General features: G+C 42.9%; 2 protein-coding genes across 4 annotated transcripts; both read left to right on the top strand.

Moving 5' to 3' along the window:
• Positions 1-14,178: 14,178 nt before the first annotated feature.
• C1H5orf34 (chromosome 1 C5orf34 homolog) lies at positions 14,179-39,610 on the top strand. Its single transcript, XM_066253551.1, has 14 exons — positions 14,179-14,499; positions 17,059-17,193; positions 17,913-18,140; positions 18,294-18,383; positions 20,830-21,476; positions 23,495-23,593; positions 25,630-25,753; positions 30,408-30,499; positions 32,097-32,166; positions 33,193-33,363; positions 34,159-34,253; positions 36,175-36,273; positions 37,798-37,838; positions 38,727-39,610. The coding sequence occupies exons 3-14, from the start codon at positions 17,946-17,948 to the stop codon at positions 38,915-38,917; spliced, it is 1,914 nt and encodes a 637-aa protein (XP_066109648.1). The 5' UTR covers positions 14,179-14,499; positions 17,059-17,193; positions 17,913-17,945; the 3' UTR covers positions 38,918-39,610.
• Positions 39,611-40,203: 593 nt separating this feature from the next.
• TMEM267 (transmembrane protein 267) lies at positions 40,204-56,940 on the top strand. 3 transcript variants are annotated; one of them, XM_066240614.1, is made up of 3 exons: positions 40,204-40,474; positions 52,954-53,344; positions 55,440-56,940. In XM_066240614.1, the coding sequence occupies exons 2-3, from the start codon at positions 53,030-53,032 to the stop codon at positions 55,773-55,775; spliced, it is 651 nt and encodes a 216-aa protein (XP_066096711.1). In that variant the 5' UTR covers positions 40,204-40,474; positions 52,954-53,029; the 3' UTR covers positions 55,776-56,940. The 3 variants fall into 3 exon arrangements, with proteins under 3 accessions (XP_066096711.1, XP_066096712.1, XP_066096713.1); XM_066240615.1 differs by lacking the exon at positions 40,204-40,474 and adding an exon at positions 40,741-40,851; XM_066240616.1 differs by lacking the exon at positions 40,204-40,474 and adding an exon at positions 40,866-41,248.
• The last annotated feature ends 14,160 nt before the right edge of the window (positions 56,941-71,100 follow it).

Raw genomic sequence — 71,100 nt, 5'->3', positions numbered from 1 at the left:
CGTACTCACAACTCTAAACCTACTTTTGCCCTGCTCTGTATATGCAGTTGGGGTTTTTGGAAATTGTAATAGTCAGAACTCTTTTTTTCAAAATGGCTTCTGTTACGTGGTGGCTGATCCCTTAATCTTTAAAATTGTGCTCACTATATATTTCAGGGGCATGTGTTAGGCCAGCAGCCAAGTATATGCTGACTGAAGAGTTCTAACTTGTAACATTTGCTCTGTGAATAACATCCAGTTTTGTCCACTAGCTCATTGTCATCTACCCCTGCTCTACTCATAACAGCCTCCAGCAGGGTCAGAAAATGTCCCAGTTACTGATGAAGACACTAGTCTTCATACAGTAAACATTCTATTATGGTCATGGGTCCTATGGCTCAGGAACTTAGACAGGGCACAATAGGGACAGCTGGGAACACTTCAGGCCTGGGGTGGGGTGGCTTGAACAGTGGGGGCTGTACCTCTCTGGAGTTTCTTCACTCACGTGGCTGATGGCTAGAAGGGACTTGAAAGCGTCACTTCTCGGCCCTGGCCGGTTGGCTCAGTGGTAAAGTGTCGGCCTGGCGTGCAGGAGTCCCGGGTTTGATTTCCGGCCAGGACACACAGGAGAAGCGCCCATCTGCTTCTCGACCCTTCCCTTCTCATTCCTCTCTCTCTCTTCCCCTCCCACAGCCAAGGCTCCATTGGAGTAAAGTTGGCCCGGGCACTGAGGATGGCTCTAGTCTATGGCCTCTGCCTCAGGCGCTAGAATGGCTCTGGTTGCAACAGAGCAACGCCCCAGATGGGCAAGAGCATCGCCCCCTGGTGGGCATGTCGGGTGGATCCCGGTCGGGCGCATGCGGGAGTCTGTCTGACTGCCTCCCTGTTTCCAACTTCAGAAAAATACAGAAAAAACAAAACAAAAAAGTCACTTCTCACAACCTGGCAGCTGGATGGGGGCGGAGATGTACATTCCGAAAGACATGGAAGCATTACCTCCACCAGAGTCTCTTGGTCCAGTTGCAAATAGGCCATCAAGGAGTGTGTGGCCATACTGTAAAATTGCAACAGTCCATATAATTAAAGGAAAATTTGGCCCTGTGCTACACTGTTGGCCTTTCGGATTGCCCTTTTACAGAAATATGGGTAAGTCTTTTGTCAGGATTATTAGTACAAGTCTTCAATGAGCAAGGACACCAAGGTGCTGGCAAATGCTATGTCTTCTGGCAATAAAATGCAAACATTGGTCTGAACTTGGCAGTCATGTCATCAGCTCAGACCCTGTCTTTGTGTTTTCAATGCCCTTCAAGCAAAGACTACCAGGAACGCACTTGTAGGGCAGGATATACTATGGGGACCCGTGGGTTGTGTCAGTAAGAGGTGTTAGAAACAACCTATTAGGGGATTTTGGGTTTTGGATGAATAATTTCAGAGAAAGTAAGAAATAAATTTACTCTAGATGTTATCAGAAAATGGGCAGTTCTATGACTGGATTATTAGTCTTATGGGGGGGACAGATAGTTATGGATTAAGTTGTAATCTTTTACAAAAACGTTGAGCAGGACTGAAGAACTGAAAATTGCCTCAAACTGGGGATGGGAGGGGAACCATGGCCTTTAGTCAGCCTGGAAAAACACACAGATAAGCCATCTACAGTTAACAGGAAAACATTGGCCCTTACCAGCTGGCTTAGTGGTAGAGCGTCAGACCAGTGTGTGGATGTCCTGGGTTCGATTCCCAGTCAGGGCACACAGGAGAAGTGGCCATCTGCTTCTCCACCTCCCCCTTTCTCTCTCCCTTTCTCACAGCCACTGCTAGGTTGGAGCATGTTGGCCCCAGGCACTGAGGATGGCTCCCTGCCTCACCTCAGGCACAAAAATAGCTCAGTTGCCAAGCAACAGAGCAATGGTGTCAGATGGGCAGAGCATCATCGTATAGGGGGTTTGCTGGGTGGATCCATGTCTGTGAGATGCATGCTGGAGTCTGTCTCTCTGCCTCCCCTTCTCACTTAAGAAAAATTTTTTAAAAGAAAAAAAACCCCACGTTATTCCAAGGTCATATAACAACTATAGAATGTTATAATCTCTTCTTTCTTTGTGTGAATTCTGTTTTGTTAATAATGACACCACCAGACTCCTTTGCTCTCTCCACCCACCTATGACTGGGGTACCCAGTTGCTACTAAACTGCCCTCGCTTGGACAGCAGCCAACCCCTAGGGAATCCCTGCCTCCAGGTCCTGCTGCAGAAACAGCATCGGATCCACAGCTGGCCTCCCTCTCGGCTTCCTCAGCGTCCTGCAGCAGGGACCGAGATTTCACCAAGAGGGCGCCCCTTCACCACCAGGGAGAGTGTCCCCTTGCTTGCAAGTTAGTATGGCTTTGTCATGCTACAGACTTGAGCCTACATACAGGCTTAGGCTGACAACTTTAGCAAATGTAAATAATTTAAGGTCATGTATGCTACTGCCAGTGTGTCACCCTGGCAAGATGCCAAACCTAGATGAGCCCCACACTGCTGCTGCACCCAGACAGCTGAAGGTCGTATTTCTGTTTGTACCCTGTGAATTCACAGTCACCACCAATTTGGCTGTCAGCACTGCCAGGAATCTTACTGCGTTTCTTCATTCCTGTTTTCAGCCCTCTCCACTCAATCTCCATCATCTGCATTCACTTCACCCTCTCTTCCTATACTGGAAGTATTGCTCCTATTAAAGGCCAGTTATTCAACATGTGCTGAATTCCCATCCCTGCTCACTCTCATGAGCTCTCTAATTACCCAGCCTGTTTTTGTTTTTAAGGGAGAAGAGGGGAGAATGACTCCCACATGTGCCCCAACCCAGATCCACGCAGCAACCCCCACCAGGGGCCAATGCTTGAATCAACTGAGCTATCCTCAGCGCCTGGGGCCAATGCTCAGACCAATCAAGCCACTGGCTGTGAGAGGGAAAGAGGAAGAGGATGGGCAGAGGGAGGTTGAGAGAAGCAGATGGTCAGTTCTCTTGTGTGCCCTGACTAGAGATTGAACCTGGGACATTGGCAGGCTGGGCCGACCAGCCAGGGCCCTGGTCTATATTTTTTATGTCTCTCCATTGACTGCATAAGCTGTTGAACATGCCTCACATTTCTAGCCAACTATTCCTAGCTCTGCTTCCTGTCAGACTTAAGTGTTGTCCCACTTTTTCCATTTCCTTCCCTCTGTTTGCTCTTCGACCCACTACAGCTTCAGCCTTGGGTATATACAACAGCCCTCACCAGAGACCGGTGACCTCCATGTCACTAAATCTAGTAGACACTATTCTTTAGCTTGTTCTCTAGGCAATATCTGACACTGTCAGGTGACACCGAAATTGAAAACAACTAGGCATCTAGAACACAATAGCTTGCTTTCTAGCTTTACTGTATTCTTCTGTTGTTTTTGTGGGGTTGTCTTCCCTTATCCAGTCTGTAAGTATTGGTGTTCATCAAAGCTCAGCCTTAAGCCTTCTTTTCTCATGTCACAGTATTCTTGGACTTCAGTTAGCAGCCATCAGGTGCTGACCTCCAAATTTGCTTCTAATCTGATTCTAGACTTTGACCAACTTGTCATTTCCACCAAGAGGAGTTACAAACTGTCGTGCTATCCCCTAAGTTTGCTTCTCTCATTGACGGCGCTGCCACCTGCCCGCTTGCACCAACCAGAAAATCTGGAACTGGTTTCATCTCCTACTTTCCCCCCCACCCCCATATTCAGTCATTACTGAGAGTCTGTTACAGTTGATCTAAGCATGTGCTCCATCCTCTCCACCTGGCCTGAACTGCCACACCTCTTGTTCCTTTTTCAAAAGCCTTCCATTGGCTTTCCATACATACTCTTACATCCTGCAATCCACTCTCCACTCAGCAGTACCAGGAATATTCCTAAAGTACAAACAGCATCACAAAACCCTTTAGGTGTAAACAGAATTTATATATAGGGGGTTCTCAGAGACAAAAAAGGTAAGAGAAGTACCTAAGGTATCACTGTATAATATGAACTGATAACACCCATCATTGAAAACACGGTTGTCACAGAATAAGTGCTGGCGAGGATGTGGAGAAAAGGGAACCCTCCTGCACTGCTGATGGGAATGCAGACTGGTGCAGCCTGTGTGGAAAACAGTATGGAGATTCCTCAAGAAATTAAAAATCAAACTGCCTTTTGACCCAGCTATACCATGTTAGGAATATACCCCAAGAACACCATAGCACTGTTTGAAAAGAAGAAATGCACCCCCATGTTTATGGCAGCATTGTTCACAATAGCGAAGATCTGGAAACAGCCCAAGTGTCTGTCAGTGGATGAGTGGATTAAAAAGTTTTGGTACATATATACTATGGAATACTATTCAGCCATAAGAAATGGTGACATCGGATCATTTACAACATGGATGGACCTTGATAAGATTATACTGAGCGTGCTTGACCAGGTGGTGGCGCAGTGGATAGAGCGTCAGACTGGGATGCGGAGGACCCAGGTTCGAGACCCCGAGGTTGCCAGCTTGTACGTGGGCTCATCTGGTTTGAGCAAAAGCTCACCAGCTTGGACCCAAGGTTGCTGGCTCAAGCAAGGGGTTACTTGGTCTGCTGAAGGCCCACGGTCAAGGCACATATGAGAGAGCAATCAATGAACAGCTAGGGTGTCGCAATGCGCAACAAAAGGCTAATGATTGATGCTTCTCATCTCTCCATTCCTGTCTGTTTGTCCCTCTCTCTGACTCTCTGTCTCTGTTAAAAATAAAAAAATAAAAAATAAAAAAAAGATTATACTGAGCAAAATAAGTAAATCAGAAAAAACTAAGAACTATATGATTCTATACATAGGCGGGACATAAAAATGAGACTCAGAGACATGAACAAGAGTGTGGGGTTACAGGGTGGGGGAGAGGAGAGGGAGGTGTTGGGGGAGGGGAGGGGCACGAATGGACTTTGGGCGATGGGAATGCAGCATAATCAAATGTCAAAATAACCTAGAGATGTTTTCTCTGAACATATATACCCTGATTTATCAATGTCACCCCATTAAAATTAATCAAAAAACAAAACAAAACACGGTTGTCTACACATGCCCTTGTTAATGATTTACATAAGGTTGAGGTCAATTGCATATTGGACTTTTAAAAATGGAGATGAATTGCCTGACTAGTGGTGGCAGAGTGGACTGAGCATCAACCCGAGACACTGAGGGCCCTAGTTCAAAACCCTGGGGTCACAGGCGGGCTCACTGCGTTGAGCATGAGCTTGTCAGCTCAAGAACAGGATCTCTGGCTTGAGCACAGGATCATCAACATGATCCCAAGGTCGCTGGCTCAAGCCTATGGTCGCTGGCCTAAAGCCCAACGTCCACTGGATTGAGAAAGGGGTCACTGGCTCAGTTTGAGCCCCCTGGTCAGTGTATGTATGAGAAACCATCAATAAAAACTAAAAAAAAATGAAGCTAGTACGAGTTGATGCTTCACTTCTCATCTCTCTCCTTCTCTCTCCCTCTTGTCTCTCTCTCTAACAAAAAGTAAAATAAAAATGGTGATGAATGTAAGGAATGTTTTCACCCACCCTTTTGTGCTGCCACTTTTGCTCATAGTTGTTGTATAGTTTATCATTGCTTTTAAGATAAGAGTCCAGGCCCTGGCTGGCTAGCTCAGTTGGTTGAGCATCATCTTGATATGCCATGATGGCAGATTCGATCCCCAGTCAGGTCACATACAAGAAACAAACAATGAATGCATAAATAAGTGGAAAAACAAATCGATGTTTCTGTGGTAAGCAGTTAGACCAGGGGTCCCCAAACTATGGCCCGCAGGCCTTAAGCAGCCCCGCGGCCATTTATCTGGCCCCCGCCGCACTTCCAGAAGGGGCACCTCTTTCATTGGTGGTGAGAGGAGCACAGGATGCGGATGCTCCTGTGCCGCAAAGCACAGCCCGTCGCTCACATATAGTACTACTTCCAGTGACACGGGATGCACGGCTCCGGAAGCACGTCATATCACTTGTTATGGCTAGCAGTAACAATTATGGAACCGGACATTGACCATCTCATTAGCCAAAAGCAGGCCCATAGTTCCCATTGAAATACTGGTCAGTTTGATTTAAATTTACTTGTTCTTTATTTTAAATACTGTATTTGTTCCCGTTTTGTTTTTTTACTTTAAAATAAGATATATGCAGTGTGCATAGGGATTTATTCATAGTTTTTTTTATAGTCCGGCCCTCCAACGGTCTGAGAGACAGTGAGCTGGCCCCCTGTGTAAAAAGTTTGGGGATCCCTGAGTCAGACAAACATGGGCAGAGCAAGGGCTGTAGGTAGGCACAGGGGGTCACCAGTGTGGAAAGCCCCAGATGCCTAGCAATGGGCAAAACTGGGAAAACAAGGACCTCGTCCCCAGGTGACCTTTCCTCCCATAGCTGGTCATGCAGTTTAGACCCCTTGATTCATGTGGCTGGTTATGGGATTCAGACCCTCCCCCGACCTGCCCTCCCCAGGCATATCCTTAGTGCTAGGGTTTTAGACCCCCTTAGAGGAGGAACAAACAAGGGAGCCAAGAATAGCACTTAAACATTGTTGGTCAAATAAGTTTGTAAATATGATGTCTATGTTTGCTGGCTTGTAGTTTGCATTGGGGGCTGGGCAACTCCAGATATAGTGGTCTGTGAGGTTGCAGGTCGCCTTCCCGCTTGGGAGGGGCCATTATGTTGCTAATGTTTACTGGAAGAGAGATTCTGCCCCCACCACCGAGAGGTGCAGGAGGATTTCTTCTTTCTCTCCTTCCTGATCCCCTGCCCTCTATGGGTAAAGCAGGTTTTCTACTTTTCCCTTGGCTTTTCTTGTGGTTTGCCTGTCTTGGTGAGACACCAATAAACAGAATGGCCCACCATCCTCCAACTCTGCCGTTTCTTTACTGTCTGCCCGAATTCAATGAGAACTGTTGGAATCCATGGGAGTCCAAAAGACCAGAGTAACAGGCTTTATTGAAAGGAAGAAAGGAACCCTGCCGGGCACTTCTCCTGGGGGAGAAGAGCACCAGTTACAGACTAGGGGCGAGTTATATAGTGTTTGGGAGAGCCTGAGGGGATACTGAGGCAAGAGTCCTGGTATGTCCGGAATGCTCCTCCTTGGGGGGCTTCGAGCATGTGGGTGTTGAATCAAAAGTCCTGGTGTGTCTGGAGCCCCTCCTTGGGGCGGCTTGTCAGCTTCTTGGAATTCCTCTGTCTCAGGGGCAATAGGCCAGTAAGGGTGCGGTCTTGACAGATAAGTGGAACATCAAGAGGGCAGTTTGGAATTCACGTATCTATCATTTCTCAACTCTGTGGTTACATATAAAAGAAAGGCAGTCATTAATTTTATAATATATGGTGAGGGATGATGAGGAGAAAAAGGAGAAAAAATTAGAAAATTATTGCTTCTTCTGGAGAGAACTCAAGAAGGGAACCTTGCCAAGCCAAGTCCCCCATCCAGTTAAGGAGATCATCAATTTCCGTGCTGTAAGGTCTGAACCAGGCGATGTCCTCAAAAAACTGAGTGAGGAAGTAAAAAAATTTTGCGAGGAAATAATTGTGAATTCCTTGCTGTGAGTGCCAAGTGGACAGAGCGACATGGTGATACATGGTCTCCTGGATGAGCCTCATGAGACGTGCTGGTCTGGTTCTTCTCGAATGGGAGGACGTGGAGATTTTTAGAGACAGGGAACCTGTTGGTGTAAGTTTTTAGAAGGACTGAATATGTGTGGTTGAAAAGGAAGGGGGTTTGGAGAACATTCAGGAGGGAACTTCTCGGGCTGAGGGGCGGCTTCTTCCTGCTGTCATCCCTACCTATTTGATATTTCCCTCGTGAAGTTCTCCTTGGGGTACTGGGGAATAGGAGTGTAGGAGCATTTGATTGTAGGTAATCCTAGAGATTTCTCTCATCCGGGCCGGTAGGAATTTGATTTAAAAAAAAAAAAAGAGGCAAATATTTGGAGATCAGGAATGCAGAGATAAGGAGGGTTGTATAGCAGGGGTGAAAGTTCTTCCATGGTAAAGTTAGAGATACTCTTTCCTGGCAGCCCTGGAGAGAGCAGTTAGTTTGAGCTAAAAGAAATGTTTCATGTCTGTTTGTAGGCTCTTCTTCGGCCAAGAAGACCCAGCGATCTTATCCCCTTACTATGTGAAGGGTAAAAAGACCGAGAAACATTAAGAGGTGAATGCTATTCATTCTCCAAGTTCTTCAAGGATATGGGAGAGCTTTAGGGTTAGGGGACCTATAGGGGTTGAAAGATAGGATTTAGGAGATTTGCTGATACAGGATTTCAGATTTTTCTGTTTCACGAGGGCAGGTTTAAGGGTTGCTGTGTAGGGTTAGGTAGATTTTTCCAATTTTCTGATTCGCGAAGGTCTGCATGCGGTTCTGTAAGAAACTAGTAAATGGCCCTGGCCGGTTGGCTCAGCGGTAGAGCGTCGGCCTGGCGTGCGGGGGACCCAGGTTCGATTCCCGGCCAGGGCACATAGGAGAAGTGCCCATTTGCTTCTCCACCACCCCCCTCCTCTCTGTCTCTTCCCCTCCCGCAGCCAAGGCTCCATTGGAGCAAAGATGGCCCGGGCGCTGGGGATGGCTCCTTGGCCTCTGCCCCAGGCGCTAGAGTGGCTCTGGTCGCGGCAGAGCATTGCCCCCTGGTGGGCAGAGCGTTGCCCCTGGTGGGCGTGCCGGGTGGATCCCGTTCGGGCGCATGCAGGAGACTGTCTGACTGTCTCTCCCCGTTTCCAGCTTCAGAAAAATACAAAAAAAAAAAAAAAAAAAAAAAAAAGAAAAAGAAAAAAGAAACTAGTAAACAAACATAAGAGGCAGGGTTTAAAAGTTAGAAAAATAAATATGAGAGTGGACTAATGAAAGGCAGTAGTAAGACACCCAGTTTATGTGAAACCACTGATTCCATGTTTATGAATTCGCTGGGCTTCAGAGAGAGAGAGAAAGAGCAAATAGGAATAAGACAGGGAAGTAGCCAGCCCCCCTGTCCCTAGACCTACTTTTATAAAAATTTTTAAAGCAACAAGAAGAGAAATTACCTGTATAGCTCGTTTGGTCCTTAGATTGACCGATAGTGTATTAGGAACTGGAAGAGGCTCAAGGGGTGGGATTAGGTTGATATTTGGGGTGAGACAGATTAGGGTACAGATTTCTGTACAATTAGTAAGGAGACACATATAGGTGTTGGTCCCACACGAGTAGAAAGCACCTGATTGGGTGAGGCAGGCTGAGAGGTGAATAGAGAATAGAAGGACAAGGCGTCGGTTTTGTTTCTCTGTTTCTGAGCTCCAGATGGTCAGGGTGGAGGAAAGAGTCATCCCAATTAGTGGGGAGAGTAGAGCATTGTTAGCTACAGTGACTGATTAAACATTCTTTTGAAAACCAGTTTTCTAACTTTACAAATTCTTTTTTCTCGGTACAAACCTCCTACAACCTGCACAAAACTTCTACAACTTACATAAACCTTCAACTTTCATGAACTTTCTTATCTAGAAATAACTGGCCTTCATAACTTGCTTTTCCTTTTTCTTTCAAAAGTATTTCCATACCTTATACCTTCTATTATCAAAACCATACAATCTCCTGACCAGGCGGTGGCACAGTGGATAGAGCGTCAGACTGGGATGCAGAGGATATATTATAAAATTAATGACTGCCTTTCTTTTATATGTAACCACAGAGTTGAGAAGTGATAGATATGTGTATTCCAAACTGCCCTCTTCATGTTCCACTTATCTGTCAAGACCGCACCCTTACTGGCCTATCGCCCCTGAGACAGAAGAATTCCAAGAAGCTGACAAGCCGCCCCAAGGAGGGGCTCCAGACACACCAGGACTTTTGATTCAACACCCACATGCTCGAAGCCCCCCAAGGAGGAGCATTCCGGACATACCAGGACTCTTGCCTCAGTATCCCCTCAGGCTCTCCCAAACACTATATAACTCGCCCTTAGTCTGTAACTGGTGCTCTTCTCCCCCAGGAGAAGTGCCCGGCAGGGTTCCTTTCTTCCTTTCAATAAAGCCTGTTACTCTGGTCTTTTGGACTCCCATGGATTCCATCAAGAACCTGCATGTGAATGGCCACAATGGCAGTGGTGGCCCCTGGCCATACAACTGGCATAGTTTGCTGCAGGATTCGGATCAGATTGGTATGGAGCCTCCACCACCCTTAAGCGGTGAAATAGAGAACTGGCTGCTGTTGTGGTTCCCCCTGACTGTCCTTTTGGGGACCATAGGCTGGCTGGTGTTTACAGCCATGCGTAAGGAAACCGAGAGCTCTGTGGAAGAGGCTGCCTGGAACCTGCAAACTAAGCAGAAGGAGCTGGAGCAAGCGTGGGAGAAAGAGATGTGGACCCTGGAGCTGGAGCAAGTGCTGGAGAAGGAAGCACAGCTGTGTGAGGTGCTGATTGCCCTGGACGTTGTGGAGAGCCAGCAGCAGTAAGAGGCTGGGGCTGGGGCTGAGGCTGGGGTGGCAAGGCCCGCGGTGGCAACCCGGGGCTCGAGCCCAGTAGCAGGAGCTGGTGTTTCCAGCTCCTCTTCGGAGCATGAGGAAAATCAGGCTGGAGTTGCGATCCGCAGACTCCAGAAGGTAAACGGCAGCAGCGGCAGTGGGAGGACGGACCCACAGCCCGGGAGCTGGGCTTGCATTGCCGAGTGGCTGCTGGGACAGCGGGGAGTGTCTGCTAAGTTGCTGGTGGGTTCGCTGAGATTTTGGGACAAAGGGGTGGAAATACCGGCTGTCATTGCCACATGCTCCTCCTTGGGACAGCTGAAAAGCTGCCAGGATTTCCAGGATAAGGGAGGAGGCCTGAGGCCCCATGTACATGAACTGATTCCTGGACTGCGACCAGAGCAGGCACTGGCTCCTTTGTTGGATGGACTTAAGGATTTTGGACAATGTGAAATAACCTGATTGGCGGGGGGCGGGGAGGGGGCTTTACTGAAGACCCTCCTGCACCGGGAAGATTTTCATCCAGATGAAGAGAAGCTCCGAGGACATTTTGTGCTTTTGGCAAAGTTATCAGAGACTGGTGAAGTGTGCCTTTGTAATTGTTGAAACTGTATGATTTGTGCTGTTGCTGTAATTTGTGTAATGTGCCTAATTTCCTTGCACAGGAATTACAGTAGTGTGGATTGTGAATAGCAGAGTGAGAAAAAAGCAGTGAGTTGTTGGGCAGATAAATAATTATTTCTCACTCTTATTGTTAAAGATGGCCACTGCCCTCATGTGATACAGCTAATTGCCCTTCTTGCTCGGGAAGGGGCTTGGTTATACTAATGTGTGCTGGAGGAGGGGGCTGTCCCGCCCAAAAGTTTTAAAAGGAGGAGCTAGAAAGCCATTTTGAGGAGAGTGACCACATTCTTATAGAGAGGAAGAGCCCATGGTGTAACAAGGTAGGGAGGCCACCTGGAGGAGGCAGCCAAAATGGCAGAATGGGGAAGGAGAAGCCAGTTTGTGGAAAAGGAGATGGGGAACAGAGGTGAATAAGGCTGGTGAGGTAGAAGCCTTTGATTCTAGGAAAAACTCGGATAAGTCAGTAGCTTTATGAGCACTGAATGAGTGGGTTTTGGAGCCCCGTGTGTTCGTTTTTACTCGCTTGCCGAGTGCGAGTCTAGAATAAAGGAAAATGGACCACTAGTTTTCCGCTCTATTGTTTCTCTACGATCTGTCTAAATTAAATGCGAACCTACACGGGCCAGGTGGCTTTGATGGTGGCTGTGACTACTGGCCTTACAAGCATTAACCCCTAGAAATAACATCTATGCCTCAGTTGTCTTTCAGCTGTAGGCCCAGAAAAGCAGCAAAACCAGACAAGGGATGCCACAGATGACCTCAGGACCAGCTGCATTGACTAATGACCCCTGCCCTGGTGCCTGACCAATCAATGGAGACCATGATCCTACAAGGATACACCTGGAAAGCTGATGAATATTCTATTGAGATCCTCCCCTAAAATTCCCACCCTTAAAATCTCTCAGGATGGGGGGTGGGTCACAGGGGGCACTCTCTCCCTCAGGGAACATGACCGTGCCTTTACACTCCCCCTCTTCTCCCAAGGCGCGTTTTCCTTGCTTCTCTTTCTCCTAAGCTCCAAGGGATTCCACAACCAGGGAAGCAGTGGGCAGGCAGCTTGCCCTGGGTAAACCCCCTGACCCTGTCTCCAAGGCTCTTTTCTCTGACTTTTTTCCTGCACAGCCAGTAAATTCTTCCTTTATTTGCTGCACAGATTTATCTCTTGATTGAATTCTTTCTCTCAAAAGGATAAGAATGGAGGTCTCCTCGTTTTGTCTGTAACATTTTTCTCCCCCTTTAAAAATCAATCAATAAGTAAAACTTAAAAGAGACCCTGACCAGTGGTAGTGCAGTGGATAGTGTTGACCTGGGATGCTAAAGTCCCAGGTTCGAAACACCAAGGTCACGGGCTTGAGTGCAGACAGGATCATCAGGCTGGAGTACCAGCAGGGGGTCGCTGGCTTGAGTGTGGGATTATTCACATGATCCCATGGTCGCTGGCTTGAGCCAAAGGTCTCTGGCTTGAAGCCCATGGTTACTGGCTTGAATCCAAGGTCGCTGGCATGAGCAAGGGGTCATTGGGTCAGCTGGAGGCCCAGATCAAGGCACATATGAGAAGCAATAAATGAATTAACAAAAGTGATGCAACTATGAGTTGATGCAACTATGAGTTGATGCTTCTCACCTCTCTCCCTGTCTCTTTCTCACTCTCACAAAAACAAACAAGAAAGAAACTTAAAAAAAAAAAGTCCACAGATTAATAATGATCTCGACCATGCCTACCTTATAGCCCCATTTCGGACCCATTTCTGCCCTAAAGGTCCCTATTCTCTCTTTAGTCATTCTTTTTTTTTTTTTACAGAGACAGAGAGTCAGAGAGAGGGATAGACAGGGACAGACAGACAGGAATGGAGAGATGAGAAGCATCAATCATTAGTTTTTCGTTACGCGTTGCGACTTCTTAGTTGTTCATTGATTGCTTTCTCATATGTGCCTTGACCACGAGCCTTCAGCAGACCGAGTAACCCCTTGTTCAAGTCAGCGACCCTGGGTCCAAGCTGTTGAGCTTTTTGCTCAAGCCAGATGAGCTCGCACTCAAGCTGGCGACCTTGAGGTCTCGAACGTGGGTCCTTCCACATCCCAGTCCAACGCTCTATCCACTGTGCCACCACCTGGTCAGGCTCTTTAGTCATTCTTAAACCAAAGTCTTTTTCTGGCCTCAGGGCCTTAACACAGGCTCTTCCCCCTGCTTCACACACTTTTCTCTACCAGGTTAACAACTACTTGTCCTTGGGGCTCCAACAAAATATACTGCTCACAAAGATTAGGGGGTATTTCAAAATGGATATGAAGTGATAAATAAAAGAAGCATTTGATATATATTTTTTTATTAAACAAGAACATCAGAAAAGCAAACAAGTCAAAGCAAGTTGTTCAATTATGCAAATGAGACAGTTTTATTTCATTGGTAAAAATGCGCTATACAAAAGGCTGAAAGTACTGGAGTATCTGCACACTCCCTGGTCCCCTACTTTTTGTGAGTAGTGTGTTGTCTCCTCAGCCTGGGTAAGCTCCGGCACAGACCTATATTTTTACCTCGGGAACTTACCACAGCTGGGGTCAGGTTATTGTCTAGTCGCTTCTGTCCTTAAGTGTCTAGTTCCCATCCAAGACCCGGGTCTCCTTCCCGGCTTTCTGTCCAGCCTGCCCCGCGCAGAGCCGGCGCTCCAGACACACTTCGTTCATTGTCAACAAACAGCGCAGCCATGTCTCCTGGCTAGTTCAGAGGAAGGTGCAGATACAGAGCTGAAAGACATGTTTTCTGACACCACAGTACAAGACCAGGTCTCCTATCTTCGGTCAGGTCCTTCTCTAACGGCTTTATTGGGGTGAAATGGTCGTCTCCATTACTTAAGACCAGCGTCACCGTACTAACACGCGGGGAGCGGAACAAGACGCTCCGAACGCCCGTACCCAAGATGGACTGGTTCCGGGCGGGGTACCGGAAGGGGAGTAGACCAGATTCTGGATTGGGACCCCGCCCCCGCCAGCGCCTGAGCCACTTCCGGTCCCGCCCCGCGGCAGGTGGGCTAGAGGGAGTGGCCCTCTGATCTGGGGGAACAGCCAGGGCGGGACTTCCGGCCCTCCGGCTTCTGGAGAGGGACGCGGTTTCCCTGGGGGGCGGGAAGGTTTGAATTTCTGTTCGTTGTGTTTTCTATCCAGGCTCGTCGCTGGCGGTACAGCTGCTCCATATTCTCAGGCTTGATAGACGCCTCGGCCAGAACATCTCTCTGTGGCCTCATTTCCCTTTGATTGTGATTGTTTTTGTTCATGGAGGAACATTACTTGTTGGTAATTTGCTACAGTCAAGAGAAATTCCTGGAGAATTAACCTTGGGCAGGCGCAGACGCTGCGCTGGGAGCCTTTTGACAAATTAAAGCGCAAGGGCCGTGGATTGGCCTCGTTTCCACGACTTTTCAGCTCGGAACTGCTGTGTGAGTTCAAAACGTAGTTGCTTTGGTCAGCTCTTCCTGTAACTAGAGATGCGTTTTGAAACATGAGGTTGCCGTCTGCTTCCGTTCCTGAGAGGGCGCCCCGCTTTTCCCTTACACAGGCGCGCGTCTCCCACACTCGAGACCCGGGAGACTTCAACCGGGGAGCAGTGGGCAGGGGCTGGGTTGGGCTAAGCCCATGAACCTGCCTCCAAGGCCTCTTTTCTCTGACTTCTCAGTGAGCCAAAGCAGCCCAACTTAGTGTGTCTTCTCCCTTCTTTTACCCTAAGCCTTTCCTCCTTTCACCGTCCCAGCTTTAATAAATGTACTCCTAAAATAAAAAATAGAAAAAAGAGGTTCCCATTGAGGTCAAGAACAGACTTGCCGCTTTTGATCGTTAGACATACTCGTATGTAATGTGCTGGGTGCTGACAACAAGGAGTAATACAGACAGTTGTGGCTGGAAATGTGGACTGGGGCGAATTTATGATATGCCAGGAACTTGAGACATTCTACTGATTCTTGTGTATGCTTGTTATTAATATATATTAATGTCTTAATAAGCTGTTCATAAGAAAAGTTAAACTTGCCCTGGCCGGTTGGCTCAGCGGTAGAGCGTCGGCCTAGCGTGCGGAGGACCCGGTTTCGATTCCCGGCCAGGGCACACAGGAGAAGCGCCCATTTGCTTCTCCACCCCTCCGCCGCGCTTTCCTCTCTGTCTCTCTCTTCCCCTCCCGCAGCCAAGGCTCCATTGGAGCAAAGATGGCCCGGGCGCTGGGGATGGCTCTGTGGCCTCTGCCTCAGGCGCTAGAGTGGCTCTGGTCGCAACATGGCGACACCCAGGATGGGCAGAGCATCGCCCCCTGGTGGGCAGAGCGTCGCCCCTGGTGGACGTGCCGGGTGGATCCCGGTCGGGCGCATGCGGGAGTCTGTCTGACTGTCTCTCCCTGTTTCCAGCTTCAGAAAAGTGAAAAAAAAAAAAAAAAAGAAAAAAAAAAGAAAAGTTAAACTTGGCCAAAGACAGAGACCTTTTCCCATTTAGTAGCACAAAATATATTTCCTCCTTTGTAAATGCACCTGTATTTATCTCCCTAAAATAGCAAGTAGCCATATATATATATATATATATATGTATATATATGGCTATGAATATATATTGTCACTTAACAAATAAGTAAACAAGTGTTGTAAAGTGGTTGAAAGTTACCTTGGAAATGGAAAGGGGAGGGAAGAAGCTGGGAAAGGGTGTCAGGTAGTGTCAGGAACTGAGGGAAGAGCTAGCTGATGGCCTGAAATAGAAAAGGCAGAGCTAGGTTCAGGAAAGAAATAATATCCACAAGACTTGTTAGAGTCTGGAGGGGAACAATGAGAAGTCAAGCATTGCTATCATGGGATGTCATTAACTCAAAATGGAGAAAGGTCAGATTTGGAATTCTTTAGAGAAAGAAGGTAAAGTTGTGTGAATCTCCTCGGGAGAAATCCTATGGTTTAATATATATTTGCTTACATCCTGACACAGTCCATAAATGATTACAGACTGATTATATGTAGCTGCTTACATACATTGAAGGGGTAAGATTTAAAAATAAGTAAATAAAAAAGGGTGAAACCAACATGAGTATATACAGTAAGAGCTGAAATGGGGACTAAGATCAGGTCTTCTCTTGAAGAATTCTTGATTTAAGAGAATGATGGAGAGGAATGATTAAACTAATAACAGAGGCAGACATAGGGAAAGCTGTGGCAGTCCCCCCAGCCCCCGCACCACTTTTTTTCAAAATAAAGGGTAGAGGAAGAGAGAGTTTGCTTCAGGGGAAGGTGGCCAAGGCTGTCAGACTTTGATCAGTAGGATGGAGACTGAAGTCACTGGGAGCTGGCAGACATCGGTGACCCATGTGGAACAAGTTCAGCAGAGGGGTGGAGGAGAAAGCTGGGTTGCAATGAAATGACAATTAATGGACAATGACTGGATATTATACTTGAGAGGTTTATTGGTAGGACATAGGAGTAAACTGGGGAAAGTGGTGTCTATGGAAAGTTATTTTTTCCTGTCAGATGAACCTTGATCTGAATAGTAAGGGGATGATGTCCTAGAAGAAGATGGAGTTAGTTTTAGAAAGAACGATGTTAGAAAGGAATCATTTATTGAGCTCGTATAAGGTGACGTTCACAATACTAAGTACTGTCATATGTGTTGTCTCATTTAATCCTCACAACAATCCTGTTACTATCCCCATTTTACGAGTAAGGAAACAACCTGAGGCTTGTAGCTAGTAAATGTTGGGTACAAATGGAACCCAATCCGCTAATTCTGTTTCCATCATACCTACATGGAAAGCATGTGTGATGACAGTCATTTCAAAGGTGGAGAAGAGGAAACTGAATTAACTGAAATAAGGAAGAATCTAAGGAGATTAATTAGCTTGCTCAGTAGTGACATGAAGATACTTCCTTCCTCCCACCCCCTAATTTTTATTTATTGATTTTAGAGAGAGAAAAACATGGATCTGTTTCCACTTATTTATGTATTCATTGATTGACTCTTGTATGTGCTCTGACCAGGGATCGAACCTGCAACCTTGGCATAGTGGGACGACGCTCTAACCAACTGAGAACCTAGCCAGGGTGAAGATACTTCTCATTGCCAGGCTAAGGACAAGAATCCAGGTGTTCTTTTCATGGAGGTCTATTAGTTAGGTATTCCAAATGATTTGCTGTATTCTTATTGCAAAGGTAGAATTTGCTTGTTATTTGAAATGAGATACTGAGCATATAATTTTCTGAAATTGAAGTTCAGGAGAAGTAAAACTACTGAAATTATAAAAGCAGTTATAACTTGATGGGATCTCTTCTCCCTCTAAGTCAGGGATCGGGAACCTATGGTTCGCAAGCTATATGTGGCTCTTGATGGCTGCATCTGGCTCGCAGACAAATCTTTAATAAAAATAATAATAACGTTAAAAATATAAAACATTCTCATGTATTACAATTCATTCATTTCCTACCGCTCATGTTCATGGTTGCAGGTGGCAGGAGCCAATTACAGCTGTCCTCCGGGACAACACCAGATTTTTATTGGATAATGCGTAAGGTACATGAGTCATTGTATGGCTCTCACAGAATTACATTTTAAAATATGTGGCGTTCATGGCTCTCTCAGCCAAAAAGATTCCCGACCCCTGCTCTAAGTTATGGTCCCTCCCTGGAGTAAAGCCTTAGGGGTTAATCAAGCATTCTGTTAAGGATGTTAATTTCAGATTTAACATTTATAGTAAGATAATCACTTTTCCTCTAACAAAAGTAAATGCAATGGCAACATGTTTTACTTATGTTCTTAAACAATGCATCAGCTTATTTCGGTTGAACTTTTGTAATGTCAGAGAACTGTGTGTGCTGCTGTTTCCTATTTCCTGCAGTCTTTGCCTCGGAAGGACATTTCATTCCTAGTGATGGCGGCTGAAGTAAGAATGGTCCTTTATGAAGATGATTCAGTGCAAGTACAGTATGTTGATGGTTCCAGACTGCAGCTTTCTCCCTGCGGCTCGGAATTTTTATTTGAAAAGGCTCCGCCTACTTCAGCACACCCCTTAGAACAACCAGAAAGAATTCGTCAAAGGACACATTTTGTTATTAGCACTTACCGAGTAAGTAAAGGTGACACAGACACTTTGGTTTTAACACCAAGATGCTGCTGAGGAGACCAGAATATGGAAAGTAATAAGTATGCTGCTGGGTTACCGTAACACTGAATGGATTTTCAATCTTTTTTTAATACTACATTTGCATCTTTTTTGTAGGAGCTACTACAGCGAGCCCTAGATTTTCGAAACTGTTTTGCCACTTGCCCTTTTTTGTCTGAAAATATTATACCTTCTGGAAAAAAAAAGGTAATTTTTTAAACCTCACTTTTGTAAGATTTAAGGACAAATAATTAGAAATAAGTACTTTCCTATTTTGTCTTTTTCTTCATGAAATATGGAAATAAGACGTTGCTATAGAATAGATAGGCCTTTACATTTCACCAGACTTATGGGGTTTTCATGTTTTGTATATTGATTGAGACACAGAAGTTACATAATTCATTACCCTGTCTTTTTCTTTGTAGCCAAGGATTATACTCAGAGCTTTACAGATTGGTGATTTTTGATTCCTGGAGGTGTAAAAGTTAAGCAATTATGTGGACATTTTTAGTAATTCATGTGTAGTTATTTGCTAATATGTAATAGAGATATGTAGTTACTTATGGGTATACAAATTTTATTCTTTTGTTTATATTCTATTTTGAACTTTTAGGAATAATATTAATAACTATCACTTATTCAGGGTTTCCTATGTGCCAAGAACTGGGAGTGATATTAAAAACAATTACTTCAGCGGTAGAGCGTCGGCCTGGCGTGCGGGGGACCCGGGTTCGATTCCCGGCCAGGGCACATAGGAGAAGCGCCCATTTGCTTCTCCACCCCCCCATCCTTCCTCTCTGTCTCTCTCTTCCCCTCCTGCAGCCGAGGCTCCATTGGAGCAAAGATGGCCCGGGCGCTGGGGATGGCTCCTTGGCCTCTGCCCCAGGCGCTAGAGTGGCTCTGGTCACAGCAGTGCGACCCCCGGAGAGGCAGAGCTTCGCCCCTGGTGGGCGTGCCGGGTGGATCCCGGTCGGGCGCATGCGGGAGTCTGTCTGACTGTCTCTCCCCGTTTCCAGCTTCAGAAAAATACAAAACAAAAAAAACAAAAAAACCAGTTACTAGCACTAGTATGCCTTGGGTACCTGCTGATCTAAACAGGTGTCCAATCAGTTGGAAAAGGTATATTGACTGGGTATCAGCTCCTTTTTTCATGTGAGAGAACTATGCCCCAGAGCGTTTATTTAACGTGTTGATAGAAATTTTCATAGTGGCAAAGCCAGGATTTGAACCCAGTCTGTCTGATTCTGAAGACAGTGCCTGTTAACCACTTTCTGCTACTGTCGTGATGCTTGCCTACCTACTGAGGGGCTTCCTATTATATTGTCTCATGGCAAAGAAGCCATGAAAAGCTTTAAGCTGTAATTCACTCTACAAGTCTGTTTTTCTACTGTATCTTTTAATTCATTGAAATTGTGTACCTTGATGCTGATGGTGCAGTAGCACTATCGGACAGTCTAATTCTAGAAGAGAACTTGCTGAACCAATTGTGCTTACAAACCAGGTTTGTTATCAGTGAATACTTTTCTTAATTTTAGTGTACTAACATAGTGCTATAAATTTACAAGGCTTTCTTGACAGTTTTTTTTGTAAATTTAAAGTTTTATATACAGAGAAGTTGAAATATTTAGCTGTTGGCAAAATTATCTGATTAAAAGACTGTTACGTGACACCGGCTGTTTCTGTCTCACATGAGAAGATGCAGCAGGCATGTTGCCTGTTATGAGTGTTTGCTGTTGGTCAGTACCCACCTAGTGATTCAGTTTTTAAAAATATTACTCTTGAAGTCGCCTGGAATTTATTTTAGTGTTTGGTGTACCAGGTCCTCTCTAGGACAGGTACTTTAGTCCAGGTCACAACCCTTTGAGATACCATTTCCCAAGTGCTATTCAATAATTCAGTACCATTTATTAAATATTATACCTCTCCCTTTTCCCCTTGTTCTGAAAAACTTACATCGTCACATGTAACATTTTCAGATACGTTGAGTCTGTTTCCGTGTTTTCTGATTTGTTCTGTCAGTGGCTAATTTCATGCCAGTTATGACTGTTTTTAACAGTACATTATAGTGCTCTTTCTTCATGTATAGTCTTTTTTAAGAGTTGACTTTTGGGAGGGTCTCAAAGTCTGTTTATCTCTGATTCACTGTATATTTTAAACAAAAGTATGCAGGATGATTTTTTTCTTTTCTCTCATTTTTTCGTCAGTGTGTGTATGTTTTACCTCTCTAAAGGGAGCGTCTTAACAGTATCAAACATTTTGTGGAAAACCCAGTATAGTCTGATGCCAGGCTCTCCTTTTTCTTTTTTTTTTTTCTTTTTTTTTTAATTTGTTCATTTTAGAGAGGAGAGGGAGAGACAGAGAGAGAGAGAGAGAGAGAGAGGAGAGACAGAGAGAGAGAAGGGGGGGAGGAGCTGGAAGCATCAACTCCCATATGTGCCTTGACCAGGCAAGCCCAGGGTTTCGAACCGGCGACCTCAGCATTTCCAGGTCAACGCTTTATCCACTGCACCACCACAGGTCAGGCTCTCCTTTTTCATTCTCCCTAGATGGTAAAACACGAAACTTTAACACAATATGTGAGTATCCAATTTATGAAAAATGTAGTCTGTTAACAGAAAATACTAACCATCTCTTTTTTCTCTCCTCAACTCAGCGTATCCTCCTCAACATCTCGGAGGTGAGATGGCCCGGTCCTGATACCAATGACGGCAGGACATGCACACAGAGTGGCACCATAAAGATAACATCTTTAGATGGCCATGCTTATCTTTGCCTGCCCAAATCTCGGCATGAATTTACAGTGCATTTTTTGTGTAAAGTAAGCCAGAAGCCAGACTCATCTATAATATTGTCAGAAAAAAATAATCAAGCCAAAAAAGAGCAACTAGTTGAAAAGGCAGGCAAGATTTCTACTTATGGAAATTTACCAGGACAGAGTGTGAAGAATAAAGAAAATGAACTTCACTGCCCACTTGTGAAATCTAAAGAACCTTCAGAGAAGAAGCGCTGTGTAATTGGAACTGAGGGGAAGGAGGCGCTGCCTTCGCCTGGTACAAAGCACACCTGTGTACACGCGTGGGTAGAGCAGCGCTGGCCTGTGTCCTCCTGCCCAGAGGAATGGAGGTACCCTCTGTCCTTAGCACTTGGTTTTCACGATCAGATCGGCAGTGTGTCCGGAACTGATGTACATACCACCCAGAATACAGTTTTAACTTCCAATGTTTCCGAGGAAAGAGGAGAGGAAGTTTCTGTTCTCCCCCGGGCCCTGTTACTCAGCTGTCCTGTCCCACACCTGCACAGGTAATGGGAGAGAGAACCAGTCCTCCTAAAGATACTTTTTCTTTCTAAATCATCTGATAGCATTCATAAGGAAAGTTCATTCTGTTGATCCAAAACTGTGTTTAAAACTGATAGTAAATAGCCTGACCAGGCAGTGGCGCAGTGGATAGAGCGTCGGACTGGGATGCGGAGGACCCAGGTTCGAGACCCGAGGTTACCAACTTGAGCGCAGGCTCATCTGGTTAGAGCAAAAACTCACCACCTTGGACCCAAAGTCGCTGGCTCGAGCAAGGGGTTACTCAGTCTGCTGTAGCCCCACGGTCAAGGCACATATGAGAAAGCATTCAATGAACAACTAAAAGTGTCGCAATGCGCAACAAAAAACTAATGATTGATGCTTCTCATCTCTCCGTTCCTGTCTGCCTGTCCCTGTCTATCCCTCTCACTGACTTTCTCTCTGTCTCTGTAAATAAATAAATAATAATCTTTAAAAAAACAAAACAAACAAAAAAAAAACTGATAGTAAATAATTTCACTAGCAAATGTGTTATTTGTGTTTTCTTAAGTCTGTGTAAGGAATGAATGTTTATGGAAGGCTGACAATGCACTAGACACTCTGTTAAGCACAGAGACTATAAAGGTGACTAGGACACAGTCTCTGCTTTCTAGGATCTGAGTCCAGTGAGAATCACTGTCACAGAACAGATTATTAAAGTGTGGTAAGGGATGGCCCAGGGACCTGCACCAGACTTGAGGCATCTGCTGCCACACAGCAGAGCCTGTTTCCTCGGCTGCTGGAGCCCAGATCTGACAAGTTCATGATCATTGGTTCTTTCTCTCATACTTGATCTCAGAGGCCATCCCTGTCTTTGACTGACTATAAATATATCCATTTTCAAAAGGGAGAGGATTTTGGATGGCTAGGTGTAAAATTTTTACCTCCACTAAGAGCTGAATAAGCTAATGATTTAAGATTTGTAATGTGAACTAGTAGATGTAGAGCAGTAATAATGGTAATAGCACTCCTGTGCCCGGCATGGCTGGCCTTTACCTGTTCCATCCCCGTAGTAACCCCATGAGATAAGTGCTAGCTGTTATCATCCCTCTTGTAGAGGAACTTGGAGACACAGAAATGTTAACGAAACCTGAGCAAAGTCGCACAGCTAGTACTTGCAGAATTAGAATTTGATCCCAGATAGTCTCTGAGTACATATTTGCTGTTTAAACAAAATGTGGGAAATGGTTTTCGGGTGTGTCATGATCATCTAGTTAAGATAGGAAAATCCAGTATTATAAGTATGCATCAAAATAGATGAATGCTTCTAAGTCAACAATTTTTCAATAACTTGCCACTGGTTTTAGACTGAAATCTGTTATCCTCAGACATGGCTTTCCAGACTTCCAGTGTCAGGCCCCGACAGTCCTGTGTCTGTAGTCCCTCCCTCTGTCACCACACTATTCTTGCTGGACTGGGCTCGTGCAGGCCCTAGAGAGCTTACTCGATCTTTCTGTCACCTCTGTGCTGGTTCTTTCTACTGCCAGGAATGCTCCTGCTACTTGTGTTCGTGTCCAGGTCTCTGCGTAAGCCTTACTTCCAGAGGCTGGTATCCCGGAGTTCCTAGACAGAATAAGGTCCTTACATAACCTATAGCATTCAGTAATTTCTTTATGCTCAGGATTTACTATCTGACATCACAGCGATCATGTTTGCTTTTTTTGGGTGATATACCCCAAGTGCATATAAAGTACCTGGCCCACCATAGATGCTTCAGTAAATATTTTTTGTTTGAATCCTAAATCTTAAAGGTTAGTAAAATTGTTAATTTATGTAATTGTGCTAAGATTTAATAATGAGATTATTAAGATGCATGGAAAAATAAGACTCATTTTAAAATTTAACATACTTTCATGTTTTTATTTTTTATAATCTAATGAATCAAGCAAGAAATAAATTTTGCTATGGTAACACTATTTTGTGACTTCTCAAGGTATTTATGTTGAGCCACCAGAATCAGTAACTTGTGTTTTGTCCTTCACAGGTGGAATTTTTGTGATTTTCTTTCACAAGAACAGTCTGATGAAGAGTATTCCTACCCTGAACTCGTAAAAGTGGTTTGGTACAAGGGTATTACATATCGGTAAGGCACCTGTGTTGGAGTTGGAGCTATTTAGTGATGTCACCGAGGGGACAGGACCAGCCTCACAGATCAACTACAGGAGGATACAATATTGCAGGGGCCACTGTGCTCCTGTGTTTGGTCCTGATGTTTAAGGTCTCAAAGCTTCATTATATTAGGGTGCATATGGGTCTCATTATGAATTCACATTAACCATATTAGCAAGATTTTTGTGACAGCTCCAAAGCCAGTAAGGGAATAGTTTTGCTAGTGAATGAAATACTTATGTCAGCTGTTTTGGACACCCCTTCCAAGCATGTGGGATCTAGCTCTCTGAATTAGTCACATCAGAAGCTTGCCTTGTAAGCCTTGGCTGGCTAGCTCAGTGGTAAAGCATTGGCCTGGCATGTGGAAGTCCTGGGTTCCATTCCCAGCCAGGGCACACAGGAGAAGCCCATTTGCTTCTCTACCCTTCCCCCTCTACTTTCTCTGTCTCTCTCTTCTCTTCCCACAGCCAACGCTCCTCTGGAGCAAAGTTGGCCCGGGCGCTGAGGACGGCTCCATGGCCTGTGCCTCAGGTGCTAGAAAGGCTCCAGTTGCAAGGGAGCAACACCCCAGATGGGCAGAGCATTGCCCCCTGGTGGACATGCAGAGTGGATCCCGGTCAGGCATATGCAGGAGTCTGTCTCTCTGCCTCCCTGCTTCTCACTTCAGAAAAATAAAAAAAATTTTAAAAAAAAGTTGCTTTGGGAGCATGGAGTTAGAGAAGTTAGATAGTTAACAGGATATTTCAGCCTGTATTCACTCAGCAAATACTCACTGAGTGGCTGCTCTGTGCCCACACTATCCTACTGAATTACCCCAACCTCTCTAGTGACTAAATGCTAGTGTTGGCCAGATTCAGATGTTCACTCTGTAAATAATTCTGGAGAGTACTGCAATTGTTTGTTCTTGGGCTTTCCTTTTCCTGTGTGAGGACCCACTTGCTTCTGACAACATATTCTTCATATATAATTTAATAAAATTGACTTGCCTTAAGTTCTTAGAGTTTACATACCCAGTACTTTGATTGTACCTGGCTATTTCAGGTATAGTCAGTCACCTTCTCTGAGGGACGGCTCCTTCTACACCTACACATGGTTAATCTCATCCATCAGTATGGATGCTACTTGTTTCATTATTGAAGAATAATTTTATTGTCTCACCAGTGGCGACGCAGTGACAGTGATTTTCAACCTTTGTTTCTCACGCACTCATAAACTAATTACTAAAGAAAAAGGGGCCCTGACCTCTTCTTCTTTAGTAACTAATTTATTTGTGCCATGAGATGAAATGGTTGTATTTAGTCAGGGGCACTGACCTTAGTAATTAGTGTGTGTTTGTGCCATGAAAAAAAAAGGTTGAAAAATCACTGACTTAGGACACTGAGGTCCCAGGTTTGAAACCCTGAGGTTGCCAGCTTAAGCACAGGCTTACCAGCTTGAGTGCAGGGTTGCTGGCTTGAGCATGGGATCATCAACATAATCGCATGATTGCTGGCGTGAACCCAAAGATCACTGGCTTGAGCAAGGGGTAACAGGCTCAGCTGGAGCCCCTTGGTCAAAGCATGTATTAGAAGCAATCAATGAACAACTAAAGTGATGCAACTACAAGTTGATGCTTCTCATCTCTCTCCCCTCCTGTCTCTCTCTCTCACTTGAAAAAAGAAGAAGAATCTTATTTTCAGGTTCTAGAGTTGTTCTATTTAACCCCTTTGCAATGAGCATTGCTTTGATGACTCTTAGGTGCCAGCCACTGTGATCTGCAGTGGGGACGCCAGGATGATAAGACAAGGTGCCTCACTTCCAGAAGCTGAGCTTAGTTACTAAAGAAGATACACCAGCCAATTCTGTGTATTCTCGTATTTTTTAGCTGGTTGGGGGTACAGTGTATGAAATTTTCCATTTGCTAGATAGGTAAAAATTAATGCTTCATTGCTTTTTTTTTGTAAAATTGACTACATGTATGTTTTAATCTTAATTAGGGGGGAAAAACTTATAATTATTTCTTTTCCTTAGACTTACCCATAAAAATATGAACTCAATAGAGATTTATCCTGGAGATGGATCTGTTTTCAAATCGGAAGGTACTTATTTTGGGAACTATTTTACATACTATTCCATTCAAGAAGGATCAGAGGAGGTAAGCTTCCAGGGAGGTCTCAACTCAAGATTTGATTTATAGCTGTTTCCAAATCATTGTGAATATATGGGAAATTTGATCTTTATATAACATTGCTTGCTACTATTTAGTCTGAACAATTAATATAACCTTACTGCCAACATTGGCATAATAATTATTAACCACTGTGTATTTATTGTATTCTGCTTTCCATTTGCCTGAATAATTTGTTTTTAAATCAGAAGTTAAATTTCTGTCATAGAATTTATCAATAGGAAACACTGAAACCAGCATCTTTATTTTCAATGAATATACTTCTTTGCATTAATATTTGCACATTAAAAAGTGCATTCTTTTTTTCCCTAGCATGTATTGTTTGCATATTTTAAATACCTCTGAATTCCTAAATCTTTATATATAACTAGAAAGTTGAACAAGATTGTTTTCTGTTATTGAAAACAGTGAAACATAACATGGTATATTTAACATATCAAATTAAAATTTGTGACACACGTTCACTCTTACCTGTCTACTTGAGTGAAAAGACTAGAAATAATCTGCCCTCTTTTGAGGATAACTTTGTTTGCTTCTTACTTTCAGTCGTACTCCAAATTAATCCCAGATGGATTTAAGGGCTAAGTTAAGAACCAAGCTTTATAATTATTAGAAAATAGAGAAAAACCATGTTTATAATCTTGGGGTAGGAGAAGCCTTCTTAAGCACAATACCAAAAAACAAGCTGTAAAAGAAGAGTTTGATAAGCTTGAGCTTATGTTAAATTTTAAACATTTAACTTCTATTAAATTAGATAAAATTGCAAGGTCAGGCAAGGCATGGGATATTCTACACTAGAAATCAGTAATAACCCCCTACCCATGCTTATGATTATTAAAAAAGGCAATATATATAACCTATAATATTTGAAAACATGTTCAGTTTTACTACTTGCATCAGGGAAATGTAAATTAAAATACAACAACACAGGATTTTTTTCACTCTACAACTTGTCAGAAACCTGGAAGGTCGATACTGTCCCCTGTCAGCAAGGGTGTAGAAAACGGTGCTTTCGTCAATGGGGTATGCATTGGTTCTGCCGTCATGGAGACCAATTTGATAATGTCAAAACTGGCCATAAATTTTGCTTCTACATATCTATCCTAGAAAAATATTAATACATATATAGAAAGAAGCATGCCAAAATTGTAGGTGTTAGCATTCATAGCAGCAAAAAATGAATCAATATAAAAGCTCAGCAATAGAGAAGAGCTTTGGCGAGCTGTGGACAGCTGGGGCATGCTGTGTGGCCGTGTGAAAGAAGTGTGAAAGAACGAGGGGAGTGCAGGGGCACGACGGCGATACCGGCAGGTCTCCAGGACGCTGGCGAGTGAAAAGAAACTTGCGTAAGAACGTGGGGCATGGTGTCTTTTATGCATAGAACAAAAAGCAAGCCCCAGACCTACATATTAGTGTATGTAATATACATATGAATGCACAGGGACAGACCTGGACAGATACACACTGAAGTGGTTACTTTGGGAAAGGAGTTTGTGACTTTGTGAGGGAGGAGGATGGAGGGGAGTTTAAATTTTATATATATATATATATTTTTTTTTTTTAGCTAATTTTTATTTTTTCAAGAAAAATGTATTATTACTTGCATAATTAAAATTTTAAACAGGAAAGATTGACAGGTACTCACAATGTAAATGCTTCTGTAGCGATAAGAAGTTGTTTTGGAACCAGATAGGAGGGGGCACCTGACCCAGTTTTGGCGACCCCAAAAGCCTAAGCTAGGATCTGTCATCCTAAAGGAAGAGTTACACGAAAAAGGGGTGGAGGCTGGAGGAGCATATAGCGAAGAGAGCACTTGACTTGCTCAGCTCTTTGCATGGCTGACTCTGGTTGTTAAAATTCCTATCAAATGTCACCTCCTCAAGGGGACTTTTCCTGAATGTCCAGATTAAAGAAGCTACCCATGTTACCCCCTATCACGGTACCCTCCATACTATGTGACTTCTTATTGACTAATGGTTGTTTACTAATTGGCCCACACTAGAGATATGCCCTGGCTTGTTCAATATACTCCTACTGCTAGTGTGCACAGCAGTAGAGAAATGTCACCTAACTGGAAGCTCATGCCTGTAGGGAGTGTAGTATGTTAAAATAAACAAAAATGCTGTTGTTCAGTTGGCTAGAACAGATGGAATGTTGAGGGATGACCATAGAAGAGGGCCACAAAATTGGGCTAGCTCATGAACAGATGAGAGCCCTGTGGCATGTGGGGAGCCACTGAAGGAGGTAAGTAGGGAGGTGACATCAGGCTGCTGTTAGATCATTTCAGAGGAAGAGGACCAGGATGGAAAGAGGTGGGACTTGGAGCTGTAGAACCAGTTAGGAGACATCTGCAGTAGCTCAGGGAAGAGAGTATGTAGCTAGGCAGTGATGGTGAGAATAAAGAGGTAGGGATGGACACAAAACAATAAGAGGACAGAACTGATGACTAATGAGGTATTGAGGAGCAGGAGGGGAGCTGAAAATGATGCCAAATTATTGAATAAATCAATGAGTGGTGGTACCAGCCATTGTATTAAACCAAAACTTTCTCAAATCTAAATTGTTGTATTGATGGCTCCTTGTTGTTCTAACCAGGATGAGTCAATAGATGATTTAAATTCTATTATATTTCATCTCAATCTTCATGATAGTGATTGTAAGACAATTATAAGGTTCCAGATTTCAGAGAGCTTTATTGTAAAAAATAAGCATTTTAGAATTGATGCAGTAGGTAGGGTAGTAGAAAAGACAAGAACACCTAGGGAACTCAGTGTCCGATAGAGAAAGACATAAAGAATTAAAATGTGATATTTTGAGGGTCTAGCATGTGCTAAGCACTGGACTGATAAATGCTGGGGATACAAAGGTGAGAAAAACAAACACAACCCCTACCTTCATGAAGCTCCATTCTAAAGGGGTAGACACACAGTAAAAGACTGAATGAAGTTCAGGAATCAGGAGTAGAGGGTGCTGTGCTTGTGGACATAACTAGGGGATTTCCCCCTGCTGGTGGGTCTTCCATTCAGCTATCCTAAGATGGAAGGAAAAGGAGAAATTAGGCAGACACAGAGAGACGATGCAGGAGGGAACTGAGAAGAAGGACAGCACGTGATAATTCACACAGCAGAGGTAAATACAAAGTAGGGAAGGAGAAAATGCAAATTTTGAAATGAAGATAATTCCATTTTTGATTTGTTGAAGTTGAAAAGTCTGTGACAGTTTGGGGAGAAGCCCAGGAACGATTTAGATATTCAAGTCTAAGTCCAGGATAAAGGGGCCAAGATGACTTTTTTTTTTTTGCATTTTTCCGAAGCTGGAAACAGGGAGGCAGTCAGACAGACTCCCTCATGCGCCTGACCGGGATCCACCTGGCATGCCCACCAGGGGGCGATGCTCTGCCCCTCTGGGGTGGCGCTTTGTTGCATCCAGAGCCATTCTAGCGCCTGAGGCAGAGGCCACAGAGCCATCCTCAGTGCCCAGGCCATCTTTGCTCCAATGGAGCCTCAGCTGTGGGAGGGGAAGAGAGGAAGGAGAGGGGGAGGGGTGGAGAAGCAGATGGGTGCTTCTCCTGTGTGCCCTGCCCGGGAATCGAACCTAGGACTCCTGCATGCCTGGCCAACGCTCTACCACTGAGCCAACAGGCAGGCCACAAGATGACTTTTTGAGTAGCTGCTGTATACCAGGTTCTGATGGTAAAAGATGGGCTGTACTCTCTGGTGGTTCAGAACAGAGCTCTGCTACTTCTTAGCCCTCGAGCCTCAGTTTCCTCATCTGAAATATATACCTGGCTCATACCTATTCAACAAATGTTAGCTGTTACTATAATTATTTCGAACATAGCTTTGAACCCTGTGGAAATGACCCAAGAAGAAATCAGGAAGCCAGAAGAGAAAGCTGGAGACAGAGTCCTGGGAAACACTAGCAATAAAGAGTTTGAGAAAGAAGAAATTCAGAAGGAATAAAAAAAAATTTTAAATCCAAGAACTGAAGCCCTGGCTGGATAGCTCAGTTGGTTAGAGCTTTTTCCTGAAGCACAGAGGTTACAGGTTCAGTCCCCAGTCAGGACACATACAAGAACAAATCTATGTTCCTCTCTCTCTCTCTCTCTCTCTCTCTCTCAACCCCTTCTTCTCTCATTAAAATGAATAAGTAAAAATAAAAAATAAAATTCAAGAACCAAAGACTCTAAATAATACTGTCTTTCACAAACTGTAGCAATAGTTATTTCATTAATAAAATAGAACAAAATGATAAATTTATTCAACTACAATATGTTTTGAGGTTTAGGCTTTTATTTTGGTCTAAAGGGAAAAGTTTATTTGATATGTTTCCTGCTAATATGTTTTCCTCTAAGAAAAATTGTTTATAACCATGTTAATTTAAGTGCAGCCAAGATTTAAATTGGACAGTAAGTTATAGGCTATGAGAATACATATAACATTTGAATAGCTAGGGAAAATTGAAAAGCGTCATAAAATACCTTTAAAAATATAACTTTTATGGCCTTTAAGTTAAAATAACTGCTTGCTTTGCCACTATATAAATATATATTTCAAAAAATAGATAAGTAATAATGGCCAATGTTTATTAACGAGATTTTTCATTTTAACCTAAATTTCAGAGGGAAGAGAAAATGTATTCAGTAAATAACCTTCCTCCAGATAGACCAGGAAGTCTGTTCTCTGTGCGTTCTCTAATTAAACCAGCAACCCGGTAAGTTCTTCACATTCAACAGAAGTGTTAGGTGTCTGAGAACCTTGATACCTTTTCTAATGGTTATTTCTATTTTACTACCAATTCTAATTAAGAATTCTTAATTAGAATTGGTAGTAAAATAGAAATATATATGTTCAGTAAAACCTGTCAACTTTTCTGGTCTCATCATTTATAAATAAGGTAATTGCTATATATAGATATATATAGATATATATAGATAGATAGATTTTTTTTTTTTTTTTTTACAGAGACAGAGAGAGAGTCAGAGAGAGGGATAGACAGGGACAGACAGAAACAGAGAGATGAGAAGCATCAATCATTAGTTTTTCGTTGTGCGTTGTGACACCTTAGTTGTTCATTGATTACTTTCTCATATATGCCTTGACCGTGGGCCTTCAGCAGACCGAGTAACCCCTTGCTTGAGCCAGCAACCTTGGGTCCAAGCTGGTGAGCTTTGCTCAAACCAGATGAGCCTGTGCTCAAGCTGGAGACCTCGGGGTCTTAAACCTGGGTCCTCTGCATCCCAGTCTGACACTCTATCCACTGCGCCACCGCCTGGTCAGAGACCCTAATAGCTAGCTATATTATTAAAAGAGTACTTCTCTGTCTTTGAAATGTAAAGTGAAATAGGGAGAAACGTTTCTATGTGGCAAGCAAGTGCTGGTAGGAAATAGGTACCTCTCTGGGTCAATCTGGCATCTTGATTGTTCCTTGGAATCAACTTGAGGATTTGAGCATACACTTAAAATTTTATACTTCTTTATTATCTTCAGAGTAATAAAGATTGCCAAATGTATACAGAAGATGAAGTGTAATTGGGTTCTTTAGTTCATGTTTCTTTAAGTTATCCTAATTAATTTGTAGTGCTCAGAAGAATGAAAGTGGATTTTTGAATTAAATTACTTATTTTTACAAACTATGTCTAAAGCAGGTCCAAAGTAGATTTGAAGGAGAAGATCTGTAATTTGATTTCCTAGGGGCAGTTGATTTACAACCTACCACTCTTAGACTATGCTAATGCTTTTAAGCCCTGTGGATCTATCACCTTAAGAAGGAGCACCTGAAAATTCTATTTGGAGTCCTTGCTAAAAATTAGAGGAATAACCTTCCAGTAGGTAAGATTAGCACAAAGGGAAAGAGTAGTAGTTCCCTTCTAAGGGCTTAGGGATTTCTGGAAGGAAATAAGTCTGGATATATTTCAGTGGAAATGAACTACTTGCCTGAGCTGCTGTATAGCAGCAGAGATTTTCAATCTGTGTGCTGCAAGAATGTTTCAACCATGCAATACCTATTTAGTCAGGGGCACTGAACTCTTTGCCCTCCGAAAGTTAAATTAAAAAATGACAACAGCCAACACAAACAGCAGCCCTCTGGTGTCAATGAAGCATAATTTTACCCTTGTGTTAGTTTTTTTTTTCAGTTTGACAAAACATATATATTTTGGTGTGCTGCAAAATTTTAGTAATTAATTTATTTGTTCCATGAAATGAAAAAGGTTGAAATCACTGTCATATGACATTGAACATGGTTTGCTAGAATTGGAAAAGCTGTTATTTGCAAATAAATGTTCAAGTTGTGTTCTTTGTGTTCACAGGATTCTTCAGCACTGTGCCAAGATGAGGCTTTCTTTAAGCCATAACTACCGAATATGCTGCTGGAAAATGGTACCTTAAAATTCTTTCAAAAGCAAGATATTTTAAATTATTTTTATTGTTTCTGTATACTCCTAAATTTAGATTACTGGCACCTAAATTGTGTGAGAAATTCTTTGTAACATTAATATTGGTTTATTCAGAAAAATATCACTTAATAAACACTATAAAATGAGCCTGTTATATTTTTATTATATATAGTTTCCTTTTTTATAATTTTAATTTTTAATAATTTTTTTACAGGGACAGAGAGTGAGTCACAGAGGGATAGGTAGGGACAGACAGACAGGAATGGAGAGAGATGAGAAGCATCAATCATCAGTTTTTCATTGTGACACCATAGTTGTTCATTGATTGCTTTCTCATTATGTGCCTTGACTGTGGGCCTTCAGCAGACTGAGTAACCCCCCGCTCAAGCCAGTGACCTTGGGTCCATGCTAGTGAACTTTTTGCTCAAGCCAGATGAGCCCGCGCTTAAGCTGGCAACCCCGGGGTCTTGAACCTGGGTCCTTCCGCATCCCAGTCCGACGCTCTATCCACTGCAGGCTATATATAGTTTCTTTTTGTTTCTTCTTCTAAATGGAGTGGGAAGGGCATGGGAATTGATTGGTTTTGTAGGTAAAAACATAGTTATTGTAACATCGGTAAGACTGTACTTTCAGAGATCATTTCTGCAGTTCATAAACATTGGTGGGACACCTTCCACTCTTTCCATACTGTAAAGGCACATTCTTTAATGCTGACTTGGAGGAAGTGATGCTTGACTTTGATTTCTGTCTCTGTACTAATTTGGTTATAAACTTACATGTTGCTATAGATCCCAATTTTTGTGTAGATTCTATGTAAAAGGCAGAGCAGAATGGTAACTTTCCCAAGATAGTGGAGCTTAAGCTGCTATGATGGACTGTTTTGGGCATTTGCTTCTGGAAAAGTTAAAACATGCATAAGAATCTGAAAGTATCTTCAGAGTTCATTAATCAATTAAATTTTGTCAATGGCTAACTCTACTCATTGCTGTTTTTACTTACTTGATTTTAGGTACCTGGGATAAATGATAAGAATATACTGCCTTCACTTTTGAGAGAATCATTCATACCCGCCATGGGAAGATTTCTTGCGTATTCTGATGACAAAGTACATGCTATCTTTTTAGATGGTGTGACTGTAACCCTAAATTGGAATTTTGGCTCTTTTATTGAAAAAAGACAGGTGAGGATACTTCAGACTGAAATCTATTTTGTATTTTTCTTTGTGGAAATATTATGGTACTTATTATTATTTTGTTCTATATTAGTTTTTTGAGGTATAAAATCTTTTAAGAGGCTTTACTGATCATTGGATTTCCTAGCAAAAATCAGATAGGTATAGTAAATAGTCATTTTTATAAAGTTAACTTAGAGAGAGAGGGACTAGTATTTTGTTCTTTTGGTATGTGTTTATATAAGAGTAGTGGTTAAATAATACTTATATCTCATGTAAAATAGAACTTTTGATGAGTCACAATAATATATATATATATATATATATTTTTTTTTTTTTTTTTTAAATGAGGAAGGGAGGCAGAGAGACAGACTCCCACATTCACCCTGACCAGGATCCACCTGGCAGGCCGACTAGGGGGCGATGCTCTGCCCATCTGGGGCCCTTGCTTGGTTAAAACCAGAGCCATTTTTAGCACCTGAGGCAGAGGTTATGGAACCATCCTCAGCGCCCAAAGCCAACTCGCTGGAGCCAATCGAGCCATGGCTGCAGGATGGGATGAAAGAGAGAGAGAAAAGGGGGAGGGTGGAGAAACAAATGGTCACTTCTCCTGTGTGCCCTGACCAGGAACCGAACCCTGGATATCAACACACCGGGCCAACGTTCTACCACTGAGCCAACTGTCCAGGGCCAGTCACAATAAATTTTTAATGATTTATATTCTTTTTAAATTGCTAAATTAGAAAAGGGTTTTGTTTGTGTGTTTCAGTTTTAGAATAATAAAACTTACCTTCTGTTCTTAAGATAAAACAAAGTCTCAGCTTGGGTTGGTGTAAGTTAACTCTTCCTGATGGGCACGACCAGTTAATTCAAATTGATCATCCCGGACCATATGAAAGGTACTGAAAAGCAACTTTAAAAAGGATTTTTATGTTAGTATAAAAGCCTTTACTTTTAATTGAAAGAGAGGAAACATAAACCATATTTACATATTATATTTTGTTTTAGTTTTTACATGTGGATATGAACAGTCATTTCAGCAGGTTTCAGAGTTTACAATTATATTGGCATCTAACATAACTAAAAAGCTCAGGTCAGCTTTGATAATTTCTATTTGTATTCAAGTGATTTTTTAAAATGCATGTGTTAGCTATAACTGGCTCTGTGGAGGTTGTGGTCAGATGTGTTAACCAATTAATCTCCTAACCAATTTGAAGTAAGGTTTGCAACCACAAATAAATATACTTTGGTATATTTCTATAAAGTAGAAAAAATAAAGTGATGATTATTCTTAAAATGGAGAAGCTTCTTGAAATCAGCATTTTATAAATGTGCTGTTTTTATTTTGGTTTTTGTTATACTCATTGTATTTGTGATGTTCTTGATGTTTCAATGATTTTTCTTTTTTTTTTTCTCCTGTATTTTTCTGAAGCTGGAAACAGGGAGAGACAGTCAGCAGACTCCTGCATGCGCCCGACCGGGATCCACCCGGCACGCCCACCAGGGGGCGATGCTCTGCCCACCAGGGGGCAATGCTCTGCCCTTCCAGGGCGTCGCTCTGTTGCGACCAGAGCCATCCCCAGCGCCCGGGCCATCTTTGCTCCAGTGGAGCCTTGGCTGTGGGAGAGGAAGAGAGAGACAGAGAGGAAGGAGAGGAGGAGGGGTGGAGAAGCAGATGGGCACTTCTCCTGTGTGCCCTGGCCGGGAATTGAACCCAGGACTTCTGCATGCCAGAAGCCAACCGGCCAGGGCGTGATTTTTCTTTGAGAATGTTCACAAAGAATCTTTTCTTGGCCCTGGCCGGTTGGCTCAGTGGTAGAGCGTCGGCCTGGCGTGTGGGGGACCCGGGTTCGATTCCCGGCCAGGGCACATAGGAGAAGCGCCCATCTGCTTCTCCACCCCCCACTCCTTCCTCTCTGTCTCTCTCTTCCCCTCCCGCTGCCGAGGCTCCACTGGAGCAATGATGGCCCGGGCGCTGGGGATGGCTCCTCGGCCTCTGCCCCAGGCGCTAGAGTGGCTCTGGTCGCAGCAGAGCGACACCCCGGAGGGGCAGAGCATCGCCCCCTGGTGGGCAGAGCAGCGCCCCTGGTGGGCGTGCCGGGTGGATCCCGGTTGGGCGCATGCGGGAGTCTGTCTGTCTCTCCCCGTTTCCAGCTTCAGAAAAATACAAAAAAAAAAAAAGAATCTTTTCTTTCTCTCAAATTTACTTTTCTATTGAGATTTATTGCATTTTGTTATAAATGCTCCAATACTCATTGTTAATTTGAATAATTTGATTAAAAAAGATAGTGTGTTTAGCAAACATTACTATTTGTTTCAGCCAGTCACTTCAGAAAAATCATTTTATTAAACTTGATAATTGTTTTGAATATTCAGTGTGTGTGTGTGTGTGTGTGTGTGTGTGTGTTAATGGGTGTTTTCTATATAGTTTAAATTTTAAAAAGCAGATGCTCACTTAGTCTTATGTGTAAACACATTACCAATAAAATTTAATGAAATTCATTTTTCTTTGCAAATAAAGGCAAATTTAGACATTTGAATTTGAACTTTGAATATAATTTAATATCCTCTGTTCTGACTCTTAAATCTCTTTATTAATTATGAATGTGAGTAAATCCTTTTCTCCTTGATGAATACTGAAAAAAACTTGCCTTTTCTATTTCCAATAAAGAAGATTCAGAGAATTGCCCAGTAAATGCTGTACTTTAGAATATTCTCTTTACCCCTTTTTCCAATTGTCTTAATTAGTCATTCTTGAATATTTTTATAAATATTGTACAAGTTCATTTTTCAATATTTCTTTTAATGTATTCAATCTAGATATGTGTCAGCAGTAATCTCATGGTGCAGAAGACTGACCCAGATTAGTCAGAGAGAGCTGCCCACACATCCTTCATCTTCTATTCCTGAAGAAAATTGGTATTTATATTTCCTTTAAATTTAATTCACGTAGTTGAGCCAACTAATACTCAAACATTAAACTGTCAAATGGTAAACGCTAAGACTTTTTTCCCAAGAAAACCTTTTCTAAGTAAAATATATTTACCTCCATGTTTTGATAACTTAAAATTAAAAATAATTTCTCTTTAATCAGATATCTAATTATTACAATTCATCATATTATATTTCATCTAAAGGTCAGAAAACTATATTGAAAACATCATGTCAAAATGGGTGATTCTTTCAATGTGAGAACGTCATCTGGAAAACTTTATGGAAAACTTTAAAGGAGGTTTTAAAAAAAATTTAGTAATATTAAGAGAAATAAAATGTTGACTATATAATAAGCTTTCAGAAAAAGTTATTAAAAAAATAATATAATTTCCATCATATTAATGATCTCCTCCAAATTAAATGGCAAACCCACAAATAAAGCAAGTATTTTAGTCCCCCCTGCATGCCTTCCAGGGTGCAGGGGACTAGCACTGGGCTCAAAGAAATATTCAGGGAAATTAAGACATTTTAGGGAGGAAGCAAGGAGAGAGGTAAAAATGAATATTTTGGACTGTAGAGAGAGTGAGAAGATAGTTTTTATGGAGGAGATGCTATCTGTTAGGTATAGTGTGAGTTTTGAATGGATCTTTTAATCACTAAAGGAGTTCAGACTTGATGAAATGACAAGCTCCTAAATGGAACAAAATGACAGAAATAAAGGTCATTAGGAAGGTTAGGATCAATGAGAGTATACCAGAATACCAGGAGCAAGTCAGGAAGCTTGAATGTAAGTTATAAAGTGTCTTATAGCGATGAAAAAATATATAAACAATAAGCCTGATTTTTTTAACCTAATTCTTACAGCTTTTCCTAAGTTACTTAGAGAAAGAGGCACAAATCAAATCAGTAGATATTATTTGACTCTCTCAGGTATCTTCAGGATTCAGCTTTTCATATTCTCAATTTTTCAACTGCAGACTCTTTTGGGGCAGAAAAGTTGTCCAAGTAGTTAGCAACATATACTCATATACTTACTTGTAATGTCTTCTCTTGAAGACAGAGAAAATGAAATCGTTCAAGAGAAGACATTACAAATAAACATATGGTTAATTAAAATTATAAGAATTCAAGGAAGGAGATATCATTTAACAAACGTGATGAGATTTTAGTAGATTTTTTAAATTTGAGTGTCCTTTAAAGAGGAAAATAGAGGACATGCCAGGTTAGTACTAAGAAGTTTTAGTAGGGCCACTGTCTTCAAATATCAATACTTGATAAAAAGTCCTTGCGATGGATACTTTTATTCACTTGATTTTCTTATTAAAAGTACTCAATAAATATCAGTTGAGTCAAGTTGATTTGTTGATAAATAAAGCCAATATAAAGAGAATTCTTACCTTTTAGGTTTTTCTGTCTAAAATTGTAAACTTTATGAAAAAAATCAAGTATGCTTTAGAAATATTGTGAATAAAAAGAATTAACATGAACTTATTTTTCTTTTACCCACAGGTGTGTGGCTTCTGAACTTGAAAAGATACAGAAGTTTAATTGTATCCTTTAAACATAATATATTGTCCAATATAACCTCTCCCTTTCTATACTAGGCTTAATTCATGGCTGTAGTTTATATTTATCCACACATACATTGTGGAGCTTCATTGAATATCTAAGACATTTGAGATGTATCTTGTTTGCAAAGGTACATATTGAAGATTTTCTTTTCTTATAGTGTCTTTGATTGGTTGTGGTTGTCAGGATAATGCTTATACAATGAGTTTGAAAGGGTTCCCTCCTCTTCTGTTTTTTGAAAGAGTTTGAGAAGGATTGGTATTAATTCTTCCTTAAATGTTTGGTAGAATTCACTAGTGAAGCTATCTGGTCCTGGGCTTTTGGTTCTTGGGAGAATTTGATTACTGATTTGATCTCCTTACTAGCATTCAGTCTGTTCATATTTTTTATTCATGATTCAAGTCTTGGTAGATTGTGTATTTTTAGGAATTTATCCATTTCTTCTAAATTGTCCAGTTTGTTGGTATAGAATATAGTAGTCTCTTATATACTTTGTGTTGTGTGGTATCAGTTGTAATCTCCCCTTTTTTATTTCTAATTTCATTTATATATTTGAGGCCTCTCTTGTTCTTCATAAATCTAGCTAAAGGCTTACTGAGATTTTTATGCTTTTATTTCCTCCCTATCACCAAACCTCCATCCAAACCTACATATCCATGCTCTTTCCTTTCCCCCTCTCTTATACTCTAGTTTCTTTATCTAGAAGGGATAGACTTGATAAGTTCTGAAGTGCCAACTCTATTATTAATCCAGGAGATCTTCCTCCCTATGGAGAAATCATACTTTAACATGAAGATCAGGCTTTCTGAAATTAAAAATACTTGTATAATGAAAAATGTGGGCAAAAGCTCCTTAACTAAACAACTTAGTGTTACTGGAGAATAGTGGTGTCCTAAACCAGATTTCTAACAAGAAAAATGAACAGTGTTCTGAACATACACCAAAATATTCAGAAACCTTACTGGAAGAAGTTAATGAAAAGAGAGTATCAGTGGCATTGAAGAAAACCTCTGAAATTATTCAGGATATTGACTGTCTTCTATCAAATTCTAAAAGGTGAAAAATGAAATTATCACAATATATTATTAAATCTTAAGGATATTGTTTCAAGTGACTGGTATAAAATTACTAGAAAGCTGCCTGACCTTTGGTGGTGCAGTGGATAAAACGTGGACTTGGAATGCTGAAGTCACAGGTTTAGAGCCCTGGGCTTGCCTGGTTAAGACACATACAAGAAGCAACTACTATTTAGTTGCTCTGGCTTCTCCCCCACCCCTTTCTGTCTCCTCTCTGTAAAATCAATAAATAAAATCTTTAAAAAAGAATTACTAGAAAGCCAAGGAATTGTATATGTGACTTCTGTACAATAATTATATGAGAAATGACATTTAACTATGATGTATTTTACCTAACTTGTAAATTTAAAAATATATATTTATAGAATACTTAATAAAGTTATTTTGAAATTTTGAATTATTTTAGTATAAAAAGATTTTATAAAATTATAGTTTTGTGAACCATTCGCTATTAATCAAGGATTTTTAAAATATGCAACTTTTAAGAATTAGATCTTTAAAAAAATAAAAGTAGGTAATATTGCTTCAAAACCACGTGCTTTAGCAATGACTAAATTTTATCTGAATTGTCTCATGAACCAGCTATGTTCGTTTCTTTTAATATCGATGATGATGGAGGGAGATTTGACATGGGGTGGTATATACGCAATGCAGTATACAGACGTACTGTATGTAGAATTGTGCACCTGAAACTTGTATATTAACCAATGTCACCCCAATAAATTTTTTTAAAAATCTGAAAAGATTTATGCTACAAAGTGTGTGAAAGTAAAAGAGAAACGAGCTCACCAAAAGTGCTATTTCTTGTACCTTGGCTAAGAACCAAGAGTGTCACAAGTAATGGGAAGTTCTTAACGGAGAGCCTGAGTTTGCTCAAGATTGAAGATTCAATTTCCCATGGTCTCTTTCATACTGTTTACAAAAATTAGGGGATATTTTATCGCATCGTCCTCATTTTGAAAATATCCCTAATTTTTGTGACCAGTAGTATCATATATATGAGTGTACCCCCTGCTGCCCTTGCTTGCTTTCTGACACTTTTGAGCAACTGTATGTAGGAAGAAGAAATGTCCTTTTTTATTTTTCTTTGCGCCTCTTGTGGGCCAGCGCTTCCTAGAGCAAATGTCCCGCTAAGAGAGCACCGAGCCCTTGGAGGCACTGGCCACAGCCCTGGTCCACAAGCCGCATCTTGTCGGCCCGGTATATGACGGTCAAGTTGTACTTTGAACAGTGACGTTTTCGACTCCGGAATTGTGGCCGAGCGCAGAGAGGGCAAGCCCGCGCCCGCCACGCGGGGCGGAGGAAGTCCCTCAGGCATCCCCCAGGGGGCGGTGGGGCGCCCCGCGTAGTGCAGTCGGCTAGGTCGCGCGGCCTCTCCAGGGCCCATCCAAGCAAGTCGGGGCCCACGCGGCCGGTGGCTCCAGCGTCTGGGCGCTCGGCCTGGGCGGCCCGCGTTCCGTGAGGTTCATTCTGCGGTCCTGGCTCTCCGGCCGCCACTTGGGTCTGCGGCACGGCGCCGGTTAAACCGAGAACGAACCCAGGTTTGACAGGAGGAACCGACAGGGCATTTTTTTTTTTTTTTACTTCTCACCCCATTTTCCCAAAGGTCTTTTGGTGGGCGACAAAACTGGGAAGAACTCGGGCTAGCCCAATCCTTCCACCATAGAGCTGGTTCCCGTCGGCACCAGTATCCCTTCGTCCTCTCGGCCGGCCTGGCAGGCTGGAGCCGCTCTGGCCAGAGCCGGCGTCTCGATGGTGCCGACCGGCGCGGGAGGGAGGGACGGACGGGGCCTCCGTCTGCGAAAGCCCAGGGTGGGCGGGGCTGAGCTGCGCTGCAGCAAGGGGCCACAGCCGGAGACAGGGGCCACTAGCTCCTGCAGTGTAGGAGGCCCAGGTTCCAGATGGGGAGGGTCTGCAGGTGCGGCAGGCGCGCGGGACCTGAGGGCGAGCGGGATGTGCTTGGCCCGCGGGCCGGCACCCCCGGGGTTCTGGGACCAGCGCGGAGCCCGGCAGCGCCCTCCAGCTTTGTCGCTCCTTCTTGGTCCTGCCAGCCCCCAGCCTTCACCTAGGCTTCGCGCTCCGGGTGTTTCCCTGGCTGGCGGGGGGAGGGAGCCGGGGGTCTAGCAGAGCTGCCCTTGGCCATCATTACCGCTGTGGAGCCCACACGCGCCCCGTCCTCGGAGGCGTGAGTGCGACGACTGTGCTTAGTCCCTTCCCTGCAGCCGCCGAGGCTTCCCACTGCATCAGTCCACATCCTAAAAAGTATTGTATCGCACCAACCTGACGAAAGGATGACTTTGGGAATTTGCTAAGATGTGAGACATCAAGTGGAAAGGCAGAATTGTATGTTTATTCGTAATGGTCATAGGAACTAGGCTATAAAAAGTTTCCGTCAAAGTGAGCAAGATTTGTTTCCTTTCTTTGCAGATTAGTTGTATTAGAATTGGCATCTGGTCTGGATATTGTAGCATTAAAGAAATTTGAGCGTCACAGCGACTACAGTTCAGGGAAGGGGACTTATTTGTAAAGCATAATAAGGGCCATTTTAAATTGTGCTTTTACCTCAGGTTTTGGTAAATGTTTGTGATTGGGGGTAGAAAAGAGGGGGAGAGTAGTAGAAGGTGACATTTACGTTGGAAATTTGTTAGCTCTCGTTTGTTTTGACAGATGTCTAAGATTACTGAGAAACAATACATAAGGTGTAATTAAAGCAACTGGCTAATTATATGTTTGTGGAATTAAGGAAAGGGAAGATTACTGTATACTGTAAAGACTCAATAGTTGATGGCATTTTACTGTAGTGGGGATGAGGTGTGGCAGAGTTTAGCCATTGCAGAAAGTGGCTCCTGCAGCTGTTGTGGCAGAGAAGTCACATCCAAGTAATATCTTTTTTTTTTTTTTTTTTGCATTTTTCTGAAGCTGTAAACAGGGAGAGACAGTCAGACAGACTCCCACATGTGCCCGACCGGGATCCACCCGGCACGCCCACCAGGGGGCGATACTCTGCCCACCAGGGGGCGATACTCTGCCCATCCTGGGCATCGCCATGTTGCGACCAGAGCCACTCTAGCGCCTGAGGCAGAGGCCACAGAGCCATCTCCGGTGCCCGGGCCATCTTTGCTCCAATGGAGCCTTGGCTGCGGGAGGGGAAGAGAGAGACAGAGAGGAAGGCGCGGTGGAGGGGTGGAGAAGCAAGTGGGCGCTTCTCCTGTGTGCCCTGGCCGGGAATCGAACCCGGGTCCTCCGCACGCTAGGCCGAGGCTCTACCGCTGAGCCAACCGGCCAGGGCCGAAGTAATATCTTTAGTTCATAGGTTGAGGGCTGCTTACCTGCTTATCCCTTTTATTAGTACAATGAAATATTTATTAAACACCTGAGCACATCAGATTGTATGCATGACAGGTTTAAAAGAAAATTATAATTACTACTCTTAAGGAACCTGCCCCCCCCACAATGAGTATGTAAAATAAACAGAGGCATTATTACAATTTCAAAGGTTCTCAAGTTCATTCAGTTTGTAGGGGTAGGAGCAAGAATTGGAATGGGAAGAAAAAAGTAAGAATAAAAACGGGTCACTTAGGTGTCCTAGCTGGAAACAAATAAGAGGAAGTACATTTATTGAATTTCTCTAGTTCATACTGAGAATCCAAATATCTGCACCAATAGCTGGAGAGGAATAGATGTCAGAATTGCACGTTTCTGGGATCATGCATAGACCTTTTTAAAAATAGAAACTGTTTTTAGTTATCTATTGCTGCATAAGGAATTACCCCAAAAGTTAGGGACTTAAAATAGAACTTTCCTTCTGTCTCAGTCTGTCTCTTAATAGAGAAATTTAATACATTCACATTTATTGTGATATTTGTGTTTGATGTGTTTGGTCCTGATTGCTTTCTATGGTGGGGGTAAAGTTTTCCTCTCTGCTTTTTTTCCCTTTTCTGTCTTGCTGTATTGATCAAGTTTTCTTTATTCATCTCCCATCCCCCTAGATATTTAGAAGTACTGCTTCTCAATTCTTTTTTTCCCTAGACATTGCACATAGGTGTTACACTTCAAAGGCAAAAACTCTTAAAATTCATGATTGTCACATAGGTCCCATATGAATCCCACAGTAATGATCCTTTTATGCTGTGTGATCCTTTTATACCCCCACAATATATTTGGCATTTTAGTGTTGATGTTAATTACGTTCTCTTTCTTTTGCAGATGATCTTTTTTCCCCCCAGACTTGAATACTCTTAAAATGTTTTTCTTTATTTAAAAAAAAACATTTTTTTCAAAGAATATTCTTTGAAAATGTTCATATTCACTTGTGTCTTTTGAAGCATTCATTTTACTATGTACTGCTTCTGTTAACCTTTTAGATGGCCAATCAGGCTTTTCATCGCCGTTATCTCTTTCTTGTTTTCAGATTGCTTCTTTTACATGAAAGTCTGCTGTTGCTACTGACAATAAAGTATATTTTTCTCACTTTTTCATCTCTTCTGGAGTATAATTGACATGTAATAAAGTACATTGTTAAAATACATAATTGAATAGTTTTGACATGTGTGAGACTATCACCACAATATCCCGATAATGAACATATCTGGCCCCCAAGTTTCCTTAAGCTCCTTTTCAATCTTGCCTGCCCCTCTAGTTCCCAGGCAACCATTGGTCTGCTTTTTCTCACTTAGATTAGTTTGTATTTCCTAGAATATTATATAAATTGAATCATACTATATACTTTTTCTTTTTTTTTTTTTTTTGTATTTTTCCGAAGCTGGAAACGGGGAGAAACAGACTCCCGCATGAGCCCGACCGGGATCCACCTGGCACACCCACCAGGGGGCTACGCTCTGCCCACCAAGGGGCGATGCTCTGCCCTTCTGGGGCGTCGCTCTGTTCCAACCAGAGCCACTCTAGCGCCTGGGGCATAGACCAAGGAGCCATCCCCAGCGCCGGGGCCATCTTTGCTCCAATGGAGCCTCGCTGCGGGAGGGGAAGAGAGAGACAGAGAGGAAGGAGAGGGGGAGGGGTGGAGAAGCAGATGGGCGCTTCTCCTGTGTGCCCTGGCCGGGAATCGAACCCAGGACCCCTTGCACGCCAGGCCGACGCTCTACCACTGAGCCAACCGGCCAGGGCCATACTATATACTTTTAAAGACATATTTCTAAATGAAAATTACAAATATATAGAAAGGTAGAGGATAAGTATAATGAACTACAGTATCACCATTATTTAAACTAAACAATTATAACATTTCTCCATACTAAATTCATTTATTTTTTTAAAATCAATCTACTTTTTTACAGCATTTTTAGAAACGTTTGACCAGTTGTACAGACTGAACTGATTGTCACCTTGTCCAGCTGACCCTTGAAAACATGAGATTAGGGGTGCTGACCCCCTGTGCAATGTAGAATCCATGTATAACTTTTGACTCCCCGAAAACATATCTAACTACTCATAGCCTACTGTTGGCCAGAAGCCTTAGCAATGACATGAACAGTTAGTTGACTAATATATAGTTTGTACATTATATGCATTATATACTGTATCCTTAAAATAAGCTAGAGAAAAAATGTTACTAAGAAAATCATAAGGAAGAGAAAGTACATTTACAATACTCAACTGAAAAAAAAAACCCACGTATAAGTGGACCTGCACAGTTCAAATCTGTGCTCATGGGTCAACTGTGTTCCTTCTCCCTCTGCACCTTTCTTCCTGTTAACGTTTTCCTGAGCATGGTAACTTTGTTACAATTAACGAACCCATACTGATTCATTAGCACTGACTAAAGTCCACAGTTTAAGATTCATTTCTTAGCATCGGCCTACCGTGTGGAGGACCCGGGTTCGATTCCCGGCCAGGGCACACAGGAGAAGCGCCCATTTGCTTCTCCACCCCTCCGCCGCGCTTTCCTCTCTGTCTCTCTCGTCCCCTCCCGCAGCCAAGGCTCCATTGGAGCAAAGATGGCCCGGGCGCTGGGGATGGCTCTGTGGCCTCTGCCCCAGGCGCTGGAGTGGCTCTGGTCGCAACATGGCGCCGCCCAGGATGGGCAGAGCATCGCCCCCTGGTGGGCAGAGCTTCGCCCCTGGTGGGCGTGCCGGGTGGATCCCGGTCGGGCGCATGCGGGAGTCTGTCTGACTGTCTCTCCCTGTTTCCAGCTTCAGAAAAATGAAAAGAAAAAAAAAAAAAAAAAAGATTCATTTCTTGTGTTGTACAATTCTATGGGTTTTGACTATATACTCTTTATTATTATTATTATTATTATTATTATTATTATTGGATGGGCTTTTTTTTAACTTAGAATGAATTTGAGGTTCATCCATCTTTTTGTGTGTGTCACTTTTTTTCTTATTTCTCTCTATTCCACATTTTGTTTATTCAGTCTGATTGTTTCCAGTTTGGAGCTAATGTAGATAAAACTGCTATGAACATTCATGTACAGTCTTTGTGCCTATGTGTGCTTTCATCTCTCTTAGGTAAATACCTAGGAGTGGAATGCTGAATTGTATGGTAGGAGTATGATTAAACTTCTGAGAAACTAGAAAGTGGTTGTATCATTTCACATCTCCACCAGCAGGGAATGAAAGTTCTGATTGCTCCACACCTTGCTAACATTTGGTATGGTCAGTCTCATTTTAGCTATTCTAATAGAAATTTTGGTATTTTGTTGTGGTTTTAATTTGAATTTCCCTAAAAATTAATGATAGACATTGAGCATATTTCATATGCTTATTGGCCACTTGTGTATCATCTTTGTGAAGTACCTTTTCATATCCTTTGCCATTTTTGTGTTGGTTTCTTTGTTTTTTTGTTTTGTTTTGTTTTTGTTGTTGTTTTTTAATTTATTTATTAAATTTAATGCAGTGACCTTGATAAATCAGGGTACATATGTTGAGAGAAAACATCTCTAGATTATTTTGACATTTGATTGTGCTGTATACCCCTCCCCCAAAGTTAAATTGTCTTCTGTCACCTTCTATCTGGTTTTCTTTGTGCCCCTCCCCTCCCCCAACCCCTCTCTCCTTCTTCACCCCATCCCCCCTCCCCCCAACCCCACCCCCACCTCTGTTGCCATCACATTCTTGTTCATGTCTCTGAGTCTCATTTTTATGTCCCTTCTATGTATGGATTCATGTAGTTCTTAGTTTTTTTTCTGATTTACTTATTTCACTCCGTATAATGTTATCAAGGTCCATCCATGTTATTGTAAAGGATCCGATGTCATCATTTCTTATGGCTAAGTAGTACTCCATAGTGTATATGTACCAAAGCTTTTTAATCCACTCGTCCTCTGACGGACACTTGGGCTGTTTCCAGATCTTCACTATTGTGAACAATGCTGCCACAAACATGGGGGTGCATTTCTCCTTTTCGAGCCATTCTATGGTGTCCTTGGGGTATATTCCTAAAAGTGGGATAGCTGGGTCAAAAGGCAGTTCGATTTTCAGATTTTTGAGGAATCTCCATACTGTTTTCCACAGAGGCTGCACCAGTCTGCATTCCCACCAGCAGTGCAGGAGGGTTCCCTTTTCTCCACATCCTCGCCAGCACTTATTCTGTGTTGTTTTGTTGTTGAGCGCCATTCTGACTGGTGTGAGGTGATATCTCATTGTGGTTTTAATTTGCATTTCTCTAATGATTAGTGATGTTGAGCATTTTTTCATATGCCTGTTGGCCATCTGTATGTCCTCTTTGGATATTCATCTCTTTTGCCCATTTTTGGATTGGATTGTCTTTCTGGTGTTGAGATTTACGAGTTCTTTATAAATTTTGGTTATTAACCCCTTATCAGACGTATTGTCAAATATGTTCTCCCATTGTGTAGTTTGTCTTTTTATTCTTTTCTTATTGTCTTTAGCTGTGCAAAAGCTTTTTAGTTTGATATAGTCCCATTTGTTTATCCTGTCTTTTATTTCACTTCCCCATGGAGATAAATCATCAAATATATTGCTCCGAGAGATGTCGGAGAGCTTACTGCCTATGTTTTCTTCTAAGATGCTTATGGTTTCACGGCCTACATTTAAGTCTTTTATCCATTTTGAGTTTATTTTTGTGAGTGGTGTAAGCTGGTGATCTAGTTTCATTTTTTTGCAGGTAGCTGTCCAATTTTCCCAACACCATTTGTTAAAGAGGCTGTCTTTACTCCATTGTATTTCCTTGCCTCCTTTGTCAAATATCAGTTGTCCATAGAACTGTGGGTTTATTTCTGGGTTCTCTGTTCTGTTCCATTGATCTATATGCCTGTTCTTATGCCAGTACCAGGCTGTTTTGAGTACAATGGCCTTGTAGTATAACTTGATATCAGGAAGTGTGATACCTCCCATTTTATTATTCTTTTTTAAGATTGCTGAGGCTATTCGTGTTCTCTTTTGGTTCCGTATAAATTTTTGGAATATGTGTTCTATATCTTTGAAGTATGTCATTGGTATTTTAATTGGTATTGCATTGAATTTATAGATTGCTTTGGGTAATATAGACATTTTAATGATGTTTATTCTTCCTAACCATGAGCACGGTATATGCTTCCACTTGTTTGTATCTTCCTTGATTTCTTATATCAATGCTTTGTAATTTTCTGAGTACAAGTCTTTAGTCTCCTTGGTTAAGTTTATTCCTAGGTACTTTATTTTTTTGGTTGTAATTGTGAAGGGGATTGTTTCCTTAATTTCTCTTTCTGACTGTTCATTGTTGGTGTATAAAAATGCCTCTGATTTCTGAGTATTGATTTTATATCCTGCCACTTTGCTGAATTCATTTATCAGGTCCAGTAGCTTTTTGACTGAGACTTTAGGGTTTTCTATATACAATATCATATCATCTGCGAATAATGATAGTTTTACTTCTTCTTTTCCCACTTGAATTCCTTTTATTTCTTCTTCTTGTCTGATAGCTGTGGCTAGGACTTCCAGGACCATGTTAAATAAGAGTGGTGAAAGGGGGCACCCCTGCCTTGTTCCTGATCTTAAGGGTATTGCTTTTAATTTTTGCCCATTGAGTATGATGTTGGCTGTGGGTTTCTCATAGATGGCTTTTATCATGTTGAGGTATGTTCCCTGTATTCCCACTTTGCTGAGAGTTTTGATCATAAATGGGTGCTGGATTTTATCAAATGCTTTTTCTGCATCTATTGAAATTATCATATGGTTTTTCTCCTTCTTTTTGTTTATGTGATGAATCACATTGATTGATTTACGAATATTGTACCATCCTTGCCTCCCCAGAATAAATCCCACTTGATCATGGTGTATGATTTTTTCCATATATTGTTGGATCCGGTTTGCTAATATTTTGTTGAAGGTTTTAGCATCTATATTCATCAGATATTGGCCTATAATTTTCTTTCTTTGTGTTGTCTTTGCCTGGTTTTGGAATCAGAATTATGCTCGCCTCATAAAAGGAGCTTGGAAGTCTTCCTTCCTTTTGAATTTTTTGAAATAGCTTGAGAAGGATAGGAGTTAGTTCTTCTTTGAATATTTGGTAGAATTCTGTTGTGAAGCCTTCGGGCCCTGGACTTTTCTTTGTTGGGAGTTTTTTGATAACTGTTTCGATCTCCTTTGTTGTAATCGGTCTGTTTAGGTTTTCTGATTCTTCCAGATTGATTTTTGGAAGATTATATGTTTCAAGGAATTTTTCCATTTCATCTAGGTTGTCTAGTTTTTTGGCATACAGTTCTTCATAGTATTTTCTTATAATATTTTGTATTTCTGTTATGTCAGTTGTTATTTCTCCTCTTTCATTTCTAATTTTATTTATTTGAGTCCTCTCTCTCTTTTTCTTGGTGAGTCTAGTTAAAGGTTCATCAATCTTGTTTACCTTTTCAAAGAACCAGCTCCTAGTTTCATTGATCTTCTGTATTGTTTCTTTAGCCTCTATGTCATTTATTTCTGCTCTGATCTTTATTATTTCCTTCCTTCTACTACATTTGGGCTTTACTTGCTGTTCTTTTTCTAATTCTTTTAGATGTAGGGTTAAGTTGTTTATTTGAGCTTTTTCTAGCTTCTGAAAGTGTGCCTGTAGTGCTATGAACTTCCCTCTTAGCACTGCTTTCACTGTGTCCCATAAATTTTGAGTTGTTGTATGCTCATTGTCATTCGTTTCTAGGAATTTTTTTATTTCTTCTGTGATCTCATTCTTAATCCATTCATTATTTAACAATCTGCTATTTAGTTTCCATGCGTTTGAGAATTTTTGAGCTTTTCTGTTGTGATTCATTTCTAGTTTCATGCCGTTGTGATCGGAGAAAGTGCTTGATATGATCTCAGTCTTCTTAAATTTGTTGAGACCACTTTTGTGCCCTAACATGTGGTCTATCCTAGAGAATGTACCATGAGCACTTGAAAAGAATGTATATTCTGCTGCTTTAGGGTGAAAGGTTCTAAAGATATCTATTAAATCGAGTTGATCTAGTGTTTCCAATAAGTCTACTGTTTCTTTGTTAATTTTCTTTCTTGAGGATCTATCTAGTGATGTTAGTGGGGTATTGAAATCCCCTACTATTATAGTATTGCTGTTGATCTCGCTCTTTAAATCCATCAAAGTCTGCTTTATATATTTAGGTGCTCCTATATTAGGTGCATAGATATTTATAATAGTTATATCTTCCTGTTGGATTACTCCCTTTATCATTATGTAGTGGCGTTCTTTATCTCTTACTATATCCTTTGTTTTAAAGTCCAATTTGTCTGATATAAGTATTGCTACCCCAGCTTTTTTTTCATTTCCATTTGCATGAAACGTTTTTTTTCCATCCTTTTACCTTCAATCTATGTGTGTCTTTTGTTCTAAGGTAGACAACATATGTATGGGTCCTGTTTTCTTATCCACGCAGCTACCCTAGGATCATTTAATCCATTTACATTTAAGGTTATTATTGATATGTAGTTGTTTATTGCCATTTTCTTCTTTAAAGGTGTATTCCTTTTTTTTTTTTTTTTTTTTTTTTTTGCTGTATTCTTTTCCCACTTTGATCTGTTTACACCAGGCCCTTAATATTTCCTGCAGCATTGGTTTGGTTGTAATGAATTCCTTGAGTTGTTTTTTGTCTGGGAAGCTTTTTATTTCTCCTTCGATTTTAAACGATAGCCTTGCTGGATAAAGTAGTCTTGGTTGTAGGTTCTTGTTCTGCATTACTTTGAATATTTCTTGCCATTCCCTTCTGGCCTCAAGTGTTTCTGTTGAGAAGTCAGATGTCATCCTTATGGGGGCTCCTTTGTAGGTGATAACTTTTTTTTCTCTTGCAGCTTTTAATATTTTCTCTTTATCGCTTAGCTTTGGTATTTTAATTATGATGTGTCTTGGTGTAGGTTTCTTTGGGTTTCTCTTTAATGGAGTCCTCTGTGCTTCTTGGATTTGTGAGAGTTTCTCTTGCATTAATTTAGGGAAGTTTTCAGCTATGATATGATTGAACAAAGTCTCTATCCCTTGTTATTTTTCTTCTTCTTCAGGAACCCCTATGATGCGGATGTTATTTCTCTTCATGTTGTCACAGAGCTCTCTAAGAGTTTCCTCTGACTTTTTGAGTCTTTTTTCTCTTTTCTTCTCTGCTTTCATGCCTTCATTCCAGTTGTCCTCTAACTCGCTGATTCGATCCTCTGCTCTATCTATCCTGTTTTTAATTCCTTCCATTGTGGTCTTTATTTCTGATATTGTATTTGTTGTCTCCAACTGATTCTTTTTTTATACTTGCTATTTCTTTATTTAGGTTTTCAAACTGCCCCTCCATTGTTGTTCTAAGATCCCTAAGCATCCTTACAATCATTATTTTGAACTCCGCATCTGGAAGTTTGATTATTTCCATATCATTCAGTTCATCTCTCAAAGGTGTCTCTTGTGGTTTCATTTGGATTGCACTCCTTTGTCTTCTCATCCTCTTTTTTTTGTTTGTTTTATTTGTAGAGTTGGTTGAGTCTAGGCTTGGTATTGTCTGCCTCCAGTTTTCAGTTGTGTTATTTCTCTCTTTGTTTTTGTTATTGTGTTTTGAGATTTTTTTTCTTAAATTCTGGATACAAATCCTTCATCTAATATAAGATATGTAAATATTTTTTCCCAGTCTGTGGATTGTCTTTTCATTCACTTAACATTGTTTTTCAAAGAGCAGAAGTTCTTAATTTTGATATTCAATTTATTAGTTTGGGTTTTTTTAAACATATCAAGCTTTTCATGTTGCATCTAAGAATTCTTTGCATAACCCAAGGACACAAAAATATTCTTTGTTTTCTTTCAGAAGTTTTATGTTTTATCATCCATTTTGAGTTCATTTTTGTAAATAGAGTAAGGAATGGATTGCAGTTCATTACTATTGCATATGGATGTGCAGTTGTTCTAGCACCGTTGTTGAATATCTTTTATCTATTGACTTGTCTTTGTGTGTTTGTCAAAAACGACGTGTATATGTGGATCTATTTCTGATCCCAATTTCTATTCCAGTGATTTTCAACCTTTTTTCATCTCATGTCACACATAAACTGATTACTAAAATTCTGTGGTACACCAGAAAATATATATTTTGCTGATCTGACAAAAAAATAGGTATAGTTTTGAATGATTCATTCATTCACCCCAGATGGCTATTGTTGTGTTGGCTGTTGTCATTTTTTTATTTGACAGTCTAAGGGAAAAGAGGTCAGTGCCCCTGACTATATAGTCAGGTACTGCATGTTTCAGAATACTCACATCACATTCGTGCACCTGCCAGCACACAGATTGAAAATCACTGCTCTATTCTGTTCTGTTGATTTATCTTTATACCAACACCACATAAGACTTGAAATCAAATGGTGTAGTCCTTCAACTTAATTTCTCTTTTTCAAAGTTTTCCTATTCTAAGTCTTTTGCATTTCCCTATAAATTTTAGAAAAATGAGCTATGTATAGTTTTATTACAAAATGGAAGTTGAGTCATTCATAATACATCATTTCGTTATTCTTTAACCTCAGAATCAAAACAGTATAAAACAAAAATTTCAGGTATCAATGTGGGTAACTTGAACTGGACAAGTGATTTCACTATTCTATGACTGTTAAGCACTCACTCAGCACAGAATTCTGATATCCATTATATATCAGTGAAGTTCTTTGGTTAGAGTAAACAGAAAGGAAAAAGGGGTTGACTGGAGAACTGCTGGGGCAGCTCACAGACGTGACAGCGCACTGCAGGGGTGAAGGGCAGCTCGGAGAACCTCAGACTTGGGCCCGAGGTCTTGATGTCTTTAGAATTCTTTGTTTCCTAGGCTATTTTGTGTAGCGGGGCCCATGTTCTGCAAGAAGAAAACGAACTTTCCTCACCAGTTCCACTTAGGAAAATTCTGGAAAGGAGTGTGATTGGCCCAGCCTGGCCCACCTTCATCACTAGTTTACTCACTACTGGCAAATAATTACTAGTTAGACATTACTAATTCATCACTACTACTAATAAGACAGGGACTCTTACTTGGCCTGCCCTGGAGTTTGGATATTGTGATGAGCAGTTTTCCCTGTTCTGAGAAGAGGTACAGAAAGTGGTGCCTGGGTCCTGAGACACTGGATGCCCACTGCCATGTAGGAAACATCACTGAGAGATCGATGGCCTCAAAGTAATTGGTTACAGTCAGCGGGCTTTCTTACATTTCCCTTGATACACATTTCCATCGAACCTATCTCCTACAAAGCTACCCTCTTTGGGCCACATGTATATTATATATACTATTTTTTTTTAATACTCGAAAGTTGTTTGGAAGGACCTTTAGTGCTCTCAACACAAGAAAAGGTCACTGTGAAGTGATAGATGTGTTAACTCACCTTATTGTGGTCATCACTCCACAGTATGTATGCATATCAAATTGACACGCTGTACACCTTAAACTTACACAGAGTACTTACTCTATTGATTATGTCTCAATAAAGCTTGGAACAATAAAATTACAACCGTTTAAAAAAAGAAACACCAGATTTTACAATTGGTTTCATATCTGAAATTTCTGCTGATATGTGTCGTTGAGACATTAAATGGCAGCGTGATCTTCGTTCATCGTTTTCTCTGCTTCCTCTCTTAGGGTGTCTGGGGATGTTGACAAGGGTAAGCTGCCCATTTCCTGATGGTGCCGCGCACATGGTGACCCGCTGTGCGTGATGGCCTCTGAGGCCGAGAAGGCCCAGGCTTTGCTCCAGTCCTGCAGTACCGCCTCCCTTCTCGCCAGCCTTGGCCTGGGGCTTTTCTGCCTGGTGGCTGACAGGGTCCTCCTGCAGCTCCCCATGATTCAGCAGCATGCCTGGTTGCGCGCCCTCTCCGACAACGCGGTACACAGCGTGATCGGCATGTGGTCCTGGGCCATAGTCATGGGTGTCAAGAAGAAGACTGACCTGAGAGAAGTCATCTTAGCTGGATTTTTAGCCTCTGTTATTGATGTAGACCACTTTCTTCTAGCTAGATCCCTGTCTTTACAGGTAAGAAACGTCTCTGTGTAAGGTTTGGGGTCTTTAATTGTGTCAGCACCATTACATTGAACTTCACAGCATCGTTTTGGTTAGAGCTGGAGATTAGCCATAGTCTACATAATAAGAAAGCCCAGCCTGAGTAGGCAGTGGTGCAGTGGGTAGAGTGTCGGACTAGGACACGGAAGACCCAGGTTCGAAACCCTGAGGTTGCCAGCTTAAGTGTGGGCTCATCCAGCTTGAGCACCGGCTCACCAGCTTGAGTGTGGGGTCATAGACATGAGACCATGGTCGCTGGCTTGAGCCCAACAGTTGCTGGCTTGAAGTCTAAGGTCCCTGGCTTGAGCAAGGGGTCACTTGCTCTGCTGTAGCCCCTGGATCAAGGCATATATGAGAAAACAATCAATGAACAACTAAGGTGCTGCAACAAAGAATTGATCTTTCTCATCTCTCTCCCTTCCTGTCTGTCTGTCCTCTCTGTCTCTGTCTCTCTCGCTAAAAAAGAAAAAGAAAGCCCAATCATCCAACTTTTTTGAGTACAGCAGATTATAACACACACGGGCAGCGGGGTCACTCTCAGGACTGCCCTGTGCTTTCTGTCAGGGGTCTTTCTTCAGGGCTATACTTCCATTTCCTCCAGAGTCTTCGTGTTTTATGGTTACCATATAGCCCCTGCGTGACCTGTAACAGTTGAATGGCTTCAAGATGATCCCAGTCCTGGGGAATGACTTGAACAGATTCATACCCAGGTGTCTCTTAGAGTGAAAGATGTTCATTTCAGTGGGCTGAGTAGGACACAGTCCCTGCTAGAGAAACTGAGGAATTTCATTGAGGCATCAGGGATTTAATTATACAATGACTGTTAGCCTTGCAAATGAACTAAACTTCAAATGGCAGTACAGATAATATTTTCCAAGTGTCAGCAGAGTTGCCTACCTTTTACAAGTTTATGATGTGCAAACACTTCAAGGAAAGAAATATAATCTCGTAGAACGAGGACTTTGCTTCGTCCCTCGCTGGCCTAGTACAGTGCCTGGCTCACCAAGTCACATGTTCAGCAGATGTCTGTTGAATGAATGAGAAATGATTGCTTCTTCTTCCTATTGTGTGCCAAGTAGTGTAGCAGGTGTTTGCCAAAGGATGTCTTACTTGTGTCGACACTTACCCAGTGTGGAATCAGTAGTTTCTGATTAAAGACATATTTTAACTTTTTGCTGTAAGTGGAGGCAGTACAGGATTGCAATCAGAAGACCTGAGTTTGAATCCTAGTGTGTACTGCTAGCTTTTCTTCTCTCAGTCTCAGTTTCCTCATCTGTAAAATGTGGATGGTAATGTTAATTGCCTGAGAGGGCTGTTGTGAGGGTGAAATGAGCATGTTAAATAACACACCTTAACAAATAGTTAACAATAAATGTTAGATGGGGATAAGCTGTGTAGCAGGATGAAAAGTGTGGTTCCTAAATGTATCAGCTAGACTTACCTATTTTATTGTAAATTTTAAAGCTGTTGGGGCTATAGGAGCTGCAGTGTTAAGAGTAGAAGCTGCAGTGTCAGGCAGACCCAGTATGAGTCCTGGCTCTGCCACTATTGTACAACCTGGGGAAGTCACTTAGCCTCTCTAAGTCTCGGTTTCCTCTTTGCAAAACAACCCCTGACTCATGGGTTTGTTATAAGAATTAAATGAGCTTGACCAAGCGGTGGCACAGTGGATATAGCATCGTCCTGGGACACTGAGGACCCAGGTTCTAAACCCTAAGGTTGCTGGCTTGAGCAAGGGGTTGCCAGCTTGAGCATGGGATCATCGACATGATTCCTAAGGTTGCTGGCTTGAGCAAGGGGTCACTGGCTTGGCTTGAGCTCCCTGATCAAGGCTTGTATGAGAAAATAATCCATGAACAACTAAAGTGAAGCAACTACAAGTTGATGCTTCTCATTTGTCTCCCCTCTCTCTTTCTTTCCCACTTCCTATCTCTCTGTGTCTGGATGTTGCTCTATAAAGACCTTTAATAAAATCTTTTTAAAATTAAAAAAAGAAGAAGCATCTATAAACTTTTGTTTGCCAAGAAAGGAAATGATACAAGTATTGCTGCTCTCCCCCCCCCCTCAGGCTGCTTTGACTCTTCCACGAAGACCATTCCTTCACTGTTCTACTGTGATACCCGTAGTGGTTCTGACCCTGAAGGCTGCTATGCATCTCTTCAAGCTCAAAGACTCCTGGTGCTTTCTTCCCTGGATGGTGTTTATATCCTGGACCTCACACCACATCCGAGATGGCATCCGTCACGGCTTGTGGATGTGCCCATTTGGAAAAACTTCTCCCTTGCCATTCTGGCTCTATGTAACAATCACATCATCTTTACCTCACGCCTGTTCATTGCTTATGTACTTAACTGGGACCGGACAAGTAATGTCTTCAAAACATGGGATTCGTATCGATGTCTGAGTAACCAGGTGGCAGCCTTAGAGAGGCAAACGTTTTGGACAATTATAATTAAGGGTAGCCAACATTAAAGTGAATTTTAGAAAACGTATTAGGTACTTATATTAATATTGTAATTCCTGAGTCTTCTAGCTCAGGAGGCATGTATCAATTTTTAAAAATGATATATTTGTTGTAATTCTGCTTCTCTCTATATAACAAACACTCTAGTGCAGTATTAAAGTACCATTTATGCCATGATATATTTTTATTGTTTCTCCAGTTTATCTGGCTTTAATAGCTCTATTAGATTAATATCCATTTAAGTTTTTTGGAAGTATAGTTTTAAGGTAGTCCATTTCCTAATGAAAAACAGTTCAAATTTTAGGGTGACTAGTTTGTGGAAAGTTAGCGTTATATTCAGATCCTTGTTTTCCTGAGATATTGAAATAAACGGCCAAAGTAAATGCAATCACAAATGAGATATATAATGAACGCTAACATTTCTTTCCTGTCATAGAGGTTGATCTGGACTGAAGTTTCATATGCCAAGTGCTTTAGTGGGTGGTGGTTACTGAGAGAGTCGGCTTCTGGGCACTTGTGAGAAATTATCACAATATTCATAAAAGACAGTAACTGATATTAGATCTAAGTTATTGTTTCAGAAACCACTTGAAGAAAGTATTGTAATATGTTAGCCATGTAACATCTTCCTGAAATATTATTTTTTTCAGGATCTTTGCCCAAAAATTCCCATGGATTAGGGTTTTAACTGTTTTTGAAAAACATAAATGAATTTAACAAAATATTTGTCAAAACTTAACATGCTCAAAATACTGATATTTGGCTCATCACCATAGAACTTGAATTCACACACACAAAAGGACTTAGCAGCATGTATTATCATTTTGAATGTGAGCTTTTGAATGTTTCGTTAAAATTGGTTTAGTTGTTGTCAATTTGTTTATATACACTTCTAAAATATTATACTAGTTATATCATTAAAAAAAAAAACCTGCCTGGTACTGAGAGACAAAACACTTTTTTCAAAATGAAGTTGTTTTAGAAAATTTTCCTTTTTCTTTTTTTTCTCTTAGTTTGATCTTCTATTAAAAAATGATTAGCTTTGCCTGACCAGGTGGTGGCACAGTGGATAGAGAGTCGGACTGGGATGTGGAAAGACCTAGGTTAGAGACCCCGAGGTTGCCAGCTTGAGCACGGGCTCATCTGGTTTGAGCAAAAAGCTCACCAGCATGGACCCAAGGTTGCTGGCTCGAGCAAGGGGTTACTCGGTCTGCTGTAGCCCCACGGTCAAGGCACATATGAGAAAGCAATCAATGAACAACTAAGGTGTTGCAAAGAAAAACTGTTGATGCTTCTCATCTCTTTCTGTTACTGTCTGTCTGTCCCTATCTATCCCTCTCTCTCTGTCCCTGTAAAAATAAATAAATAATACAAATAAAAATTAAAAAATGATTAGCATTTATTAGAGAAGGAATTTAGTTGCTGTAAATGTTACCTTTGCCCTGTTTAATATTACTCTGATATAAAAGCCAGTGCCCCAAAGACACCTGCTTTTGTTTTGTAGCATATATGCCATCTGCTGTAGTTGTCTTTTCTTACACATTTGTGGTTTTTAAGGCTACTCATTGTGTGCCTTACTCTCGGAGAGCTGGTACAATGCCTTACTTATCCCAAGCAGGTTTTTCTTATGAAATTAAACAGTTCCATAAACTGTTATCAAGGCTCAAGGTCTTTAGTTTCTTTTTGTTGTTAACCAGTTGGTTGCAATCTATTAGATCTTTCAGTCCATTACTGTCATTTGAGAGCAATTATTTTGTCAGTTTGGTTTGTTTAATATTAAATATTAGCCTGACCTGTGGTGGCACAATGGGTAGAGCATTGACTTGGAACATTGAGGTTGCAGGTTCAAAACCCCGGGCTTGCCAAGGTCGAGGCCTATAAAAGAAGCAACAACTATGAGCAGATATCAGAATTACCTGGAAGTCTTAAAAAAAAAAGGTTGCTCAAGACCCATCCCCAGAGTTTCGACATAGCAGAATTTGTGTTTGCAGCAAGTTGCCAGTTGCTGTCGATGGTGCTGTTCAGGAATCACACTTCAGGAACCACTACTCCAGACCCATCCAGCTTCTTCATTCCCCTCTCCTCCCCTTCTTTCCCTCTTCACTGAGCCAGCTCTTTGCCTTTCTGTGGCTTAAACTCGGGTAAGTCTTTTACAGCTTAATCTTGGATGAAAGAGGCATCACCAAATTGGCTGCAGAAAATATAGCCCTCCAGAGGTCCAGAGCTACTCCCAAGAGGCAGCTGAGTAAGTGAGACCTTCCTCAGCACAAGGGGGCAGGAGACTGGTCCCCTGCGATAGGCAGGAGAATGGCCTCCAGGAAGTGAAGTCGCAGGTCCATTGATCTGTTGCAGGAAATGCAGAGCTGGGATGGAAATCCCCCAGCACAAACAAGGCGATGGAGGGAGAAATGACAGGCCTCCTGGAGCCGGGGACCCTCATTAGTAATACCTGCCCTGGGAGCCAGTGTGCTCTGACAAAGAGAATGCTGCCTGTCGCTCATGTTTCAGGCTCCTGGCCGGCGGGCTCTCCCCCTGACTCAGGCCCAACCAGCTGTGCCCCCAGCTGGAGGACACCTGAGTCCGTTCTCAGTGGTGACAAACCCGGGCTCTCAGGATGAAAGAGATCCTCTCCTCTTGGGATTTTTCTGCTTACGACCAATGACACAAGGGACAGCAAGTTCACAAGAGCCATGATTCACAGAACTACTTTGAACTACACTGGGTTGAAAGTTGAAAGCAGTTGCGTTTCTTTTCCTGCTGCAGTGCGTGTTGCTTTGTGCTGTCTCCTAGATGTCATTACACACAGTCGGGAGGGGCAGACACGTGAGTCCATGGGAATTTTCTAGTGGGCAAGCGCACCCAGCAAAATATGTCTGTCATGTGATGTGACCCCGATGTGCTGACTGTGGACTGTATGCTGCCCGTCAATGGGTAACATTGCTCTAAGGTGCCCATCAGTGTCCGCTTGCTTTCCCATGGTTTCTCCTCTAGACTCAATTCATGAAGCTATAGCCCCTAAGGAATTTCTTTTCCTAATTATCAATTTCCTCACCTCATTGTGTGACTCACCAGACACAAACCTGTACTATTACAGAACCTCAGAGAAACCTAAGTATTATTTTGCCTTGATACAGGATAGCTTGTATGTAAACCATTCCACGTTGATGAACATTCTTCCTCTTAGGATCACCCGAGAACTGTTAGCCCCTTCTCCTCGCTAACGGTCACTGTGTACTTAATGTCTGTTTCATGTGACAATAGACATGCTGAATTTAATTCTAATGAAATCTGTACATGTGGTAAAAAAATGGGTTTTGATTTAGTTTTGTTCCAAATTTATGGGTATTATTTTGTTACTAGTTTACTTGTTGCCTCTCAGTTACATCAAGAAATACTTATTTCTAATTATTGCAAATTATTATAAGTATTGTAATTGTTATGTTATAGAAATAAACCTTTATTTAAATGTAAGCCTCAAAACATAGTCTAATTAAAATGTAAGATAAAACAGCAGTGAATTGTTTTGATTCTCAGTTTGACAGATTTGAGAAAGGTGGGTAACTGTTTTGATTCTCAGTTTGACAGATTTGAGAAAGGTGGGTAACATTCGGTGTTGGCAGAAAGTGTGAGTGAGTGGGCATTTTTGATGTGGAACAACACATTCACACTGTCTTGCCAGAGAGGATTTGGTAACATTTATTTTAAAGTACAAGTAGGCCCAGGCCGGTTGGCTCAGCAGTAGAGCATCAGCCCTGTGTGTGGAAGTACTGGGTTCAATTCCTGGTCAGGACACAGGAGAAGTGCCCATCTGCTTCTCCACCCCTCCCCCTCTCCTTCCTCTCTATCTTTCTCTTCCCCTCCTGCAGCCAAGACTCCATTGGAGCAAAGTTGGCCCGGGTGCTGAGGATGGCTCTATGGCCTCCGCCTCAGGTGTTAGAATGGCTCGGGTTGCAACAGAGCAATGGCCCAGATGGGCAGAGCATCGTCCCCTGGTGGGCATGCCAGGTTGGATCCTGGTCGGGCACATGCGGGAGTCTGTCTGACTGCCTCCCTACTTCTAACTTCAGAAAAATACAATAAATAAATAAATAAATAAATAAATAACAAGTAATTTTACCCAGAAATTCCACATTTCAATTCTAGAAATTTATTCTAAAGAACTAAAAAGGTACAAAATACAAAGGATAGAGATTCTTGTGGGTTGCTTAAAATGAAAAAAAAAGCACCTAAATATATTTAACCAGAGAATTAGCACCCTAAATTATTGTACCAAGAAGAAAGACTAATGGATGAAGTAGAATCATGTAAGAATATGCAAAATTATCTGTATGAAATATTTAAAAAGTGAAAACCAGTCATGGAACAATATGGTTCCATTTTTGTAAAATGGGAATTTCCATTTTTCTATCCTAACTGCGCTTTTCAGGCTGTGGAGCGGGTCTTGTCCAGCATGAGCACCTGACGCTCACAGTCCCCTAAGGCCCATACCTGGACTCCGGTGCTGATCATCCCAGTGGGTCAGCAAGCTGTTGACATGCTTCTTTGATTCCACGTTGGATTCACCACCTCAACTAGACCCACAGGACTTTGACTGTTAACTTTATTTTTCCAGACTCCAGGAATAATCCTAGACCCGCATTAGATCCAGCTCTGAGCTAGGAGGCTCCACTGATCTGAGTACTCCGGGGATTAATCACTCTCAGTTACTTTGCACGTGGTATAAATCTGAGGCATCTATACTCGTGTCCCCAGGCACATGTTGCCTTCCCAGGAATGATAATAATGAAAAGGTTTCTGAAGCATTTTACCCTTTTGATTGGCCTCACAGGGACTTGTTGGGTTTACATACCCAGCAGCACTAATTACTGTCCCTCGAGGTGTGGGCGGCCGTCCAATCCCATCCGCCCCATAGTTACCTGAACACATACTCCAGTCTTCCTTAGACTCCTGTGTGTTTTCAGAGAAAGCACCCATCTGAATTCTCACACCCTTATTCATTCAATGTTGATTTGACTTAATTAGAGCACCACCCACGTTCCCAGGTCAGTGGTTCCATCTAATCACATAGAGTGGAAGCAGGGGAGCAAGTCTTCCCTAAATATGCGGGTGATGATAAATGTGGGATAGTGTCACGTAACAGAGGGCAGGCCACACCCTGCGATTGTGCGAAGTCGCCGAGAGTAGCAAGCTATGACCACTGATATTCAAATACATTACACAGCCTGCCCTCTGTTACGTGACACTATCCCAAATTTATCATCACCCGCATATTTAGGGAAGACTTGCTCCCCTGCTTCCACTCTATGTGATTAGATGGAACCACTGACCTGGGAACGTGGGTGGTGCTCTAATTAAGTCAAATCAACACTGAATGAGTCTCCAAGTATTCGGGAGAGACCTGCTATAAGGACCACATTGTAAGCTGAGAGGCCTCGCTCTTCTTGGAGAGCCATGTATAAATACTACTCTTCCCTCTTCCTTGACCTCCAGGGCTGTGAGCCCAGTCAGTAACAATAGCCTCTCAGTATTGGGCCTGGGTTTTTGGCCAGCGGAGATGCTGATGTTTGCCTGGACTCTGAACGGATTGGCACAGGGCTGCTCTTGGTCAATCTGGCCTCACAAAGAGTGGCATTCTCCAGGGCCAACCCTGGGAAGGGCTCCTGGGAGGGTGTGAGACCCAGAGCAAATTGCTCTGCAAGCTGCATGCTCCTATCTTGGGAGTATCAATCCAAGTGAAATGCGATTAAAATAGCCTCAGGGAATCTTTGAAAGGCTAAAACTAGTACAAAAGAGTGAGAAGAAAGTATGGGAGAGGGGCAGCTGTTTGGCCCACTTAGATGTTATACCGTGTGTGTGTGTGTGTGTGTGTGTGTCCTGTATTACCATACATTTACTATAACAAGGTACCATAAACTCAGTGGTTTAAAACAAGACAAGTGTGTTATCTTACAGTTTTTATGTTTGAAATTCAACAGGTCTCACTAAGTTGAACTCAGGCTGCAGCAGGGTGGCTCCTTGCCTCTTTTAGCTTCTAGATGCCATCGGCATTCCTGGGCTGGTGGACCCCTCCTCCGGTCTTCAAAGCCAGCAGTGGTCAGGTCAATTTCCTTTTCACATTGCATCTCTCTGATCCTCCTTCCATAGTCTGCCCACAGCTAGGGAAGGTGCTCTGATTTAAGGACCTGTGGGATTATCTTGGGCTGGCCTGGACAACCCAGGATAAACTCCTCATGTCCAGGTTCCTAATCACATCTACAAAGCCACTTTTGTTACGTAAGGTAACATTCACAGGTTTCAGAGATTAGGATGTGGAGATCTTCAGGGGCCGTTATTCTGTTTCTCCTTATTTTTTTTTTATTTTTGTATTTTTCGGAAGCTGGAAACGGGGAGGCAGTCAGGCAGACTCCCGCATGCGCCCGACTGGGATCCACCCGGCATGCCCACCAGGGGGCGATGCTCCGCCCATCTTGGGGCATCGCTCTGCTGCAACCAGAGCCATTCTAGTGCCTGAGGCAGAGGCCATGGAGCCATCCTCAGCGCCCGGGCCATCCTTGCTCCAGTGGAGCCTTGGCTGCGGGAGGGGAAGAGAGAGACAGAGAGGAAGGAGAGGGGGAGGAGTGGAGAAGCAGATGGGCGCTTCTCCTGTGTGCCCTGGCTGGGAATCGAACCCGGGACTCCTGCATGCCAGGCCGACACTCTACCACTGAGCCAACTGGCCAGGGCCTGTTTCTCCTTATTTTTAATTTTGTTTTGTTGGTGGTGGTTTTGTTTATTTAAGATGAGCTGGCAGGCCCCCATCCCCCAACCCCCCTATTCTCCCACCCCCCATATCCGAGACTGCTCTCTAGAATCCTGAGCACTGGGCCAGAATCTAGCCCAGGGGTCTTTGGACAAGTCACTTCTCCTTTCTGAGCTGATGAGGAATGGGCCAGGTGCTTTCCAAGACCCCTCCCCACTCTAACTTTCTGTAATCCACAGCTTGTGTCCCAGGAATGGCGGGTCCCTCGAATCCTGGGGAAATGACCTCCAATTTACCTTGCCTGAGTTAAGTTTAATCGTGGAATGATAATGTCCTTCTTCCCCACTTAGCATGGACGCTTATGGTGGTATTTCCCTTCTATTTTCTTCATGCAGAATTAGTGAATCTTTATACAAACCCTTTCTCTAATCTCCATGAAAAAAATGAAGATTTAAATTCATTAGAAAAAGTCTTGGCCAGGGAAACATTCCTAGTTCCTTCGGGTGAAGATGAAGGCAGTACTTGATGCCGTCACAGAACGTGGGTGTGATCAGCCATTGAACAAATGGTGAATGGCTTCCTATGTCGCAGGCCTTGTAGTAAAGGTGAACGTTGCAGGCGTCCCCAAACTACGGCCCGCGGGCTGCAATGTGGCCCCCTGAAGCCATTTATCCAGCCCCCACTGCACTTCTGGAAGGGGCACCTCTTTCATTGGTGGTCAGTGAGAGGACCACTGTATTTGGCAGCCCTCCAATGGTCTGAGGGACAGTGAACTGGCTCCCTGTGTAAAAAGTTTGGAGACCCCTGGAAGACCCAGTCCCTCAAAGGACTCCTAGACTAGTTCCGGGGCATTGCAGGACACAGGACCCATGGTACAGCGTGGCAAGTGCTGCAATGGGGTGATCATGGGCCTTTGATGCCCCGCTGGGGAGAAGGGCAAAGCAGGAGGGCTACAGTGGAGGTGAGGGAGGGGAAGACCCCGCAGAGGGGAGGGAGGCACTCGCAGATCCCTCATGGGACTGCAGGTAATCAGGCATTGCTGGAAGGGGGTGTTTGGGGTGGGACAGTGGTGAGGGCTGAAGAAAGCGAGCTGACACAACAGGGGCCTGGACACCCTTGGAAGCCACCTGTGAGCGACCTGGGAACCCATCCCGAGGGCACTGTGGCTGAAAGGGCTAAGTGTATGCCTGGCACCAGCACGATGCAGTTAGCCTTTCTTTCTGGATGCTGTAACTGGGAGCTGAACCCGAGGTCACATAGCCATGTGGCCTTCCATCGCCATCGAAGGGTGGAGGCAGCAGCAACAAAAAGCCATGTACTCAGTGCCAGTGATGTTCAGATTTGGCAATTTACAGTCTGAGAATAAAATACTAGAAAGAATATCGAAGCAAATCACACCTGCCTCTATCAAACCAGGGACAGGGTCCCTCTGCTCTTGGCTGTAGCCTTTTTGGATCAGTCTGGCTTCTTCATGGAGTACGGGACCACCTGCAGCGCCTAGACCCGAATACGCCAGAGCTCGCCTCTATGCACATGCTGTCCCCTCTGGGAGGCTCTTCCTTCCCCACCGACATGCCTGGGTAGCTCTTAGCTCTCCTTCAAGACTCACCTCAAGGGTGTGCTGTCTGTACACCCGTTTAAACCTCTCCGTCCCATCTGCAGGGCAGGGCTCCTTCCATGTGGTTTTCTGTGTCCTCCTGTCCCCTGCTCTCACAGTGTGACGTGGGGCCAAGGGCTACGTGCTCCTCCTGCCCGATCCTTCTCCAGCTGCTCCACCCCACCCCTCACAACGGCCCTGGAAGACGCCTGGAGATTAGGACACATTTGGGCACATTTCATTTATGATTATAGTTTATGTAGGATGCTTAGTGCTATCTTAGGATGATCGTGGCCCCACAATATTAGTTTACAAGAAGCCAGTGCAAAGAGATGTTAGTGAAGGGACAAGGCTTTCTCATCTCACCAGGGAATCAAATGCAAACTCTGCAGGTCCCCAGACCAGAGACCATCTCCCCAGGGAGGTGCCAGAGCCTGGGGGTGGGGACCCTGGAACAGGCGCTGAGGGCAGAAAGCAGCAGGAAGGCAGCTGAGAGAGAGACGGGACATGATTCCCCGGCAGAAGTCCTAGCAGAAGGCCCGGGCCATAGGCCTCACCCTCCGAGAAAGAATGGCTCAAACTGGGCCTGTTCACTTTGAAAAAAAAAAATAATAATAATAAGGAAGTATCAGGAAAATTGATACATGTGCTGTAGAGGTTCCCAAACTTTCTTGGCAGACAGTCAGTGTCCTTCATGTCTCAGTAATTTCTCACCAAACGACTAGGCCAAAAGAAATACCAGATAGTTCCTGTTATCTTGTTAGATCCAAATGGCTTAATAGTAGCAGCTGTGTGGTGTCCAACAGATGTCCCTGTGTTTCCCTCGATCATTTACAAGATCCCACAGCACCCTAAGACTTTGTTTCAGATACCTCCGGTTCCTCAGCACACAGTGTGGGAACTGCAAGACTTTTAATGCAGTGGAAGCCTTCTTTCCCAAGATTCGGGTGCTAGGAAGCATCAGACCCAGACAAGACAAAGACCCAGCTGAAGACCAGGAAGGGTGGTGGTCTTGATTTTTCCCACTTCAGACAGTAGCCGAGGACTCACCCTAAGGAACACGGAAGGGTGGACCCTACATTCTCGGTTCTCTTTCTCTCTCTCAGCAGCACCAGCCCAGGCTCCTAAGGGCAGAGACATCGTCTCCATCTCTTACTCTTTCCCTAGTGCAAGCGGGGGACTCAATACGTTTTTGTTGAATGAAGAATCACTGAATGGTTACATCTATTGTCTTAGAAGAGAAGAACTGACATGTCCTAGAGAGTCCTAACTCAGGTTTCTTCCCTGAAGTGTCCACTAAACAAAGGAAAACATGACTATCTAGGTTCAAAGCCAGCAGCAAAGACCTGATGGGATCTCCTAGTTCATTTGCTGTTTACCCTCAGGGAAATAAATGGAAGAGGAAAGAAAGATGGATATTACTTTGATGTTTTATTATTTGAGGTTGTGGAGCCTTTTTCTTGATGCGTTTAAAGAACATAATAGCTAAATTATTGAAATGGTTTGGATACAGGCTAGCTCTGAGACAGGAATAAATTGACCAAACTCTTTGAGACAGACAAGACAGCAATATTTCGGGTCCTGATGCTCACCCAGAACCGTGCATGCTTCGTCGAGAGGAGAAGTCTGCTTCCCTTTGCTTTTAACCGGGTAGGACGTTGCGACTACCCTGACTAGTCCAATGCGGTGGGCACGAGCCTGCATTCATTCCCAACACAAGCCATCAAGGGCAATGAACTTCCTCCTGGCTCACCCTCATGCTCATGAGACACTAGACAGCCCCATGCTGTGAGGAGTGCGATCTAGTCACACGGAGAAGCCCGTGGAGAGCATGAACTGCCAGACCTGGTCGTCAGCCCCTGCAGGCAGTTCCAGGTAGTTTCAGGCGCAGTCTTCCAGCCACTCCAGGTAACGCTGGAGGTAGCACGCATGTGCCATCTCTGCCTAAAGGGCAGACTCAGGAGCGAAACAAATGCTGTGGAAGTTGAAGCCACAAGGGTTGGCATACTCATTATATAGCCTGTCATTGGAGTGCTTAATTTTTTTTTTTTTTTTTTAACCACTGTATCTGAGAAATGCATACATAGTATAGTAAGGAACACAGAACTCTGAACAAAGAGGGCCTGGGTTCTGATGCTGGCTCCAACGCTTACAAGCTCTGTGACCTCAAGCAAATTACTTAAACTCGTGCCTCTGTAAAGTAGAAGTTGTTGGCCCTGGCCGGTTGGCTCAGTGGTAGAGCGTTGGCCTGGCATGCAGGAGTCCCAGGTTCGATTCCCAGCCAGGGCACACAGGAGAAGCGCCCATCTGCTTCTCCACCCCTCCCCCTCTCCTTCCTCTCTCTCTCTTCCCCTCCTGCAGCCGAGGCTCCATTGGAGCAAAGATGGCCCAGGCGCTGGGGATGGCTCCATGGCCTCTGCCTCAGGCGCTAGAATGGCTCTGGTTGCAACAGAGCGACATCCCAGATGGGCAGAGCATCTCCCCCTGGTGGGCATGCTGGGTGGATCCCAGTCGGGCGCATGCGGGAGTCTGTCTGACTGCCTCCCCGTTTCCAACTTCAGAAAAATACAAAAATAAATTTAAAAAAATAACAAAATAGAGCCCTGGCCGGTTGGCTTAGTGGTAGAGCGTCGGCCTGGCATGCAGGAATCCCAGGTTCGATTCCCAGCCAGGGCACACAGGAGAAGCGCTCATCTGCTTCTCCACCCCTCCCCCTCTCCTTCCTCTCTCTCTCTTCCCCTCCTGCAGCCAAGGCTCCATTGGAGCAAAGATGGCCCGGGCGCTGGGGATGGCTCCTTGGCCTCTGCCCCAGGTGCTGGAGTGGCTCTGGTCGCGACAGAGCGACGCCCCGGAGGGGCAGAGCATCGCCCCTGGTGGGCGTGCCGGGTGGATCCCGGTTGGGCGCAAGCGGGAGTCTGTCTCTCCCTGTTTCCAGCTTCAGAAAAATACAAAAAAGAAAAAATAAATAAAATAAAGTAGAAGTCGTTAAGAGTTCTGACTTCATAGGACTGTTCCGACCTTTAGGTGACAATCCATGCAAAGTGTTTGAAACAGGGCCTACTGCAACGCAAGCTCTCTGTAAGTATCAGATGTTACTGTGGTGGTGATGGTGCTTTTACAGCCGGTAATATTGGTGTGGGCGGCAGGATTCTGAGGGGCTGGAAACTCCACGTCCTGGTTTCCAGCTGTGTGTAATGGCCTCGCCGTGAGTGCTGGTGGAATGCACGCTTTGCTAATAACCAATAGAATACAGCAAAGGTAAAGTGATTTTGCAGATAAAACAGAAGCCCCTAAAGTTGACTTTAAATGAATCAAAAGGAAGATTATCCTGGTTGGACCTGACCTAATCAGGTGAGCCATTTAAAAAAGGATCAAGAGGCCCTGGCTGGTTGGCTCAGTGGATAGAGCAGGGGTTGGGAAGTTTTTTGGCTGAGAAAGCCATGAACGCCACATATTTTAAAATGTAATTCCGTGAGAGCCATACAATGACCTGTATATGTTATGCATTATCCAATAAAAATTTGGTGTCGTCCCAGAGGACAGCTGTGATTTGCTCCAGCTACCTGTAACCATGAACATGAGCGGTAGGAAATGAATGGACTGTAATACATGAGAATGTTTTTTTATTTTTAACGTTATTATTTTTTTATTAAAGATTTGTCTGCAAGCCAGGTGCAGCCATCAAAAGAGCCACATCTGGCTCACGAGCCATAGGTTCCTGATCCCTGGGATAGAGTATCCATCCGCCCAGTATGCAGTTATCCTGGGATTGAGCAGGGCACACATGAGAAGCAACAATCTGCTTCTCTCTCCCTTCCTCACCCCCTTTTCTCTCTCTTCCTCTCCTGCAGCCAGTGGCTTGACTGGTTCATATGCTAACCCCAGGTGCTGAGGATAGTTCAGTTGACTCAAGCATCAGCCCCAGACAGGAGTTGCCGGGCAGATACCTGTCAGGGCATATGCAGGAGTCTGTTTCTCTATCTCCACTCCTCTCATTTGAAAAAAAAAAAAAAAGAGGATCTAGAGAATACTGTCCTGTTGGTCTTTAAAAAGCAAGCCACCATGAGTTCAACTGTGAAGAAATGAATGCCAACTACCACGTGAGCTTGCAAAGGAGCCCCAGCCTCAGATGACATGGCAGCCCCTGCTGACACCCCACAGTCCTGTGAGCACCTGAGCAGAGGACCGATAAGTCATGCTGGACTCCTGACCCATGACCTGATAAACAGATGTTATTTTAAGTCATTAAGTGTTTGCTAATTTGTAATCCAGCAATAGGAATCAAATATGATTAGTAAAAATTTGAACCATAAAAACTACATGCAATGAGAAGACCTTTTTACCTCCCCAGACCTTCACCCTCCTTGGAGGCAAACACTGTAAAAATTTGTGCCTCAATGTTCTAGAAATTTTCTATGCATAATATAAACATTTATATGCACTTCTGTATACTTGCTAACACCACAATGTAATATAAAACATTCTGATCTTTGACAGTCTGGTAGGTGAGAACGTATCTCACTGTTTTGCTTTCACTTGTGTTTCAGTCATTTTGAATAATTTTGAACATTTAAAAATGTTGATAAGCCTGACTGGGCGGTGGCGCAGTGGATAGAGCATTGGACTGGGACGCGGAAGACCTAGGTTCAAGACCCCGAAGTCGCCAGCTTGAGCAAGGGCTCATCTGGTTTGAGCAAGGCTCACAGCTTGAGCCCAAGGTCGCTGGCTCCAGCAAGGAGTCGCTCTGTCTGCTGTAGCCCCTGGTCAGGCACATATGAGAAAGCAATCAATGAACAGCTAAGGTGCCGCAAGGAGGAATTGATGCTTCTCATCTCCCTCCCTGTCTGTCTGTCCCTATCTCTCCCTCTGTCTGACTCTGTCTGTCACAAAAAAAAAATGTTGATAAGCCTTTATAGTTATGTTCATATCCATAGCATGTTTTTCTATTGAGAAATTGGGCTCTTCCTTAGTGACAGACAAGATCTTTTCTTTTCTTTTCTTTTCTTTTTTTTTTAGAGACAGAGAGAGAGTCAGAGAGAGGGACAGACAGACAGGAACGGAGAGAGATGAGAAGCATCAATCATTAGTTTTTCATTGCGTGTTGCAACACCTTAGTTGTTCATTGATTGCCCTCTCATATGTGCCTTGACCTCGGGCCCCCAGCAGACCAAGTAACCCCTCGCTGGAGCCAACGACCTTGGGTTCAAGCTGGTGGGCTTTTGCTCAAACCAGATGAACCTGCGCTCAAGCTGGCGACCTCGGGGTCTTAAACCTGGGTCCTCCGCATCCCAGTCCGATGCTCTATCCACTGCGCCACCGCTTGGTCAGGCAGATCTTTTCATTTTTTATATTTTAGATTTTATTTATTCATTTTTAGAGAGAGAGAGAGAGAGAGAGAGAGAGAAGAGGGAGGAGCAGGAAGCATCAACTCTCATTTGTGCCTTGACCAGGCAAGCCTGGGGTTTTGAACCGGCAACCTCAGAGTTTCCAGGTCAGCACTTTATCCACTGCGCCACCACAGGTCAGGCCAGACAAGCTCTCTTTATATAGCAGCCATTGGCTGTTTTACACATATCCCCTCGCCCCCACCACACACACAACTTTTTGCTATTTGCCTTTTATTGAGGTTTATTTTTTCATGAAATTGCACTTTTTTCATGTGGTCAGATTTCTCGTTTTGTTTAAAAGAATGGTTTCTGAGTCTGATCCTTCCCAGCTCCAAAACTTAAAAAAAAACAAAAAAAAAACTTTTCTATTGCCTTTGGATAATTTTATAATTTACATAATTTTTTTTTGGACTTTTCTGAAGTTGGAAACAGGGATGCAGTCAGACAGACTCCCGCATGCGCCTGACCGGGATCCACCCAGCATGCCCACCAGGGGGCGATGCTCTGCCCATCTGGGGTGTCGCTCTGCTGCAATCAGAGCCATTTTAGCGCTTGAGGCAGAGGCCACAGAGCCATCCTCAGCGCCCGGGCAAACTTTGCTCCAATGGAGCCTCGGCTGCGAGAGGGGAAGAGAGAGACAGAGAGGAAGGAGAGGGGGAGGAGTGGAGAAGCAGATGGGTGCTTCTCCTGTGTGCCCTGGCTGGAAATCAAACCTGGGACTCCTGCATGCCAGGCCGATGCTCTACCACTGAGCCAACCGGCCAGGGCCAATTTTTTTTTTTTTTTACAGAGACAGAGAGAGAGTCAGAGAGAGGGATAGATAGGAACAGACAGACAAACGGAGAGAGATGAGAAGCATCAATCATCAGTTTTTCATTGCAGCACTTTAGTTGTTCATTGATTGCTTTCTCATATGTGCCTTGACCGTGGGGTTTCAGCAGACTGAGTAACCCTTGCTCGAGCCAGCAACCTTGGGTCCAAGCTGGTGAGCTTTGCTCAAACCAGATGAGCCCGCGCTCAAGCTGGCGACCTCGGGGCCTCGAACCTGGGTCCTCCACATCCCAGTCCGACACTCTACACACTGCGCCAACTCGCTACATAATTCTTTATGTTAAATATTGAATGCATTTGGAAATTAAAGCTTTATCTTTTTCCATGTGGTTAACCAGTTGTTTCAAAACCATTCATTGACTAATCTGCAGCTTTTCCCTGATGTAAAATGCTAACTTGACTGTGTATCCAGTTCATACAAACGTTACAGCTTCTGGATTTATGTATCCCTGCCTAGTGTCCACAGTAGATACAGTGTGTTTTAATCCAGAAAGGTCTTTCACTCCTTTTATTTTTTCAGATTTTCCTGGTGGCATTCCCTTTGCTTTATTCACTTGAGATGCTATTCTCCTCCATGATTCCCAATTTATTAACCTGTGGGCCTCAGCATCATAGTAAAACTGATAGTGATGACATCATAATTAAGTTGGCTAATTCATGTGTCTGGAAAGTGTGAAACCTCAAAAAGAAGAGCTACAAATTGAAGTCTGG

Source organism: Saccopteryx bilineata, chromosome 1 (assembly GCF_036850765.1).
Source record: "Saccopteryx bilineata isolate mSacBil1 chromosome 1, mSacBil1_pri_phased_curated, whole genome shotgun sequence".
NCBI classification, from domain to species: domain Eukaryota; kingdom Metazoa; phylum Chordata; class Mammalia; order Chiroptera; family Emballonuridae; genus Saccopteryx; species Saccopteryx bilineata.
This window is presented reverse-complemented; position numbering and strand designations above follow the sequence as displayed.

Coding starts and splice junctions, on each gene's coding strand:
- C1H5orf34 (XM_066253551.1), top strand. CDS start 17,946: ATGGCGGCTGAAGTAAGAATGGTCCTTTATGAAGATGATTCAGTGCAA. Junction 23,594..25,629: donor TACAAGGGTATTACATATCG/GTAAGGCACCTG, acceptor TCTTTTCCTTAG/ACTTACCCATAAAAATATGA. Junction 34,254..36,174: donor CATCCCGGACCATATGAAAG/GTACTGAAAAGC, acceptor TATTCAATCTAG/ATATGTGTCAGCAGTAATCT.
- TMEM267 (XM_066240614.1), top strand. CDS start 53,030: ATGGCCTCTGAGGCCGAGAAGGCCCAGGCTTTGCTCCAGTCCTGCAGT. Junction 53,345..55,439: donor CTAGATCCCTGTCTTTACAG/GTAAGAAACGTC, acceptor CCCCCCCCTCAG/GCTGCTTTGACTCTTCCACG.